Source organism: Coregonus lavaretus (genome assembly GCF_964263955.1).
Source record: "Coregonus lavaretus genome assembly, contig: HAP1_SCAFFOLD_2097, whole genome shotgun sequence".
NCBI lineage: Eukaryota > Metazoa > Chordata > Actinopteri > Salmoniformes > Salmonidae > Coregonus > Coregonus lavaretus.
In genome coordinates this window covers 21853-89202 of record NW_028158511.1, presented here as the reverse complement: position 1 = coordinate 89202, position 67350 = coordinate 21853, and the positions used below count along the sequence as shown (strand labels likewise).

Genomic DNA, 67350 nt, shown 5'->3' with positions numbered 1-67350 from the left:
AGTCAGACACTGGAAGCCCAGGAGCCCTTAGACAAGCAGAGACCAAATTCGATATCACCTCCGAGTCCGCTGTTCTCAGAGCAGTCCCCAAACCCATTGGTAAGAATAAATCAGCCAGGCCAAACTCCCCAGAGTCCACTCTCTGTTAGGAGCTGACCACACACTTCCTGACAAATAGTGACGACAAGAAACAACGAGAGAAGAGAAAGTTAGAAGGAATCTAGAATTCTGAGAAGCGCCTCGGGAGGTGTTGGCAGATGGAGAATCTTAACAGCATGCCTAGAGTCAGTTACATTACTCATCTCATTATAATGGCTGAGGTGGAGAACAGTTCCTAGACCTGTAGATGAGGGTGTAGGCTAAACTGTCTGTGAATGAGTGGGCCCAAGACACATGCACAGTACAGGAAGAGGAAAGACGGTGAAGGGTTTGTTGTTATGTTTGTTCAGGGATAGCTTAGCTTTCCTATGTTCTATCAGTAATGAATGAACTGAGTGTTACGGTTGCTCAGAGAATCCATTAGAGGCTATAAGACACACACACACACACACACACAAATGGTAGTTAGCTTTATGTGTAGCAAATGTGTTTATTGTATGTAGAGCTATGGATTAATTAAGAAAAACTGCTTTTAAAAAAAACTGCTTAAAATTGAATGAGATCAATGCGATACAAAGCATTAAAACGTAGGCTAGGCTAGCAGTTGATGTGTAATTAGCTGAGCCAACGCGAGCCAGAGTACTGATCACTCCACCGGTTCCTAGCCATTCTGACAATATTCCAATCCTTCCTGGCCCTAATGAGTACCCCAGAGCCAGAATGGAGAGCCACGTGTGATCCCAGTTGCACTCGTCTGCATTACTATTCCCATGTAGAGAGAATCATTATGAGCAGAGACGGCTCAAATTACCCACGCCTCGCCCATCCCCTTCAACTGGAGCATAAATGCCCGGCATGAGCACGTCACTGTGTTTTACTGAAATATAACACACACAATGGGCTAATAAGTAGGATTGCATAACCCGTTTGCGTGAGATTTACTTCTCTCAGACAGATAAGGATGCAGTGAAGAGTAAGGCCTTGTGCCATCCTTTGTCAGAATAATGGCTGAATAGGCAATGGGCCTTAGTTCACTGCTCATTTAGAGGGTCACGCCTAGGCTACTGTGCTTTGTCCAATCTGTTTATGCATTTGTTTTTACCAAAATTATTCAAACTAAATCGGAAGATATCTCATTTTTATATATTTTACAAAGGTTTGCTTCCAAAAGCACCAGTAGGCCTACTCCCAATGGTCCTGCAGTAGACAAATAGCTAAGCAATTGGTCCGAGTAACTCAAATAATGTCTACCAATACTCTCAAATGGGTATCCGAGTAACTCAAATAATGTCTACCAATACTCTCAAAAATGGGAGTCCACGTCTCCTTTTAACTTTCTTAAAGGAGGAGAAAGGAGAGGAGAGCCTGGCACTAGCTGGCCGTCAGCCAACTGTGTATGGATCCGGAGGAACTCGATTCCAACAGAGAGCCAGGGGGGGAGGGTTCCATTCTGGTCGATTCAGAATGTTCCAGATAGTGAGACTGAACACCCCATTCAGCTAAGTGTACAGTAAGCTACACCTCAGAGAACAATGAACATACTGTAATAGTCAACTAGCAGGTTATCGTCAGAGCTTGACCCTACTGGCAATCCTCCCCACCCACCCAGTCACCCACACAGTCACCCACACAGTCACCCACCCAGTCACCTCCCTTGACTCCTACACAAGGAGGATCACAGACAGAAGAGTAGAGGCGGACACTACAATGGAAGTGTGTGGTGGTGGTGGTGGGGGATAATTGGTCTGACGTACATGTTTACAAGGGGAAAATATCAAGGGTCAACTGGTGAGTCAAGACAAAAGATGAGCGTATCTGATGGGAACGGTCATCTTCATTCTTCAGAATGGATCCCTTTTTCTGGCAGATGCTTTAGTCATACTGTACCGGGGTGTTTCCTAGATTAAATGTTGTGAGATACTGAGCGAGATCTGGAAGCAAGCACTATAATTAAGCAATAAGGCCCGAGGAGGTGTGGTATAAGGCCAATATACCACGGCTAAGGGCTGTTCTTAGGCACGATGCAACGCGGAATGCCTGGACACAGCCCTTAGCCGTTGTATATTGGCCATATATCACAAACCCCCGAGGTGCCTTATTGCTATTATAAACTGGTTACCAACGTAATTAAAGCAGTAAAAATAAATGTTTTGTCATACCCGTGGTATATGGTCTGATATACCACAGCTGTCAGCCAATCAGCATTCAGGGCTCAAACCACCCAGTTTATTAAAAGAGATTAGGTAGAAATAACAGAGAGATTAAAACACTCCTCCAGCTCAGGAAGTGAGGCGAAACAAAGGCACAGTCATCCCAAAGGCCTTCTGCCAACCCCAAACCTCCACACTGTCGGCCAACCTTAGACAAATTACAGCGGAGGTGTGTTGCTGTGCGAGTGTACTAGCCCAAGACAATTCCCTTATCAGCTAACACGAACACCTGCATATGTCGCTGGTTGACATGTCTATTTACACTATACCAGACGCTGTCGGCAGAGTGTCACACCTACTTCGGTAAGTGTCACCACACCATTTCAATTATTATTATTATAAAAAAATTAATAAAAAATGTTGGTCATTTTAGCAGACGCTCTTATCCAGAGCGACTTACAGTATCATTCACAATCATTCACAGATCTACATTGTCAGTCAAATGTCTCTCGTCAAAAAAAATGTCTGTTTTAGATCACAAACCTCCTCAGAGGGCTATAAGCCACATGTGAAGTGAGCATTCCATTGGCAGTTATTGTTAAGGCTACATGTATGGAGGCAGATCTGGTAAACACATCCAGACTATATTACACTACATATGGGAATGTTGATTCTCAGAGCCATGCATGGAAGCACAGGCAACACTAGAAGCGGAAAAAAAAAAATGTTAGGCTGAAAAATCGCATCCGACTAAGCACAGCCGTCACATGGTGACAAACATTTGTTGCCGTCTCAACGCCGCTTTAAACGTCCCTGACTATACAGACCCTTGAGTGGCGAACACAGCACATCTTCAGTTCATCGAACACTCCCCATGAACTAACAAGGGAACGAAAACGTCTGAACCAATTGGAGCAAGGGATAGCAGGAGAGGAGTTCTAAGCCTCTGTTCGTTGGTTCCCTAGCTCTTCTTGACAGGCAGTGTGGTTTACAGGAAGAGGTCAGCCCTTGAGTGCGGCAGCGCCTTGCTGACATTAGTTATATATCCAGCCTCGGGGCAATCCTATTCCTAACCCTCCATTGTCTCCAATGATCTTCCTCAGCCTCCCCTCCCTTCACCCTGGGCTGAGGAAAATGATCCCCAGCTTTCAGCAGGAGAGGCTGGCAGAGTTCTCTACCTAAAAAGACACTGGCTGGTACTCAAAGTGCTTTTGTATGACAATCGCATAACTGTCAAACTAGGCTACATCGCCGGTGGAGAGAATCGATTTGGAATCGTGCTTTTTTGTTCGGCTCTCTTTCCCAAAGCTGGGATATGATCAAGTTTATAAGAAAAGATTTGCTTCACTAAACCGAACCTGGTGATGTAGAGTGAAATAAACAAGGTAGCGTAGCTGTTTGGGTAAAATACCTCCTTGTGCCCTGACAACTATGAGTGAGAAAGGAAGGATGAAAGGAGGAACAAATGATGTTGGGAAAGGGAAGGTAGGAGGCCATGAAGCCCTTTCTGATCATGCTGCTAACATAGTCACGGTGTACGCTCCGCTGACTAGAGGCCCTCTCTGCGTTGCTGCACCAAGGTATGCCCTGGGCGGCTACTTATTTAACAGCTGTCCCGAGACCAGTATTGTCACCCACCTCATAACGTCTAACACTAGGACTGGGTCAAGTAGACCAGATCCTAGATCAGTCACTGAGTGAGGAGTAAACCGAAGCAGAGAGCGCCCCCAAACAAAGAGTAGAGCCTGAGGGGCTGAAGAGCAATCAGCATGTGTCTCAGCCTGGACCCTAATGGACCCACAGATCTCGACTGAGCGTAGAGGGGGAGGGGAGCTAGGCCAGCTCCAAGACTACAGCTGCCTGCCTGCCTGCCTGGTCTCCATATGAAGGGGTGTGATCATCAGCCACAACAATGGCCTGCACCAAATAGAAGAGGCCCTCTTCAATCAAAAACCACCTTGTTCCTGCAAGAATGCATCTTAGGATTTATGTGCTCTATAAATCAATGTTTATAGTGTGAAACAGATAGAAAACTGGACTGCACCTGGGCCTATCAATTCTCTCAGAGTTGGAACTGGGAAGAATGCGCTTTAAACATTTGGTCACTTATTCTGGAAATCTCGTAACCGGTTTTTACTGAATTGGCCTAAACCCCGAGTTGCTACTTTAGATTTTAGACTAATTGTCAATCTAGGGTTAAATTAGGTTGCCTCCTAAGTCTCTTTGTTAGACAAATCCAGCCTAAATAGATCAGGGATAAACAAGATCATTAACTGCGTGTGCAATGCTTAAAAGCCCATCAACAATAGGATTGGCCACCTCTGGTTGGTGGGGATCAATAGACTGGTCTGCAATTGACAGGGCAGGAACAATGAGTACCAGTGCGTGATGATATCAGAACACAGGTGCAGCCATAGAACACAGCAGTATACCCAAAACACTGAATGTGAATCTATTCTGGTGAAGAGGTTTCATCCTCCCCAGGAGCATTTGCTCCATCTCTTAAAGTAGGATCAAGAAGTAGTGTGTGACATCATCGTAATGACGATCTGCAGCCAATGTCTTGTCCCAAATGGCCAATGATACTCAATGATTATGACTATAATAACCCTGCATCTGAATCTGAGAGAAGAGTGTAATGGTGTTGACTGTAGTAGTTGTGGAGATCGTTATAGGCCTAGTTGTAGTTGCCAAGCCCGTTTACATTTCAACTTAAAACTAGAAATGGCCCAGCTTTTGAAACGTATAGAGCCTCTGTTCCAAACCACAAATGTGTCACTAGGCCTATTTGTAGTAAAATAATAAGATGTTATATTGTCATATACACCGGATAGGTGTGGTGAAATGCTTTGTTTTACAGGGCCAGCCATAGTAGTACAGCACCCCTGGAGCAAATTGGGTATTCGAACGAACCAGTGACCTTTCAGTTACTGGCCCAACGCTCTAACCACTAGGCTACCTGCCGCCCAGTACCTCCTCATCAAAATAATTTGTGTCTATCTGAGAAAGCTGAATGGATGCACAAAACATTAATGAAGTAGTGCCTTCTCTTCATCTCTGGATCTAGATTGGGAAATGTTTTGAATATGCGTGAGCCAATTAACTTCAATTTGGAAAGCTATATTCTCTCCTGCCATGGTAAATTAAGATATCCTACCCAGATAAAACAATGCACTTGGCTCTTGAACTAAACGGGGGGCTTCACCATACATTATGGGGCTTCACCACACATTATGGGGCTTCACCAAGTCAGTAGGCCTAACTGGTTTCCCATTTATTGAACATATGCTTATTGAACTCGTTAGTGTGTAAGTGATTTTACATAGGCCTGTCAATAGATGGGTAGTGTGAGGTTTTGTATGACCAACTCACCTACAAGTAGGCCAAGTAAAACAGCTGTCATGATGGTGGTGGGAAATAATATTTGTAAGGCAATTGCTTCCATACAGAAAAAAATACAGGCAGAGACACACACATAGAGCAGGGCATCTCGCAATACAATGCATTCAATGCAAACAAGAGGTTTCATTTATTATCATTGTTCAGTTCATAAAAATATGCTGACACTTACTTCCCAATCACCTCGCACAGCTCGTAGACATCCTCGAAAAGCACGTCGTCGTCCGCCATGGTCCAAAGCAAACGGGGATGCTACCCCCGTGAAATTCGCCCCACACGGTATTATTTGTAGAGAAGCCAACGGCCTCAAGTGTACAGCTCTGACTTATCCTCGTTGATGGAGAGGGGGAACTGCCACGGAATACCCCAGCAAGCTCTCAGAATTCCAATGGTCGAATAATTCTTGGTTCCAAAATTAATTTCCCAAATGGAAAACCGATGGAGAAGGTAACGTTAGCCAGCTAGCTAGAGCGCTAAACTACATGCGCTGGGTTTAGCTAGACCGTTTTTGACACTCCTCGGCCCCACCTTCTCCTTCTCTCCCGGCTGGTTAATCCAACGACCAGAGCCGAGGGCGCGGAGATTTTTCTACGGTTTGCACAAAACACACCGCTTTGCATGCCCCGAGATTGTATCTTCGGTTAATGCCTAAGTTACCAGATACCTCTTCTTGTTCGATGCATCCGATGATGCCTCTGCCCGAGAAGGCAGCTTGCTCCCCCGCAAGCTAGCTGGCTAACTATAAAATGGTTGGCTATCTCCTAGCTATCTGGATTTATTTTACCGTTTGAAATAGCTTGCTAGCGCCGTTATTGCGCTGAGCACACCCAACGTATCACATATGTCTTGGAATATTACCGCACATGCAAAACAAAGGTTGCAAACAGCTCAGCTACCTGATCTTAAATCAAATACCTTCATGCTTATCTCGTAAAATGTGCATTCATGTATATTTCGTTGGTATGTTTGAAATAAGATATTATTTCGTATTCCAGTCTTCTTCGAGCACCGTTGCTCCAGTTTTTACGCTGTCTCGGATGCTGCTCCTCCGGCTTCGAGAAATGGAAGACTCCTCCCTCTCTAGGTTACGAAACTGGTGTGTGGAGAGCCATAATGGCTTCGTAAGCGCGCTCAGGCTCCTTGCTAATTCCAATGCCACTTGAGCCAAGATGCCGTTCAGGGCACCACCCTCCGAGTCCCCCAAGGCGCAGTTTCCTAATCGGTTTCACACTCCCCATTCCACCAATCCACGGTCGCATTCAATGCACCGCGCGCACGCGTTGACACCATCAAAAGCCCATCACCTTACGTCAGCGTTTCCACAATCTTTTCCCTGCCCTCTCAATAATGTATATAGTGTATTAATTATAACTTTCCATCTGATACAGATTCGTCTGGACCAGTATTGCACGTCTGTAAATAAGGGTAACAAAAAAGGACCAGCATCCATAGCAGCATTGGACATTATTTTGCTGTGCTGCTGCAACATAAATGGGCCTATGCATTACACGCCCGGATGGGTTAGCAGAAGAATAAGAGATTTGAAGTGATCTCTGTTGTTCAGGTGTACGTTGAGAGATATTCTCTAATAAGAAGTGATAAGAGACCTGACAGATATTAGACCTGTTAGGCATAGTCATGTCACAGCCTCATCCTGGATCTGCCACTTCGCCTCTCCGCTAAATGTATCTAGCAGCCTAGTGCTGACAGGGAGGGGCTGGTTCTACCTGTGGAGTTGCATCAGATGCTGTCTGATAAGAATTAAACAAAATTGGTAACTTGTTGTTATAAAAGTGTATGTAAAATGTATCAGAAAAGCTGTAAAAACAATAAAAGATATGTGTCCTCCGAAGAGGATGGGTTAATAAAAAATTAAAATAATAATAATAATAACTTGTTGGTACCAAAGCTGCTTAGTGGTTCTTGTTCTATTGAATCCCAAAGAAACAACCACGTAGCCTAACTCATAGGTTATTGCAATATAACTACCATTCTACCACGTACCTTTTCAGTAAATACCTGGTAATTAATTGGCTTAATGGCATTGAATGCACTGCTTTGCTTTTGACTGATCCCTGGGCCACATTGTTGACACACCTGGGCCAATGTATTTGTATTATTCGGCCCCAACTTCACAGCTGAGTGAGTCACTCTGGATTGGTTGATACTGCCCCCTTGAGGTGGTCATACAGAACATAGATATATTATTAAATTACTAGAGGGGTTATGTCATAAACCCTAAAAGTTCCAGAAGGGGGTGAAAATGGCAGCCAGGGAGAAATCCAAACCAATCTAATTGGAATGAATGGCAGTAGAGGCAAAATCCTGATTTTACTTAGTAAGGCATGTGATATCAGAAATTGTGTAATATAATTATTGTCAACCTAAAATATTGTCATATAATTATAAATACAGTTTTCTTCAAATTCATTATTTTACACAATATCTTACAACAGCACTGGCAAACAATGGTTAACCAACTCCCTGACCAAAATGGCTGACCTTATGCCATCATAAGAAGGTTCATGTCCATTCTAGTATTCTAATTCCTAATTCTATGATACAGAACTCCAAATCTAGATGCAATGCAGGAATAATATGATAATATCACACAGGTAGAATTATTTTCATCCAAGACTCACTAGTCATAGGCTCTGTATTATACCCCAAATACTTTCCAAATACATAAGAAATACATTTACTTTCACATAGAATCTTCCTTCGGAAACAGAAATATGTTTCTGTCTACCCAGGCTGGCATTATTATGACAAATTCACTCCAACTCAGAGAGAAATGATCCCATTTTATCCATTTTAATTTTTTTCTCATGAATAATTTCTGTAATAGGCCTAAAATGGTCCCTATCTATCAGTTGTTTAATAAGACATGCTCCATATAAAAAGGCAGCTTCTCGCTATACAAATTACTATGAATAATGAACATTGTTATTCTAACATGCATTGGCGTTTCATCTCTGACTTTGTCCACTAACTAGTACTACAGAGAGGGTATTGCGTAACCATACTAATGACAGCTCTCAACAAACTGATTGTGACAGAGTTAATTATTGCATGGATTGGACCCTTTGGACACAGCTGCCTGAAGGCATGGATTATGTTGTATCTCAATCGTATAATTTATTTCCTGTCTCCTGTCTTTCCTCTACTAATATAAAGTAACTGCACTGGTGAAAGCCAATACCTAGTATATGCATACACCATATCGAATTCGCCTTTCCTATTTTTTCAGATCAGTGCAGATGAAGGAGATATGGGGAGAGGTTTAACTATGAAGAGGCAGCCCTTAGGTTACGATCAATGGATGAATAACTCCACAATGGCTTTGAGCAGCCTGACTGAGGTGTACTGGTATCTGGTGCCACTAGGGCGAGCTGTTATTGTAAAGCGTCCCTTGCAGTTTCCATGGCGCTCGTACTCTGGCTTTACCCTACTATTGGTTGGATCTATTGGGGGCTATTGATGATCCGATTGGTTGGTGATGTGGTCATCGGATGGTGGAGAGTGGGTCTCATCTCATTCCTCCCACTCTAATATCCCCCTCTACCCCTATACCATTACACATGGGCACACTCACAGATAGACAGAGGGAGCAGGATAGAGGTCAATACAAAGAAAAAGGCAGGACTGGAAAGAGAAAGCGAGAGGAACGGAGAGAGAGAACAGAGAAAGAGAGTTGAAAAGAGGGAAGGCCACACCACACCACAAGAGAGCAAGAGGAAGAGAGAGAGGGAACGAGAGAGCAGTTTCCATAGCAACAGGGAGGGACCAGTGGTAGTGTGGTGCTGGCAGCTATAGTAACACACAGTAGAGAGAGGTACTCTGGTGAGGTAACATCATGGCTGCCTCTGTTTTTCAGCTTCATTCAGCTCAATGGACATTGAACAGTCATTATTTACACAAAACAATATGCCTCTGACAGGACATTATGCAATTACAATAAATCAATACAATTTTATTTGCAAGAAGGTTTTTTCTCAAGTCAACTGACAAAGAGTACTTCATAAAACCCGGACCTAACCCCTTAGCTACAGAAAGCCTATCAGGCCTAAACCCCAATTCAATGTGCATTTAATATAAACCAAAACATCTTTAATTAATTAATTAATTGATATTGTACTCTGTGACAGAGGTAAACTGAACACAAAAAATGACAATTGGTCCTTATTTCAGATTGATTTGGTGAGTATCTTCCTTTGTCTCTTGGTACATGCAGTCCTTTCAAACACGGAGTTCACAATGTAGATGAAGACTTTGTGGTGAAATATCTTAGTATTGTGACAAAGCTCATTCATTGTTGCTGTGACATGCATGGTAGTTATTACAGAACCATCCTACATGCTGAAGCAAGGAAGCATCCATTTCTATCCACATCATAATATCTGGATATTTGCATTACCGGAACTTATAGGCAGCGTTTACACAGGCGGCCCGATTCTGATCTTTTGCCCATTTATGGGCAAAAGCTCTGACCTGATAGATCAAAATATCAATAATTGGGCAAAAGATCAGAATTGGGCTTCCTGTGTAAATGCATCCATAGAGTTACTGAAATCTGAAAAGTCACGCTGACTTTAATGATCAAAATAAGTATATTGTTGGGAAGTTAAAAGTGTCAAGATAGACTGTTAATCCACTCAGTGTGTACACACCAAGGCCTGATTGTATGCATGTCTGCCATGCAGTCCAGTGACCATGCACACAACTGTTTACATTGCTAACCAACAAAAATATGGCAGCTTTATTTGACAAAACAGAAACATAAGACATATCCATACAGTTATGGTTGGTTATCAAGATTTCAAAACAGCATTCAGGAAGTCAGAACACAAAACATTTTAGGTTAACAGCAGTAAGAGGTTAACAGAAACAAATGGCACATCATACTCCTGACACGTAATATTTAAATAGTTAAAGACATAATATGGAGCAACTCATAAGCAACTGAACACTGACTTTATACTGTGCATTTCCTTCTATCTATAAAACTGATAGCATATTCTACACATGACTAAAGCACATGTTTTCCTCTTACTACACTGATAGCAGGTTGACATTTATTGGAATGAGTCTTGCCCTGGAGGCAGAACTGAGCGATGTCCACTAGATGGGCCAGCTGCAAAGTCAAAATTGGCTATATTGTAAAAATTCATGAAAACTACATTGAGCTTTTTGGTCTAAATTTAAGATTAGGGTTAGGCATTAGGGTTAATAGTGTGGTTAAGGTTCGGTTTAAAATACGATTTTATGACTTTGTGGCTGTGCCAGCTAGTGACCACTCTGCAGAGCTGCCTCCAGAACAAGATTCATGATGAAAAACACTAACCTGCACTACCTACAGTACATTGGCAAGCAAAGGTGCAGTGATCAGGTGTTGGTATATTAACCCCGTAACCACAGGTCTGGAGACACATTTTGCTGAATAGCACATGGTGGTTAAACTTCGGTCTGAATGTAGGGGGAGCTGGGTTGTGTCCCAAATGGCACCCTATTTCCTACATAGTGCACTACTTTTGACCAGAGCCCTATGGGCAATTGGTGCCCTTGGGCCATGGTGCCATTTGCGACACAGCGCTGATCCTAAACCTGTTCTTCCAGGTAAAAGAGGGCACCAGAATGACAGGGGATGAGTAATCCTATATTAGTAGTATATTATGGTGTATCAAGAGGTGTCGCGTTGTGCACTTAAAGGGACATTTCTAACATTTTCAACTTCGTATTCATCATCTCCAGCACTACCCTAACATCAACGTATGTGAAAATGGCACGTTTCTATGTTTTGAAGTCAAAATGAGTTTTTCTAATGGCATCTGGTGTGCATTGTGATTTCAACCAATTATTAGTAGGCATTGCCTACTAATTGATTAAAATCACATGATGCACACCATATGACGCTGAACGAATATATATATATATATATATATATATATATATATATATATATATAATATAGCCGATTCAAAACATTTTCACATACATTGATGTTGGGGGTAGTGCTGATGATGAATATGAAGTAGAACAATGTATATCCTTTATAGTCTGTTCACTGATGTGTTTGTACATGGTGTAGTACTGGGTCGTGTTCAGTAGGCACGAAACACTCCGAAACGGCACTATCTGAACTTGTCCAATAAGAATGTTTGTTTCTGTTACAGTTTGCCTTGATGAACACGACCCTGCTTTCTTGTGTTGTGTAGTAAGACCAGGAGGGTTGGTTACAGGTACAGGGTGTCCATATACAACACGCCCAAACAACTGATCCTGGATCAGACTCCACCAGATAAATAGAATAAAAAGGAGGGTGGACAAGCTAGACTCAGATCAGTTCAGCAGCAAGGGAAAAGAGCACCCAGGGGGGCATAAATTGGCAGCTTCACATGTTAATCTTTCTCCCAAACCCGTCTAATGACTCCTTCCGTGCTGGGAGAAAGACAACGATTCACAGTTAATGACAACATCCCGTGTGGCGACTCAGTTCACACTAATGACAGCTTCCTTCTTCCTATGTGACAACTTCCTCAGTTGTGGATTGGCCCCGACTCCCTTAAGAGGCCAAGCCCAGGAGAAATCCACCCACAAACCCACTGGACAGGACGATGTTCCTCTTGACAAACTCTGTGGCCTGCAGAGAGGGGAAGGAGAAGAGAAAACAAGCAAACTGTGAGAGGTCACCTCCAATAACTGAAGGGTTAGAACTGATAATAGATGGCAAAATTAGAATCTTATACGCAGGGTATACTGTGATAAATCCAGGAATGTGGTTGTACATCGTGTGAGTTCACTAGAGGGCGCTGTTGCTGCATTATTAGTCCATCAAATGGATGCGGATGACTCAGGTATTTATGAATTTAGCTATTTCTCCCAAATATGATAATTAAGTATACTTTTTTTCTCATAAGTACATGCACTGCAAGGCACTGAGATTCAAGGGCACTGTAAATCCAATTGAATCAAAAAAGCAGCTCCCACACCCAGGTACTGGTGTTGGTCTCATGGAATTAATTAACAATTAGATAAAGGACCATGTGCACGCACACATCTCAAACCTGTTCACCTTTTAGAATCACATAATACTATAGGCACAATAGCCTACCATAGAGTTACGATTAGGAAAGACAGGCAGTGTTATTGATACCTTTACCTCCTCGATGAAGGAGTTAATTTCAGGGGCTGCTTGCTTGGTTCTCTTCTTCAGGTGTTTCTTTGCTTTATTCACATCCTTCTCCACTTTCTTCCAGTCCACCTGCACGTAGCCACTGTGATTCGCTATCTGTAGGAGAAGGTGCAGAAATGAAAATTAGTGGTGTTTGTTGGTTTGCATTTGAAGTGGCACTCCGTTCACGTTATTACATGTGATCTCATTGGAATAGAGATGTGTATTATATCAGTACCCAGCATTGACTCAGTAAAAATATGATGCATCTCTAACCTGTAACAACAGGAACCCTCCACCTACGGCAGTAGCAGCTATCTTCCCTACTCTCTGGAACAAGTATCCTGCACACCTGAATGTGAGAGAGAAGGAGTGACTTATAGCAGTGTTGTAGTACTCGAGTCCAGGACACAGACTTGACTCGGACTCAAGTCACAATTTTCATGGCTCTGCTCGGACTGGACCAGTAGTGACTTTGTTGTCAGAAAATCTCTCTTTGTTGCATAATTTAAAATAGGGTGCCTACTAGCTACAACAGCAAATGTTAGAGAGCTGTATTATCTAGATATACTCCCGAGTGGCGCAGCGGTCTAAGACACTGCATCTCAAAGCTTGAGGCGTCACTATAGACCCCCTGGTTCGATTCCAGGCTGTATCACAACCGGCCGTGATTGGGAGTCCCATAGGGCGGCGCACAATTGGCCTAGCGTCGTCCGGGTTTGGCCGGTGTAGGCAGTCACTGTAAATACGAATTTGTTCTTAACTGACTTGCCTAGTTAAATAAAGGTAAAATACAATTTGAAATTTGAAAAAGACTTTAAATGTGCAACAGTTTAACAGAATTTAGATTTTTTAATGGTTGGACCGCACCTTTTAGCACTACCAAGGGACTTGTGACTCAAGTATAAAGGACTCGGACTTGAACACTTGGGACTTGACCTCAAGGTTTAGTGACCTGACTATATCACTGACTCATACCATGTATTTCATCAGTGAAATGTGTTGATGTGTTTACTAGGGGCCAAAGATCCACACATATGTAGCCTCTACACCTTTGCTTTGGGTTACATACCAGCCAGTGACCCCTCCCATCATGATCTGCGTGGTCACAGAGTATTTCTCTGCGAGGGGACCAGAGTTATTCCCAAACACCATGCTCCACCATTGGTGCCTCCGGGCGTACTCTGTCAGGTCCACCACCTCATAGGTCTCGTCCTCGCTCTCCGGCTCTGGATCATCCTTATCTGATAAGATGTCATCTGGGATGAAGGAAAGACATACAAAGAACTTAAGCTGTTTTGCTTTCACTTTCTGTAATCTAGGCAACCTAGGGGCAGGATTCAGGTCCAAATTCAGTCCAATGACCTCACAGTCAAGAAACAGTTCCAATGCATGCATCTAAAGCTTTGCTGTAACTTCAAAGTAGTATTGACAGGATACACAAAACACATTCATTCATAGATTATTGATTTAAAACATGACTGGAATACTTGTTTCGTGAGTAATCACGTTCACGTCATTAGTATAAAGTGTATATCAGCGATAACGTTACTGTTGTCGGAATAGGAGCCATGGGTGACAAACAAATAACTTTACAATGCCAATGGCTGGTATTTGGGGCGATGGGCGATTGCATGCCATTGTTGTTTAGAAATTAGGCTAAATTGCTAGCAACAAAGCTAGCCATCCAGTCAGTAAAGCCCCACTGTCAAAAGCCGCAGCTGAACGAATAGCAATATTTAAGTGTTTAGATGTCTTGCTAATGGAATTAGCTATATATAATACAGCTGATTCGTTGTTATAATTCGAGATTATTTTATCCATAAACAGGGGCTAGCACTAACCTTCTTTGCGATCCGCCATTTTGGAGAAAATTACATCAGGATGTTGACAGCTGTATGCATGCCACGCCCCTGAGCTTTATAAACCTCTGCTGGCCCCGCCTACAGAATGATGCTTTGCCACATCAGTATTTTAACACTTTGATCTTCCTTCTCTGAAATGTTGCAAAATGTTGACAATTTCATTTGTAACCATAAAAATGTTCCATACAAAATAAGATTCGATTTCCTTCATATTAGATTCAATTTCTGCCCAAAATAGCTATCAAAAAAGCTGTTTGGATAATTGGATTTGAGGATTTACATTGGATGGATAGATTTGTCTTTGTCTAACAAATGACAAAGTCTGGGTTATTTTGAAAATGTCTCTAGCTGGGGGGAAAAAACACCAACAAGAATGATTGCTATTCATTTCATTTTCAAGACATGTACAAAAGTGAGAATGTAATTCATAACACAGTAGATAAACACAAATACAGTAGAACTAGCTAGTACATTTTAAAAAATGCAAACAGATCAAATTGGTATCAACCACAAAAATGTATAGGAATGTCGATGTCTAGGGCAACGATGATGTCATCCAATCTATTATTATGATTGCAAGGTGAGAGACATTTGTAGTTACACAGTCCTAATCAGAATTCTTACCTCCAAACATCATTGCAACGTTTTATTTAGACATGCTTCCCCATTAACAGCAAATAATACTGGTATCAAGTATTTGCACACATTTCTCAGAAGTTGTGACACTTAAATGTATTTAGTAATATGACAGTTGTTTGCATGTAGCTAGTTAACATAGTTATTTATGCACTTTGCAAAACAAATCAATCAATTTGAATACCTATACAATACAACCATACACAAACTGCATTTTTGCTTTTGAGAAAATAATGAAAATGTATAATTGATTTTAGTGGTTTGTAAAAAGCTAAATGAAGATGGGTAAAAAAAAAAAAATCTAGTCATATGCTGATATTCAGACGTATCTATTGGCTGAAGAGGTAGGAGAGGCGTGACTACGGCGGCGCGTGGGTTCGCTTGCTTGTGTGACACAATTATAACAACTTTAAGCTGGTGGCTGTGGGGAATTTTATGGTCAAATAATAGTATTTTCAAACTGCAAGAATTGCACTTCATGCATTACATTTTATTAGTTGCATAAACCGTGCCTAAAAATGTGACGCGAAGACTTTTTGGAGGGGTACTTGTTTTCCTTAAAGGATTTACCATTTTGAATTGCGTTTTTGATCCTGGAGAAAAGTTTATTCTATCTAATCAATTTTTTGTTTTCCCTCTTTGATTTGGTGGAGTATCTCGTTCGCCCTCTCGTCGCGATTCCATGCAATCGTGCGGAGTCTCGCTCGCTGTTGCTGCCTGCGCTGCTGCTCGGAGTCTCGGCTCGGCTTCTGGTGGTGATGAGGAAAAGAAAATGGCGGCGGGAAAAGCCAGTGAAACCGAGGAGGACTTTCCGACGCTGACAGCCCAAGAGAGGGACAGCTTGGTCGGAATTGACAGGTCGGAGTCAAAGCCCTGCACACACCTCTAGTGTATTCTTAATATTCTGTACACGCGTTTACCGTTTTTATACGTTAAATCCATTTGCACGGCAGTGAAAGTGATACTGAACCGCCTGTGTTGTCTTCTTGCTTGCAGCTCACTGTTTGGATTTCAGAGGCTTCATGAAGATGGCGCCAGAACGAAGGCCTTACTGTTGAAGGTAGCTCGCTAAGTTGCAAACACACAGGACCAGCCGGTCGTTGAACCACAACACTTGCACCTTCTACATTCTTACCCACAGAGTAATACATGTAACTATGTTATCCTAACAAACATAGCCAGTCCACTCTCAGGTGAGAGCACGGACTCTGGTTAACCATACACCCATCACACGATGTGCGCAGAGCGACCCTGCGGCTACGCAGCGTTCCTTTCCTACTTCTCTCCTTCGCTAGCTAATCCAATAGTGAAAATGAACGGCTTTTCCATTGCATAAACACATTTTAGTAACCCAATTGGCTATGTTCGTTGTGTTATTAGGGTGGCCTTGCATTTATCTAACTCGTCAAGTTGACCAACTTAGCTATTTGATAGTCACAAAAAGGCTTGCCATATCAAATGTTTCTGCCAAGTTGGTTTGTATTGGGGTGCAGTAGAAATGGCTAACAAGCCTGGTAGTTGAAGAAGCTAGCTAATTAACGTTAGCCAGCTGGCTGTGTAATATAACATTTGAAGTACATACTTGTGAACTAGTCGCTAGTCATTTATATTGATAAGAAGAACCATCACATGCAACCCTTTAATTTAGCCTGCTAGCAAAGGGCTATCTAGCTAGCAATTCCCCTGCTAATTTGCTAACGTTAACTAGCTTGTGAAACGTGCGTTGTTGGACTCTGGAGTTGGCTAGCTCATTCTGAATGTTAGCTAGCTAGAGATTCAGTGGTCAGGCACATATATCATTGAATGATTTGGCATTAGCCAGTGTTTTTTTTACAGCTAAAATCATCACTGTGATATAAACATAAGTTAACGTTAGATAGTCAGCTAGCCAAAGCTACCGAGTATGATAAAGTAACCTTAATTGGTCAGAGAACTAGCTAACGTTAGGAAAGCTACGTTGTTTTAATGGCGATTTAACGTTTTATCACAGAGTAGACTTCCCATTATGTCAGGAAAGTATTTTTGCTTGCTGCACTGTGTATCTGGCTCGTGCAACATGTATGCATGCATTTGAGCTGTTCTCGTGCCCCTGAGTTGGTGTTGATTGTGAAAACATTATAAACTTGTGATGGGCTCGATACGGGCTGTTCCAATGGCTGCTAACTAGCTAAACGCGTTAGCTGTTTGGATAGCTAGCTAGTAATGGCTGCTTGGGCCGGTCCAAGATGGCGGGACAGGGAGGAGTGACACCGAAATCTAGCTATGTGGGGAACTCAATAAAAACCTATATCTAACGAAATTACATGCAATTCGTTTGCAGGTTTTGATTGACCCCTTTCGCCGTGTTCCACGCAGTGTGGCTTATGTTGGTTTGTTGACAGTTTTCATTGACCGTCTGTGGATGTGTCCCTTCGTAGCTACGTTTTGCATCACAGCATCATCAACCTGTAGCTAGCACAGTGAACAAAGGGCAAAGTTGCAGACATTTCTTAATTTTTGCGCATTGTATTGAATTTGTAATGTTCACAGTTGGTGTTTACAATGGACGAAGTATGGGGATAGAAGCTATGTTGCCACAGTAAATAAATTATTGGCTTCCCAGGGTGCTTAGAAAGTAGGCTTGCCAGCGAGCTAGCATGCTGGGTTACTAGCTACGTAAACAAAAAAGGATAATCTACTGCAAATTCAAATTTTTACATTTTAGTCATTTAGCAGACGCTCTTATCCAGAGCGACTTACAGTTAGTGAGTGCATACATTTTTAATACTGGCCCCTCATGGGAATCAAACCCACAAATCACTGGAAAGATGATGGCAAACTGGCCACACCACTATCCCAGCCTCAGTTCAAACCCTCACCAATTCAGTCATTCTCCCTGCAATGTTTCCCCTAGGATTTTTTTCAGAAAAGTTGGCATGGTAGTGGCCAATGGCGCTTTTGCTGACTGATATTTTAGAGGCCCTCTTGGCAGCAGAGACAATGTTGATATTTTAAAGTTAATTTCCTGCAATTCTACACGTTTTCCCATATGGCTGAGAGAAATGCAGTTTTAAAGCTAATTTCCTGCAATTCTACACATTTTGTCATTGCTTATCCTGTGTTCTTACGCTATTTGAGTGACTAAAAAAAAAAAAATCAATGGGGACCAAAATGCCATGACATGTTTAGAATTTGATTCTCCTGACTGTCTAGTTTTTATTTTGGTGATTGTTAGTTATCAATGGTGATCTTATAAATAAATAAATATATATATATATATATATATATATATATATATATATATATATATATATACACACACAGTACCAGTCAAAACTCATGAGTAGGTGTGTCCAAACTTTTGACTGGTACTATATGTGTGTGTATATATATATTTTTTCCTACATACTTTATATCTGTGTTTACTCGTTTAAGTTGACACTGAAAATGTTTAGCATCCCGATAATTCTTTTATGTATTTTTTATTTATTTAAAAAACAAACATTTAAAATAGAAAATGAATACAGGGAAAGACTGCCCTTTCTCAGCATTTAGCTGGGACTTTATACCCATGCATTCTGTTTGCATTTATTCTCTCAAGTGATGCAGGGGGCCAATGGAGGAATGACCCCTTTGTCTCTTCATATCCGGGATACAGTTCATTTTAAAATGTCATGTCCTTTTTTTTTGCTTTTTTAGCTCTCACTTTAAAGGTTGCCTAGATTCATATTGTATAGGTTAAAGGTACTTCTTATTTCCCTACTCTGAGATGTGGGGGCAGATGCTAGCGGGACGACACATACTAAAACCAGTCCCTTGCTCTGTGGGGAATGCGGCCCCATGTAACCTTACTAGCTACCCTACACCCTGGTATTCACCTCAGCCATCACGTGATGCACTCCTAGGGATGTGGTCAATTTAAATCTTGACATGAATCAAACATATTTTCCATGCACTAAATGAATGACCCCTATGTGTTTCTCCTGCATTGCACCTGCTTTCGCAATCATTTTTGCTGCTTTTTAAAATGTGTATGTTGATGTAGCCAACCTCCATCAGCTGTTTAATGGCGCATTGACCACCAGGAATAAGTTTGGACATTATGATAGTCCCGTGTAGCTCCCGTGTAGGGTTGTGGGTTCGTTTCCCACGGGGGGCCAGTATGAAAAAAAAGAAATGTATGCACTCACTAACTGTAAGTCTCTCTGGATAAGAGCATCTGCTAAATTACTAAAATGTAAAATGATGATAAAACTAGTAGCCTATGTGAAGCTACTAACTCAACATTTGTTAGACAGTGTCACTTAATTTTTTAAAACTGGAACCTTTTTCCTCAAATGGTTTGACCAGATTTCTATATCACTCGTCTCCCGATTTTTAGTTTTTTGTTGCTGTGAGGAGCTTTACCGCTCTTTCTCTTCTACAGCTTTATTCGTTTTGAGTGTCTGCCCTGTCTGGCACAGTGCACAGTCGCTCTGTTGCACAGCTATCTACGCCCAGATAACAGAGTTCAAGTCTACTGACAGAACTGGGTCGCCGTATCGCCACCACTGGATTAGGTGGCAACAACATAGAAATAGAATGAGTAGAACTCAAACCCAGTTCTCTTATTCCACACAATGTTCCATCTCCATGGGCCTACTATACTGAACAAAAATATAAATGCAACAATTTCAACGATTTTACTAAGTTACAGTTCATATAAGGAAATCAGTCAATTGAAATAAATGTGTTAGTTCCTAATCTATGGATTTCACATGACTGGGCAGGTGATGTAGCTCAGTTGGTTGAGCATGGCGTTTGCAACGCCAGGGTTGTGGGTTCGTTTCCCATGGGGGGCCAGTATGGAAAATATAAAAAATATAATAAAATAACTCACTTAACTGTAAGTCGCTCTGGATAAGAGCGTCTGCTAAATGACTAAAATGTAAATGTGTGCAGCCATGGGTGGGGCTGGGAGGGCATAGGACCAATCACTTGAGAGCCAGGCCCACCCACTGGGGAGCCAGGCACAGCCAATCAGAATGAGTTTTTCCCCACAAAAGGGCTTTCAGACAGAAATACTCAATTTCATCAGCTGTCCGGGTGGCTGGTCTCAGACGATCCCTCAGGGGAAGAAGCTGTATGTGGAGGTCCTGGGGTGGTGTGGTTACACGTTGTGAGGCCGGTTGGACGTACTGCCAAATTCTCTAAAATGAGATTGGAGGCGGCTTATGGTAGAGAAATGAACATTAAATTCTCTGGCAACAGCTCTGTTGGACATTCCTACAGTCAGCATGCCAATTGCACACATCTGTGGCATTGTGTTGTGACAAACTGCACATTTTAGAGTGGCCTTTTATTGTCCCCAGCACAAGGTGCACCTGTGTAATGATCATGCTGTTTAATCAGCTTCTTGATATGCCACACCTGTCAGGTGGATGGATTATCTTGGCAAAGGAGAAATGCTCACTAACTAAATTTGTGCACAACATTTGAGAAATAAGCTTTTTGTGCATATGGAATATTTCTGGGATCTTTTATTTCAGCTCATGAAACATGAGACCAACACTTTACATGTTGTGTTTATGTTTTTGTTCAGTATAGTTTGATTAGCAGTGTGCACAGCTGTACCATTGAATGAGCGTTGCATATTAACTTCAATGCACGAAGATGACATTAAAAGGAAGAAGCATAATAGCGGGTACTTTCTTTTGGAGTTTTACTGACCCCAACCAAGTACACAAAATCAATGTTTATAGCCACCCTCATCCTGACCCTTTTTGGGAATAAACTGATTTAGATCAATTAATTAAACATCCCCCTCCACATTCACACACTCAAACAAATTGGTATTCAATCAATTTGTATTTTATTTGCAGCAGCTGTGACTTTGTTTGATATGAAGTGGAGCACTAACATGTTATGGAATCAATTGCAGTTTGTTTATTGGTATAAAATCACATTTGCAACTTGTTTACTTCGGCCCATATCATTGTATTTGTTTTACTTTCATGAGATGTGTTGCTCGTTAGGAAAGCACAGATGCGTTGTGAGCTCATTATCAAGCACCAATGTTCGTTCCTGCTGCATTGTGTACCAGTGCCACGTTAGGCATCATCGCTTTACTGGAGTAAACAGCCAACTTTCATCTACTTTGTCATATGAACTCGCATGCTTGTTAAGCCTACTGTGCAGGGTGTGCGTATTCTCATAAAGGCTGAGCCGCAGCTACATTTAATGAGATTGATCTCATCTGTGATGTTAGTTGAATTCTGGGCTTGGCCTCTCTCAGCTGTGTTGTCTGTCATTTCTCTGGGCCCCTCCCCCTTTCCACCATAAACAAACCGTCAGTCAGTCAGTCAGTCTGAATGGTGATATAAGAAGGGTATCGACACACACACAAATGCATCCTCAACCACTCAATCATGCTGAGGCTGTTCAAAGAGACCAGGCAAAAAAACTAACTTTTTGGTCCACCAGCCACTGTGGAAGGTAGATTTAAAAATCTACCAGCCACTCAGGTTTTTTTTACTAAAAAAAAACTCCCAGATGAGCATGGTTGGTAATGTTTCTAAAACAATGTATTACTAGTAATAAGTGATGTGGTATATTGCTCAATTTTATATATATTTTTAAAACTAAAATATCACAGATGAGGCCAACATGTTCAGCTGCCCTTTTAAGGTTGGGAGGTTACCGTTGCAACAAGGACACTCAAGCAACTCGAGTTGTCAGTGACGGTGTGCCTGTGAGAGAGAATCTGACTAGTAGCTGTGTCTTCGCTAGCAGTTGAAGCAAATTCAAACATTGAAAAACAACCTAGCTTGTGAACAAAATAATGTAAATAGCCAAGAAACAAAGTATCACTTTAGTAGACTCAAGTAAATTAGACCATCTTTTATGCTTGTGCATAGCGCTTCTGAAAATGAATCTTCAGCACTTCAATCACATTGCGCACAGCTACCTAGCCAGTGTTGTGCGAGGTGGGACTAGGGGTGGGCGATATGAGCTAAAATTCATATCACGATATTTTCCACTGTCCAGACGATATCGATATGATATCACGATATATGACGTAAAAAAATATGAATCACATTTTAATATCCCTTCTTGGTTAAATTATATTAGTTAAGGAAAAATATGTATTTGAACCTTATATAACCAGAAAGAGTGAGGCATTGGACCGTATGGACCTGAAAAGTTTTTATTTGTATTGTGCAAACATGCATTCCGTAAACATGAGGTAGGTAGGCCTATATATATATATATATATATAAATTAGATATTAAGTAAAATTAAATAAAAAATAACAGGAGATAAAGAAAATAAGGTAATTACAAATTCAAATACGTGTGTTTGTTTTGGCTACGGTCCGTAGATATGTAAAAAACTAACCGTTTGAAACTAAACCTTTCAAGCCTCAACCATCAATTATCAACAATATCAACAAATCTTCACTAGAACTTTCTTCACAAGTTCCGTGCCAGGAATACCAGCATGTTGACTGTTTCTGGCTTTAGTGCTGCCCTGTGACATGTCACCACATTGCCCCCAGTGCTGAATGCCCTCTCAGAGGGGGCACTTGTGGCAGGGATGCATAAGTATTTCTTTGCCAGACAACTCACACGTGGAAAATTAGATCCGTGAAATCGCCACCACTCCAAAGGATCAGACTCGCTGTCTGCTGCCGTTGCCAGAATGTAGCTATTCAGCTCTTGCTCAATGATCTGCCTCTCTGAACATGAGGCAGGTGCACTGCTGGTCTGCTTAAAGAAGCTCCCAAGGCTCTTCTTGGGCTTCTTGCCTGATTGATGAGCAGTGGAAGCTTCTTTCTCCCTGTCAGTGTGATCCTCTGCAAGAGACGATTTTCCCAGGGCTGTGTTCTCCACCAGGAGGGCTTCGGTCTCTGAGGCAGCTCTCACCTTAAAAAATGAAAATAATTAAACTTTATTTGTATAGCACCTTTCATACATAAAATGCAGCCCAAAGTGCTTTACATTTGAAGCAATAAAACAAGAACAAATGAATAAATACCTTAATGTCCTCCAGTTTCTCAGCGGACATGTACCTGGTCTTGAACCTTGGATCTAGAAAGGTAGCCATGGAGAGCAGCTCATCTGTTGCAGGGTCAGTGTACTTGTTATTCAAGTAATCAAGAACCTTGATCTTGATCTCTTTGGTCAGTTCTGTATCGTCCTTGCTCAGATTTAGAACCTCTGCATTTAACAGATTGATGACAGGCTTCAAATAGGACACGCTCACATACGCTTCTCCTGACAGGGCATCTGTAAAGTCCTGGAGTGGCTTCAGTGCTGCTGTGACTGATTCCAAGACCTGGATGTCTTGCCAGGTAGGTACAAGGTGCCGTGTCTTTTTGTCCCCTGCCAGGACCTGTGTAATGGCCTTTTCCTGCTCCAGGACTCTTTCCATCATTTTCAGACGAGATCCCCACCTTGTCGGAGATTCTGTGATGAGCTTGTGCAGGGGCAGGCTTAGTTCATTCTGTGCTGTCATCAGGGCCTTCTGCTTTTTCCAGCTGTATGAGAACGTGCTAACCACCTTTTTGCAAACCCCTGTGGCCCGGGAAATCGCACACCCCTGTGGCCCGGGAGCGTTTTGGACACTCCTCTCTGGAAATTGGGAATAAGAAATCAAAATAATAGGGTGAAAAATAATCGAATCACAATACAATAATAATTAATAATAATGCATTTTTATATAGAAATCACAATACAATATAACTTTTAATCTTTGTTTGAGGATTTACGGCATTTACATTCAACTGTTACACATTTTACAAATCTGATGTGCTTAGATTTAGCCTACGGTACATGGCTGATGTGAGCTGTATTTTTTCTTAATAATAAGCATCATACAGGGTAGGCCTAGGCTACAGTCCTGAAACTTACCAATAGCATTGTGCAGCCTGTGTCCGAAACATCCAAGGTTTGCCCACTTGTTCAGCTGCAATGCCTTGATCATGTTCGATCCGCTGTCGGTCGTCATACAAACTTGACGCGACTCTTTTAATCCCCAGGACGACAGTATGTCCCTCAGCCCACCTGCAATTATTTCCCCGGTGTGGTCGTCTGGGAAATAAGACGTCTGTAGGCACTTACTTTTCAGTTTCCAGTCACCGTCTATGTAATGGATTGTGAGGCTTATATAAGGTTCTGTGGTACGACTTGACCATAGATCGGCAGTAGTGGAGAAGAATGGAATGTTATTTATCTCACTGTAAACTCTGTCCCAGCATTCTGTGTAAAGCTGTGGCAGGCATTTTTGGCTAAAATATTTGCGGCTCGGGATCTCATATCTTGGGTCCAGAGTTTGAATCAACTTTCTGAACCCCTCTTTCTCCACAGTTTGAATCGGTACCATGTCCTTCGCTATGTGATTTGTAATCGCAGCTGTGATGTCTATCCATTTTTTGCTCGTCTTCTCATAGCAAGTACCGGCAGCAAATGATGATATAATTGATTGTTGAGTGCGAGTCTGGCTTGTCTTCGGGCGAGCTCCTGGGCTTACTGTCTCACGCATTCTGGTGCATTGTTCATACTCACGGACATGTATGTTTTTTAAGTGATTGAACAGGTTGGTCGTGTTTCCACCTTTTGCTAAGACAACACGACGACACAACTTGCATAGGGTAGTGTTTTGGTCGGGGTCGGAGATTTTAAAGCCAAACCAGTTCCAAACAACAGAGGTGCCCCCTTTCTTCTTAACCAATTTATCCTCCTGCTCTTGAGCAACATCAATTTCTGTGTTTTCGCTCATCCTGGATTGTAAAGTTTTCCCCCAATAGTTAACCTGCCTCCTAACTGCAGCTGCCTGCACACTTCTTTGTTGCTAGCACTACATGCGTGCAACAAGTGCATGCGACGTGCGCTCATAAAAATAGGTCAACATATTAACATACATTCTTTTATTCGTAAGAACCAAGAAAGGTTGGATAAAAAAAAAAAAAAAAAGATGTAGCTACTTAGTACTATCACTCAGTTGAAATTTGGAACAAAAAAATATTGATGCAAAATTCGAATTTATGAATTCTGAATAAATCGCGGTATCCATGATATTGCTAAATCCATATCATGGCGCGGCACAATACCGGTTTTTACTATCAAACCGGTATATCGCCCACTCCTAGGTGGGACATACACAAAAGTATGTGGACACCCCTTCACATTAGTGGATTCAGCTATTTCAGCCACACCCGTTGCTGACAGGTGTATAAAATTGAGCACACAGCCATGCAATCTCCATAGACAAACATTGGCAGTAGAATGGCCTTACTGAAGAGCTCAGTGACTTTCAACGTGGCACCGTCATAGGATGCCACCTTTCCAGCAAGTCAGTTCGTCAAATTTCTGCCTTGCTAGAGCTGCTCCGGTCAACTGTAAGTGCTGTTATTGTGAAGTAGAAATGTCTAGGAGCAACAACCACCGTGAAGTGGTAGGCCACACAAGCTCACAAATCGTCTGTCCTCAGTTGCTACACTCACTACGGAGTTCCAAACTGCCTCTGGAAGCAACATCAGCAAAAAAAAGAATGGTTGGGAGCTTCATGAAATGGGTTTCTATGGCCGAGCAGCCGCACACAAGCATAAGATCACCATGTGCAATGCCAAGCATCGACTGGAGTGGTGTAAAGCTCGCTGCCATTGGACTCTGGAGCAGTGGAAATGTGTTCTCTGGAGTGATGAATCACGCTTCACCATCTGGCAGTCCGATGGATGAATCTGGGTTTGGCGGATGCCGGCTGAACGCTACCTGCTCGAATGCATAATGCCAACTGTAAAGTTTGGTGGAGGAGGAATAATGGTCTGGGGTTGTTTTTCATGGTTCAGGCTACATATACACACACACACACACACACACACACACACACACACACACACACACACACACACACTGAACAAAAATATAAACGCAACATGTAAAGTGTTGGTCCCATGTTTCATGAGCTGAAATACACACAGAAATCTTATTTCTCTCTCATTTTGTGCACACATTTGTTTCCATCCCTGTTAGTGAGCATTTCTCCTTTGCTAAGATAATTCATCCTCCTGACAGGTGTGGCATATCAAGCTGATTAAACAGCATGATCATTACAGTTGCGCCAGGGACAATAAAAGGCCACTCTAAAATGTGCAGTTATGTCACACAACAGAATGCCACAGATGTGTGCAATTGGCATGCTGACTGCAGGAATGTCCACTAGAGCTGTTGCCAGAGAATTTAATGTTCGTTTCTCTACCATAAGCCGCCTCCAACGTCGTTTTAGAGAATTGGGCAGTACGTCCAACCGGCCTCACAACCGCAGACCACGTGTAACCACGCCACCCCAAGACCTCCACATCCGGCTTCTTGACCTGCAGGATCGTCTGAGACCAGCCACCCAGACAGCTAATGAAACTGTGGGTTTGCACAACCGAAGAATTTCTGCACAAACTGTCAGAAACCGTCTCAGGGATGCTCACCGTCCTCACCAGGGTCTGGACCTGACTGCAGTTTGGAGTCGTAACCAACTTCAGCGGGCAAACGCTCACCTTTGATGGCTACTGGCACGCTGGAGAAGTGTGCTATTCATGGATGAATCCTGATTTAAACTGTACTGGGCAAATGGCAGACTCTGGAGTATGGTGTCGTGTGGGCGAGTGGTTTGCTGATGTCAACGTTGTGAACAGAGTGCCCCATGGTGGCGGTGGGGTTATGGTATGGGCAGGCATAAGCTACGGACAACAAACACAATTGCATTTTATCGAAGGCATTTTGAATGCACAGAGATACCGTGATGAGATCCTGAGGCCTTGGTCGTGCCGTTCATCCGTCAACTCTATGCGAAGGAGATATGGCACGCTGCGTGAGGCAAATGGTGGTCACAGCACATACTGACTGGCTTTCTGATCCACATCCCTACATTTTTAAAAATGGTATCTGTGACCAGTCATTTGAAATCGAAATGAGAAGTTAATGCTTAAACTCACAAATGTCATGGCGTTAAAGCAGTTCTGCGTGGAAGAGTGGGACAAAATGTATCCACGGGGACGTGAGAGACTGATCAACTACAGGAAGCGCTTGATTGGAGTCATTGCAGCTAAAGGTGGCACAACCAGTTATTGAGTTTAAGGGGGCAGTTACTTTTTCGCATTGGGTGTTGCATAATATGAAATAAGTATGTAGTTGTTTGTTCACTCAGGTTCCGTTTATCTAATATTCGGTTTTAGTTGAAGATCTGATGACGTTCAGTATAAAAATATGCAAAAGTAAAGACCATTAGAAAGGGGGCAGATACTTTTTGATGTGTGTGATTCGTTGTGCTTTGTGTGATTAGCTACCAGCTATGAAACAAAACGACAAACACTTACTTGACATAAATATGCTCATACTTGACTCCTAACTCTATTTTTATTTACAAATGCGAGTGAAATGCTTGCACTTTGGAGCCCTGACCACCCGCCAATGTGGCTGGTGAAATAGACATCTTACCCGCCAATGCCAAAATCTACCCGCATTTGGCGGGTGTTAATTTTAGGCTCAGGTACATACCCCTTTGTTTTGCCGTGTGAGTAAATGTCTGTTGTACCGCATGTCTCTCGTCTGGTCCACATAGCACACAGGATCTAACATAGCACACAGGATCTAACATAGCACACAGGATCTAACATAGCACACAGGATCTAACCAAATGACAGGTCCCACAGAGGGAACTCTTTTTGTGATGAAGTTAGTTGCCATACACAGACAGCATATACCCACGTTAGGTTCTGTTCTTCCCCAGCCCATGCCTTGCCTTCTGAGTGATCTAACACACCTCAGTATTGCCCACTATCCCTGAACGTTGACTACTGAGTAGGCCAAGGGCAATCATGAATATCGTCACTCACTACTGTTATTGGTTCACTGTCATAGCACAAAGTCACCTGAACTTGCTAGTCCAGTTGAGGGACAAGTGGACATTTTGTCCTCTATTCTCCTCATCCTCCCCAACCACACACTGACACCCACGTTTCGGAGAAACATAAGTAATGCTGTCATCGAGTTAGTCATTGGCTGGTCATTATCAACATTCTTTTAAGTGCTCAATCTGCAAACAGAGTTTTGAATCGGTCTTGTTCAAACATACTTCTTTTTTTCTCTCTCTTCCCGCCCGCCTGATGAGTGAGTGATCCAAGATGCACCCAGATATCTAGGGTCTAACTGTAGAGGACACATGAATTGGCAGCAGGGAATTAAACATGATAAAAAGTTGAGCGGATCTCTTGGGCGAGAGTCATTCGACTTGTGAGTGTTGGTGTGGCTGATGTGATCTTAAGTGTGTTTTCTGCAGGTGTGTGTGTGTGTGACAACTGTATCAGAAGGAATGTTTTCAGGTGCATTTATTTCTTGCTGTTGATGTATATTCAGTGATTGGGCTCCGTTTTAGAAGCCATGTCCTCAGAGAGCTGTTACTCAGAGTGCAGGGAAACACAGTTTATTGGCCTCTGAGTTCACCCCTCCAAGAGTTCAGCAGCAGTCCACCAGAAGTGTGTGTGCATGTTGGGTGTGTGTGTGTGATTAGGCTTCAGGCAGAGCGATCCCTGTGAGTGTGCATGTGAGCATCTCGCTGTGTTTTCTTTTCCAGTGGAAGAAGGCAATATAAAAACATGGACCTAAATCCATACCATCGCTCCCAATCATACATTGATATGTGATTTAAAAAGAAAGTGGCACCCTATCCCCTATATAGTGCACCACTTTTGACCAGGACATATGGGGCTCTGGTCAAAATTAGTGCACTGTAGGGATAGGGGGCCATTTGGGACAGTTCCCATGTGAGACTTCCTGGTAAAAGAGACTGCTGTCTGAGTTCATGCTGAGTTTCTTCTTGCTGTATTTGTCCCCAGGCTGTTCGTTGCTACGCTTCTCTCATCTTGAAGGCTGAAGGAAAAGTGGAGCCAGAGTTATTCTGCCAGCTAGGCCACTTCAACCTCCTACTGGAGGAGTACGCTAAAGGTGAGATGACGCACCTCTTTCTCTCCCCCCTCTCTCTCGCTCTCCCCCCTCTCTCTCGCTCTCTCCTCTCTCTCTCGCTCTCTCCTCTCTCTATCGCTCTCTCCCCTCTCTCTCGCTCTCCCCGCTCTCTCTCCCTCCCCCTCATCCCCGTCAAAAGAGACAGCCATGTATACATTAATAAATAAATAATACAATCATGCAATCAATTTGACTTTTTTAAAAACCAATCTACCTAACAACATAATGGTAATCATTTATTTGAATGGTAAATCTCTATTGATTAACTGGGTAAATCAAGATGTAGCCTAGGCCTATCCACATGAATGCATATTCAATAGGAGTGTGTCCATGAATTTAGTTATTGAGCAATCCGCTTTGAAATCAGCGTATTTTGCGTTATGATTGGTGTTATATTATCACAAACAAAGTACCAGGGTAGTGAATTGATGAAAGCTTCAGCTGTAAGCTAGTAAGAAAAGTTAGCCTACAAAGCTGGAAGCTACCGGTATTTTCTTGCATTGTAAAGTGTTCTAGCCTGTATGGACATTGTTTTGCGAACAGTAATTAAGTCAACATTTCTACATGCCGTGTCGCATTATTTAAGTGCGTTAACTTCTGTGCAGCATGAGTGGGAGCTAACATGATGCAGTCCAGACTCCCAGTGCAACCTAACGTCAAGTGGAGCAGGCAGGGTGCTTTCGCTGATAGACAGTTGATCCGTGAGACACATTTGACTGAAGTACCAACAGTAACAAAAATTGTAGTACCGAACAAGTTGTCGGCATTTAGAAAATTGTACCGAATTGTACATAAAAACAGAATGGAAACATGGTTTCTGTCACGCTCGATTTCCTCCCCTTATTTGTTATTTTTACCCAGTCTCCTCCCCCCCACCTGGGTTAGGCTACATTTAATTTCAGTTAGATGCAATTGATCCCAACTTGCGTTGCTGAAAACAAAGCTGTTCTTATAGCAAAGTTAGTTGGTGTTAACCTTTTTGTATGTCTGGTATTTGATATCCCTCTCCTTTCTCTCCCGTCACAGCATTATCAGCATACCAGAGGTACTACAGCTTACAGTCCGACTACTGGAAGGTGAGAAAATACTAGACACACTCACACACACTCTTAAGGCTTCCGCATGCTTGGGTTCGGCTGGCATCTAGCCAAACCCAATGAGTGTGCTCGCAAACTCCCTTAAATAGTACTGTTTGTCCGTCTTTAGATGCCGTAGCCGATATACACTCCCGCAAAATAGTCAGAATTAATCTAAGAACTCAATACATCTGTCGTTTTTAATTTTGACGTTTTTGTCGGAGATCTTAGTCGCGCAATTTTACATCTAACTAAGATGTTTTGGTGCAGTATTTCTCAAGTGAAGAAAATGGGCATGAAAACAAGTCTATCCTTGAATGATGACAAACACTTCATTGAAGAATCCCTACTGTTGACCAATGACCGACGAAGGGGCGTGGACTTTGGCTCCTGAGCGTCGGCTTGCCTGAAGTGTGCACGAACAGCCGAAAAGCCCTTTCCGAAGTCCAAAATGAACAAAAACGTGCACAAACTGTTCCCAACAGTTTCGGATGGGAGGCATGCGGACTCCTTTACTCACACATTCATACATGCACACATCTATGGTGCTCCTATAGTAGTAATGTCTCCACTCTACTTCTACTGCAGATTATATTCTGCTCATCACAACCTGCAAAAGGATAGATTAACCCATTCACTGGCGACGAACACCGGCCAACCAACCAGACACAGGAAGTGTGTGTGGTTATGATTCAGGCGTTTGTCTGGAGGGACGCTGTGGGTTGTGGCTTTCAGATTAGACTCATTCTTTGCCTTTTCTAGTTGAATCGAGAAATCTGTGGGGAGATGTGAGCATTTGGTCGGCCTACATTGTGATTCCATTTGAGCGTAGGCCAGAGGAGACGATGCCCTAGAAGGCATTTGTAGTGCAGTAACCTGTCATTACACAAAGACTTCTATTGCTTGTAAAATGAATGGTCCATAACTAATGAAAACTGATTAAGACGGATCCCTTGCAGAATGGATTTCTGGAAGGGCTCCTATGCAGACAGTCTGGGATGCAGCCATTTTGGAAACATTGTTTGTGTGTTGGAGTGTGTGTCTGGCCTGTAACTAATTAGACTTAATGAAGCTCCGTGTGCATCTGCCTCTTTCAGAATGCTGCCTTCCTATATGGCCTGGGCATGGTCTACTTCCATTACAACGCCTTTCAGTGGTGAGTAGCTGTCTTATAGAACTAAGTATGGAAGACTAGATTATGACGGTGTAACAGGTATTATAACTGTCTGTTATTGTCTGGCTGTGTGTGCATGGGAAAGAGAGGTATGGTTTCCATGGTGACACCGTCACCAGTTGCATCCCAAATGGCACCCTATTTCCTTTTATAGTACACTACTTTTGACCATGACCCTACGGGCCCTGGTCGAAAGTAGCGCACTATGCAGTGAATAGGGTGCCAATTGGGAAGAACACTGCAGCGCTGACCCTCTTCTTTTTCATCTTCTCTGAGTGACGCCTCCCATTTAGAACTTGGCATATACTTATATCCTCTCTCTTTCACTCACTCTCCGTCTCGCTCTCTCTCCTCCTCCCCCAGGGCGATTAAAGCGTTCCAGGAGGTGCTCTACATCGACCCCAGTTTCTCACGAGCCAAGGAGATCCACCTGCGACTTGGCCTCATGTTTAAGGTCAACACAGACTACGAGTCAAGCCTAAAGGTACTCTGCCTGCCTCTCTCCTCCCCCAGTGGAGCCACTATAACATTTCCCACAGTTAGGACGTCCAGGGAGGAAGGTTAGTGTAGAATAACTTTTTTTTATATAGGTTTAATCTCAAATGGCACCTTATTCTATAGATCAGGGATGGGCCACTGATGGGGGTGGGGGCCACACAAAATCTGAACTCATCATGGGGGGCCTCAGTGGCTGGCGGGTCTGAGTAACCACAGCCATACTCACATGCAGCCAGAGCCGGCCCTAGTCTTTTGGGAGACCCTAAGCACAAACTAGTTAATTTCATGCAATTCTACTCATTTTGCCATGGGGCGGTGAGAAATGTTTTTAGTTTTTTAATATGATATCTGAGTGAGAGTGACATGCAAAATCAATGGGGGTCTGTAAAGAGGACTGTATAGAGGACTTGCACTTTGTGCAATCTCTTCATCAGTTGCCCTCTCTCTCGCTCACTCTCTCCTGCTCTCTAATTGCAGAGAGAGGCAGCTTGCTGAAGAATTGATTTCCTTGTGTCTGAGTCTGACAGAGAGAGTTAGGGAAAGGGAGTATCTCCATGCATGGGGATTCATGTAAAGGAATACCCTATTACGTGTGTTGTATTGTTCTTTTGTTTCTGTGTATTTCTTGTCTTTCGGTGGATGTTAATGCCTTGATATTCTCTTCTGTCGACAGCATTTCCAGCTGGCTTTGATTGACTCCAACCCCTGCACTTTGTCCAAAGCTGAAAGTAAGTACTGTGAATAATGCTAATTCAGTAATGCAAGTTTCCTTAATTTTTTTTAAATAGGCATGTTTAAACGCATGTTGATGTTCATTTGAGATTTAACTACAGAAATGTACTGGACAAATTGGCCAGCTGTATGTTGATTGAGAGTGAGAGTACGGATGGGCATGCGTAATCGATTACTCAAACTGATGTCAAAACTCGATCTTTAACCAGAGATCACATTTTTTTTCAAATACTGTCAAACTATTTGGTCTACATTTTGTCTTGAAGACAACATTAATTTGCTTTGACTCTAGTGTTCCATTTGTACGTGTGCATTTGCGGGACCCAACAAAAACTAAACCAAGCCAAGCATCACACAGTTCTGCTCCCTAAATTCCCTTTCCCCTATGTGTCTCGTTCACTCAATTGTGTTCCGACCGCTCCCTCTACACACGCATGCTGTGTGAGCCTACAGAAATAACTGCCTATAAAACGTATCTACCTGATGGGATACACAAGCTACATTCCTTGCCAAATGATGACAGTTTTATCACCAGTTAGGACTGGTTGACTGAAGTAGGAAAATGTGTGTTCCAACAATGAGCTGCAGTTTTGGAATAATTGCGTCATTTTCTGCTTAGGCTACTTTGTCCTTGTCACTAGTTACTACAGCCACAAAGTGAACATTGGCTATAGTGTAAAAATTCATAAAAACAATTTAATTTAAGGTTACGGTTAGGCATAACGACCCTACTTTGCGAACAGCTAGTGGCATTTTAGAATTGGTTAACCTATTACCCTCCCAAACATAGACCGGTTCCACACCGAAAATATGTAAAAACATTAGTTTGATAACGACACAGCGCGTGTTTTCATCAGAATCATTAAGCCTAGGCCTACTCACCAAACGGATGTCCTGGCCATAATTCATCCCCATGCAGTGTTCAATGTAGAATTGTTAATCCATTTAGACAATTCCAAGGAACAGGCAGAATAAACTACATTGAACGTCTGTATATCAAAAAGACAGATTTTAGTTTGTAACCCTGATTTTTTTTTTTTTTTTTTTACTTGCCAAATTGAGCCCCATTTTTAAGTGATCACTCTTTCAGAATAACTTTTCCAGACTCCGATGTGAATCACTTTGCACGATTCTGTTCTATTTTATTCTGGTATATTACATGTTCTTTTTTACTATAAAATGGGGAAATAAGAGCATCTTGTCTTCTAAATTAACAAAACAAGGCTTTGCCATTCTACAAGCAAGCGCCACACTGCTGAGGTTACTACCTTTTTGATGATTGTGTTCCACGATATAATAAAACCAGTTAATATTACAGTTTCAATAAATTCATCTTAAATGTCGCTTTGTTTGTTATTTACTGAAATATATGAGGAAATTTAGCAATTAGGATTCATTATCTGTAATGGTTATATTAGGCATTGTTGTTCACTGTTGGCATATAGAGAAATGCGCAAATATTTTTCCAGTGACTCCCTTGTTCAAAAAAGTTTTTTATTTTATTTGAGTACTTAACAGTCAAATGCCAATCCCTAATTGAGAGATTCTTTCATATAACCTTGAAGTTCCAGTCACAGACTTGAGGCATTCAAGACATACAATGTGTTCATCAGCCTATATCTTATTAGTCCATAGTTAAATAAAAGTGATTTACTCCTGCGTCTTATGCATCTTGGTTTGGAACCCAGATATAGGTTGTCCCAAATGGCATCCTATTCCTTATTTAGTGTACAACTTTTGACAATGGCCTATAGGGCTCTGGTCAAAAGTAGTGCACTGGATAGGGAATAGGGTGCCGTTTGGGACCCAGACCTATAGACTGGTTGCCTGACAAAGTCACAAAAACGATGCACGTGGATCGCAGAGGCAAAAGCCCGTGTGGCGTTATGATTCAGATAGCTAGCAACAATGACAAGAAGCTGCCATGTGGGGAAGCGTAGGTGACTCGTTTCAGCTTCTTGTATCTTATTGATACCATGTCTTGTTTTGAGGTATTTTGACTCATGTCACGTTTTATGTTAATATGGCAAAAATTTGCTAGCTACAGTGCCTTCAGAAAGTGTTCATACCCCTTGACATTCCACATTTTGTAGTTTGAATTCAAAATGGAGTAAATTCATTTTTTCTCACCAATCTACACACAATACCCCATAATGACAAAGTGTAAACATGTTTTTTGAAAATGTTGAAGTATCCTTTGTAGAAGCACCTTTGGCAGCGATTACAGCTGTGTGTCTTTCTGGGTAAGTCTCTAAGAGCTTTCCACACCTGGATTGTGCAACATTTGCCCATTATTCTTTTCAAACTTCTTCAAGCTCTGTCAAATTGGTTGTTGATCATTGCTAGACACCCATTTTCAGGTCTTGCCATAGATTTTCAATTAGATTTAAGTCAACTGTAACTCGGCCACTCAGGAACATTCACTGTCTTGGTAAGCAACTTCAGTGTAGATTTGGCTTGTGATTTAAGTTATTGTCCTGCTGAAAGGTGAATTAATCTCCCAGTGTCTGGTAAAAAGCAGACTAAACCAGGTTTTTCTCTAGGATTTTGCCTGTGCTTAGCTCCATTCCGTTTCATTTTTGACCTGAAAAACTCCCCAGTCCTTAATCATTACAAGCATACCCATAACATGATGCAGCCACCACTATGATTGAAAATATGGAGACTGGTACTCTGTAATGTGTTGTATTGGATTTGCCCCAAACATACCATCTTGTATTCAGGACAAAAAGTGAATTGCTTTGCCACATCTTTTGCAGTATTATTTTAGTTTGTTGTTGCAAACAGGATGCATGTTTTGGAATATTTTTATTCTGTACAGGCTTCCTTTTCCCTCTGTCAATTAGGTTAGTATTGTGGAGTAACTACAATGTCATTGATCCATCCTCAGTTTTAAACTCTAACTGTTTTAATGTCAACATTGGCCTCATGGTGAAATCCCTGAGCGGTTTCCTTTCCTGAGTTAGGAAGGACGCCTGTATCTTTGTAGTGACTGGGTGTATTGATAAACCATCCAAAGTGTAATTAATAACTTCACCATGGGATATTCAATGTCTGCTTTTAAATTTTTTACCCATCTACCAATAGGTGCCCTTCTTTGCGAGGCATTGGAAAACCTCCCTGGTCTTTGTGGTTGAATCTGTGTTTGAAATTCACTGCTTGACTGAGGGAACTTACTGTACCCCACACATACAATTTATGAGGTAGTCATTCAAAAATCATGCAACTTATTATGTGACTTGGTAAGCATTATTATTATTTTTGCATAACAAAGGTGTTGAATACTTATTGACTCAAGACATTTCAGCTTTTCATTTTAAATTAATTTGTAAAAAATTGGAAGAACAATTCCACATGTGTGTAGGCCAGTGACAAAACGATCTCAATTTTTAATCCATTTTAAATTCATGCTGTAACGCAACAAAATGTGGAAAAAGTCAAGGGGTGTGAATACTTTCAGAAGGCACTGTAGCTAACCAAAAACTGTAAATATATATTTGATCAGAATGAAGGGAGGTGGTGTGGTAGGGTTTAGCTAGCATACAGAATACATTACACTGCATGATGTTATTTCATAAGACTTTCTCCCTCTCTGCCGGCTCCTATCGCCTGGAACCTGTTACCTAGGAGACCCTAATACCCATCCCGCTGGAGTCATTCCAATCAGGCTTTTGTAGGAGGCACACGGACAAACACACACATCCTCTCTCACATCCTTTCTATCTCTGTCTCTCACTCACACACACACACACACACACACACATCCTCTCTCACATCCTTTCTATCTCTGTCTCTCACTCACACACACACACATACACACATCCTCTCTCACATCCTTTCTATCTCTGTCTCTCACTCACACACACACACATACACACATCCTCTCTCGGTCTTTCTCAGACACACAGGCGCTCTCTTTCTCTCTCTCTCTCTCACACACACACACACACACACACACACACACACACACACACACACACACACACGGGTACATCAAGGGCAGTCTCACCTCTGTGTATCAGTCTGGTTGGGCTCATTCACTCTGCTCAGAGACACACAGCACCGCTCTACAGACAAGTCAACCTGCTGCCACCGGAGGAGACAGCCTAGCAGCTCATCTGTTAAACACACCACTAACGTCAACACAGTGGATTAACTGCTATCAATTCTCTGTTTACTGGAGTCGTTCCATTTTGACCAGACTGTTGATGCTGAATGTTGGGATTTTTCTCAGAAGTAGCCAACAATTTGTATTTTTTGTCCTTCTCTTCCTCAGTTCAGTTCCACATCGCCCATCTGTATGAGATTCAGGTAAGCCTCGTCCTTTTCCTTTCGTCTTATTGAAATGTGTTTGTACTGAAGCTACGTGCTTTCCTTTTCAATAAGTATTCAACAACGCTGTTCAAGAATAAGGTACACTTTTATCCTGAAATGTTAATCATACAACTATTCTATGCTAGCCAGCTAGCTAGCGTTTTAGCAGCTAGGCTAAATGAACCGAGAGAGCCTTTTGTTGTGATCAAATGACGACGCATCATAGAAAATGAATGGGTCTCCCCCCTCGGCCAGTTCTGCGGGGTTGCCGTGGTAACAGGAGTCCCCTCTCTCTCTTTCTCTCTTATGCCCGTGTGATCCATCTTTCACACTGCTTTTGGCTTAAGCAGCAGCTCTTAATAATCGAACCATGTTGGCTGACTGACTGCAGTAGCACCACAGGAGAGCTGTGGGTCAGTCAGTGTTTTGCTGTGTCAGTAGGACGGTTGCTGCAGCAGAGAGTGGGGTTTACTAGTGTTCATTTAATCCATCAGTCTATTGGGAGTAAGATGTCTCAGTGCAGGCTAGGGACACCGCTTCATCTGTCAAATATGGCATGTCATTTCTTAGTCCCGTGTAGCTCAGTTGGTAGAGCATGGCGCTTGCAACGCCAGGGTTGTGGGTTCGTTTCCCACAGGGGGCCAGTATGAAAATGTATGCACTCACTTAACTGTAAGTCGCTCTGGATAAGAGCGTCTGCTAAATGACTAAAATATTTTTAAAAATCTCACCCTCCTTTTTTTCCCCTCGCTCTCTTTCTCCCGTTTCTGCAGAAGAGATACCGGGCTGCCAAGGAGGCGTACGAGAGCCTTCTGCAGACGGAGAATCTCCCAGCACAGGTGAAGGCCACTACCCTGCAGCAGCTAGGTAAGACCACACACACAGCTGATGAAATGAATGACCGGGTCTGGTACTGAATAAATGGATGGATGGATGAAATCATGGATAGTGATGGGAAGGTCGACCTATTGTCCTGTGTCCTCCCCTCCCCCTCTACTAGGCTGGATGCACCACACGGTGGAGCAGCTAGGAGACCGAGCCAATAAGGACAGCTATGCCATCCAGTGTCTGCAGAAATCACTGGAGGCAGACCCCAACTCGGGACAGTCCTGGTACTTCCTGGGCAGGTGCTACTCCAGTATTGGGAAGGTCCAGGATGCGTTCATCTCCTACAGGCAGTCCATAGACAAATCAGAAGCCAGTGCAGACACATGGTGTTCAATAGGGTAAGCATTAGACCGAACCTCTTCTCTCTCTCTCTCTCCCTCCCTCTTGTTTTGCTCTGCTATCACTCTCCCACTCCTCTCGCTCTCTTTTTGAATCTCTCACCATCTCATATCTCTCCCTCCTTTATGCCATTCTGTCTATTTAACCCTCTCCACCCCTCACTGCTGTGTCCTCTCTACCCCTCTTTTTCTATATTTAACCCTCTCCTCACCCCTCTTTCTCCCTGTCCCCCTCTCCTCTTTAATTTCCTCTCTCTCTGTCCTCTCTCCCTCAGTGTTCTGTACCAGCAACAGAACCAGCCCATGGATGCTTTGCAGGCGTACATCTGTGCGGTGCAGCTGGACCACGGCCACGCGGCCGCCTGGATGGACCTGGGCACGCTCTACGAGTCCTGCAGCCAGCCGCACGACGCCATCAAGTGCTACATCAACGCCATGCGCAGCAAGGCCTGCTCCAACGCCACCGCGCTCACACAACGCATCAAATGCCTGCAGGTGAGGAGAGGGAGAGAGGCTAGGGAGGGAGATGTTCAGTCCCAAATCAAACCCTAGCTCCCTACCGCTTAGATGGTTAGGGGAGGGATACTCCTGAGTCCACTGACCACTGGTTGGGTGCTTTTCTCACCTGTTGTAGATCTGAAAGAATTTGGACTGGTGTCAGCAAAGTGGGAATGTTTTAATCTAGCCCTCTTGTTGACTAGGTCGAGTTTCCGCCATGTTTGCACCCATTCCATCCTTTCAGATCTAAAATGGGTGTTCAGGGGCTTAGAGTTGATTTGGGACTGGGTAAGAGAGTGGGAGAGGTTGAATCCCACTGCTGGAGAGACCTATGATCAGAGCTGCTGGGGTACTCAAATGTGACTATTCTGAACTACAGATAGTGGAAACAGATGATGAATACCAGAAGGCAAATCTGTGTGTTTTCACAGTGGAACCTGGCTCCTCCAGTCCCATACCCCATGTGTCTTGTCCATTTTGATGTAAAAACATTACCCCGCATTCATCTGTATGCATGAATGAGGGAACGTTCTCCAGTCACCAGTAATGTGAGCATAATTCCCTGGCATTAAGACAACGTAATGGTTTGTTTTAATGATTATGTGTTGTGTAAATTCATTCAAAGTGACCTATGACCCCCAACATGACTTCCCTGTTTGGTTGACCACTCTACTAAAGACCATAACTGGCAAACATATTTGATCCTCGCTAACAGTTGGGGCCACTGATATGCCAAGCTAGTAGCTAACCGGCTACATGAGAGAGACCATAACAAGACAATAACATTTTGATCGCAAGATCATTTTAAGTCATTAAATTGTTGTTTTCACACGTTTTCCATTCCATAGGCTCAGTTGAGTAACCCCCAGGTCACTAGTCTACAGAGTAAAAGTAAAATGCTTCCTCTTATTGATGAGGCCTGGAGTCTACCAATCCCAGCAGAGCTAACCTCCAGGCAGGGTGGCCTGAACACTGCACCGCAGGTGAGACCAGATAGACCACTCCCCCCCTCCCCCCCACACACACACACACAACCCTCGACATACACCCCCTCCCCCCCCTCCCAATGCCAACGGGCAACACATCACCTGGACCTTCTCTCCATGAGTCTTCCTGTGGAGTAACCGATGCCCTAGAGCAGCCATAACAACCAATTTAACCACGCTATGCTCACTATCTGGAAAGGTTAGTGACTGGAAAAGTCCCTGGTAACAGTCGTTCATATAGCTGTACCTGGTGTGATGTTTTTTTGGTGTAGCTTGGTAAGGTAGTGATCTTGTCATGGTTGGTAAACTAGTCATACAGCTGCTTGAGACATGACATGCAAAGATTATGACATGATTTGCCACCATTTCTTGTTATGACTGCTTATGGCTTTTGTTATGACTGAGAGGATCAAGTGAAGTGTTGCCCTTCCCAAACCCCCCCTCCCTTCCCCAAACTCCCTGACACAGCCACAGGCCAACCTCACTACCCACTGTCAACCTGTATCTGTTATCATGGCTTCACAGCTCAAAGAACCAATTTGGTTAAAATAAATTGGTTACATTTAATTTCTCCTTTCAAAAAGAATACATTTCAATTATTAAATGTCCAGTGTATTCACACAATATAAAAAGACAAATCTATTAAAATATTTTTTTTAACCTGCTATGCTACACTGAGATGATTTTTGACTAACGGCAAGACGTCAATTGATTGTCATTGTGGTCATTGTGATTGGTGAGGTTGTGCCACAGTAGAATAGTTTCAGGTTTCCATCATTGGTTTTGACATTCTTCCTGAGGTCATCAGGTTCCTTGCTGCCACTGAAACCTAGCAGCGCCCCCTAGTGTTGCAGTACCGTTCATTCACATTCATTATAGACAACATTAGTTCTTGTGTGTGTGTTCGTTGAGTACAATGTAATTCTCAGCATCAGACTATACAAACTGAAGCAGTCTTCAGATGTTTATTGTTTTGGGGAGGAGACAGGAGAGGGTTGTTTTCTTTCACTTGTATTCATAAACTCTTGTTGACATGGTTACAGGTGTTCTGATGATGACCACCACCATGTTTTTGACAAAGCCATGTTCATGTAGAGTCGGGGGTGACAATTCACACCTGGAGTTGCCTTTTTCAACATTTTGATTATTTCCTTTTAAAAGCTGCAACTGCCAAAGGCTTAGCAATGTGGTGTGATCAGGTAAAGCCTTTTTATGGCCAAACGTCTTTGGAAGTTGGCGATGAGACTCAGTCAACGTGGAAGGATTGACAGTTTGTGATGAGAAATTCCACTCTACCGGTCATGGAAACATCTTCAGGGTATCATTGCAGATAGTTTGGAAAGGAAATGTGTACTGCTGTGTGTACGTGTGTTGAAGTGCCGACGTCACCCTCTTACTTTTCTGTTCTCTCTCTGTCTCTAACTACCTATCCCTATATTCTTTCACTTGCTCTCTCCATCCCTCACGTTGCGTTCTGCTCCTTGCTACCTGCCCTGTCATTTTTCCTACAACCCTCTACTCTCCTCTATCGCTCTGTCCCTCCTGTCATCCCTCCGTCTCTGCCTGTGATCTACCCCTTCCTGTCCCTTTCTCTCTCCTCTCCTGCATCCCTTCTGTATTTTTCTTTCTGCGCACCATCCCTCACTTCTTTACCTTCTATCACGACGTTTTCAACACCCTTCACTGCCCTCCCTTGCAACCCCTTCACTCTCTCCCTCCTCCTCCTCCTCCTCTTACCTCCCTCTCTGTAGGCGTGTAAGCCCCAGCACAGCTCTGAGGGAGGGGGATCGGGCCAGGCTCTGCCCCCACACGTGGGCCCTATGGGCCAGGGGGAGGACCCGTCCAGCCCTGCCAAGAGGAGGAGGGCCTCCAGCCCAGCCAAGGTACATTACACTACATTCAGATGGAGATATATTGTGTTTTTGTAGAACAGACATGATTCTTTTAATTATTTTAGGTCGGCTGAAGATGAGGTTGTCTTGTCTGGAATCTCACTACTAACTCTTTCTCTCAATCGCTCCTTTTGCAGAGCCAGCCAGATTCCTGGGCTAGTAACTCTGCACAGCAGTCAGTCCCCAACTGGTACCTGTCGCCACAGAAACTACAGGTAAGCACACACATTTAACACACCATACTCTGCCACTCACACCCGCTTCCCTCTGCTGATTCTGTCTCTACACACGCACACACACACACACACACACACACACACACACACACACACACACACACACACACACTAATCTGTACCTCCTCGGTGCGCCCAGCTCCTGGACCAGTTGAGGAGTAATCGGGCCAGTCTGAAGCCCCTGCAGCTGCAGATGCTGGAGCAGCTGGAGGCACAACTCAACCTAATGCAGCAGCACCAGCAGCAGGTACACACACACACTTATTACCCCCAGATGTTTACCTGATGGCCTGCAAGCAGTATACTGTATGTCTCTTCTAATTATTCCAATGTAGTGTAATATATTTACTAATTTGAGTTAATCCACTGAAAAGTGATGTTAATTAAAGAAATGGTATTCATTTCTAAACCCTGACGTTGTGATTATGTTCTGTTCTACAGATGAGACAGAATGCGTCTGGACAGCTGCGTCCCTCCCTCTCCAACGGCCCCTCAGCCACAAACTCTCTCCCCCCTCCTCACTCTAGCCTGCCCCCCTCCCGGCCCCACCTGGCCCCTCAGGGCTCGTTGCGGCCCCCCTGCCCCCCTCGACCACTGGCCAACGGGCCTCTGGCAGGCGGCACACCACACGGACACTCTGACACTCTTTCTGTGGGCAATAATAATAATAATAATCACCCGGTGGCGGCCACAGGACCCAACGGAGACGTGCCTTATCTGCAGCCCGGCGTACTACTACCTCACACCTGCACAAGCACCCAATCACAGGACACAGCGCGCCGGGCCCTGCACCTAAACTCCACTCAGGTAGGACTCTCTACCTCTTCACTCAATTCAGGTCTATGTGAAGCTCCTATAGGCTCTGTGCTCTGAGACAAGAGTGCTATTCCTTTCTGTGCTAGTCCTTGCTCAGTCAAATCATAAATGATGGAATCCCAGATGTTCCTTAGTGAGAAGAGAGCTAGACCTACTATATGTTGTTCTTTAGCTGCAGTCCTTATTCCGATCTAACAGTGTGGTCCCTCCCTGCTCCCCTCTCCCTACAGGGGCTTCAGAAGGGTTCCGCTCCACATTGGGCGGGTCCTAATGGTGATGGGTCTCTCTCCTCCTCCTCTGGGGGGTCAACACACCCCCTCTCGCACCCCCAGACGCCCCACAATCAGGTTGGACATTCGGCCGCCCCCTTGCCGCGGCAACAGGCTCTCAACCACCTCCCGTCCCCCCCTTCTCCCCCTCCTCACTCTGCTACCTCAGGTGGAGCACCCGGCACCCCCGCTACCAAAGAGAGCACGCCCCTCGGCAACGGCCCCGCCGCCACGGCAACAAAGGGGCCTGGAGGGGCGACGACGGCCAATAGCACTGCCACGGCGGCGGAAGGCTTATCCAATCACGTCCAGTCGGCGGCAGGAGAGGACGGGACGATCAATAGATCCCCTCACCACAGCTCAGACAATCCTAAGGGGGGCGACCACACCCCCACCACCTCTGCCCCCCACAAGAAGATCAACAACATCCACCCGGCCGTCTCCTCGGCCGCTTCCTCCCCCATCTCTGCCATGTCCACCGCCACCCCCTCGCCCAAATCCACCGAGCCCGGCCAGTCGACGGGCCCGCACGGCCTCAACAGCCCCTCCACCACCACCGCCGCCACATTATCGTCAGCTGGCCCCACCGCCGTAGTCAATGGCAATGGCAAGGGGGGCATCTCAGAGGACTCCCAGAGCCCGATGAAGGCGGACCCCCCTGCCACGTGTCGCAGACCCACACCACCCCACGCCCGCACCCCCTCATCATCATCCTCGTCCTCCGTGTCCATCTACCCCTCCTCCACAGACGTGCTCAAGGCCTGCAGGTTAGACTGACCCAGTACCATTTCTTCTTGGGCTGTAGGAAGTTTGATTATGGTGGGAAGATGTAGTATTGCATTTGTTGGTAGAGGAACTGTCAGAGAACAGAGATTATACAGTAAAACCAAGAGGCTAATCTGGTTTGCGCCTTTCTCTCTCCCCGTCTCTCTATTTGTCCGTCTCTATTTGTCTCTCTCTCTTTCAGGAACCTGGGGAAGAATGGTCTGTCTAGCAGCAGTCTCCTGCTGGATAAGTGTCCCCCTCCTCGCCTGCCCCCTCCACCCTCCCCAGTCCTGCCCAAGGACAAACTCAACCCCCCCACACCAAGCATCTATGTGAGTAGCAACCTCAGAATGGAAGAAATACTTCTCGTCATAGCATGATAATGAAAGGGGAATGTTTTAGCCAACATTGTGATTCTGATAAGAATCGTACAAATTCGAATTACTCAACATTCGAAACGTGTAGTTTTGAAGACATGAAGGGTTGTGTTATATATTAAATTGAAATAATATATAATTGTGTATTTGATTCCCAGCTGGAGAATAAGAGGGATGCATTCTTCCCTCCGCTGCACCAGTTCTGCACAAACCCCTCCAACCCTGTCACCGTCATCAGAGGGTTGGCCGGAGCGCTCAAACTGGGTGAGTCTACTATTTCTACTGCAACGATGCCCCCTGCTGGTTACAACTGTCATTACATTACCCGGTATTGCCTTTTCTCATTTGGGAAAAAGTCCTTCCACCACCCTCTCTCCTCCGTCCTCTCTTCTCCATGACCTGGAAACCGATAAGTGGTCGAGGAGATGTCAATTCGTTAGTAGGTGAACGGAAGAGTCCTCCCCTCCTCAATAGCCACCTTTCATCAATAATAGTCATGAGTATCCTACCTGATTCCTTCGAGAAGAGCTTTAAAATCTTCCCTCTCTTCGCCGCCTCTCCTCGATTACCTTTGACCTTTTTCAAAAGGAGGCGAGAGAGGACGCAGGAGTTGAGCAAATTCAATTGAGAAAAGCCCCATGACGGAGTCCTTGGTGCTGACCACTAACTTTGATGTTGTACTTATGCAAGCCCCAATGCAGCTTGTGCATTAGCAGGTTTCCATGCCCTTGATTTGAGTGAGTGCGCTCTTCCACCCCTTGTTCACTCTTTCTCTCTCTCTCTCTTCTTCATATCCATCTCCCCCTCTCTCAGACCTGGGTCTGTTCTCTACGAAGACCCTAGTGGAGGCTAACCCAGACCACCTGGTAGAGTGTCGTACCCAGCTGTCTCAGCCCGCTGACGAGAACTGGGACCTGAGTGGCACCAAGAAGATGTGGCGCTGCGAGAGCGGCCGAGCTCACACCACCATCGCCAAATACGCCCAGTACCAGGCTGCCTCATTCCAGGAATCACTACGGGTTAGTAGAGGGAGATATATATGACACACACACACCAGGGTTTCCGTTAGGAAAATGTGGCGCTGGACAACATTACTGAAATATTTAAATTTTCCGGCCATTTGAGAACTTTAACGGACCCATAGCCCATGAGGGCGTCCACCCACAGTGCTCAGAATGACAGAAATCCCATCTTAGATTAATAATGCATCTTAACAGAACATGCAACTCATGTAAGGAAGCAGACTAAAACATCATTTTCAAACATTTGCCAAAATGCAATTCGTGGTAAAACACCATTTTAAACAGCGCACCTGATAGCGGTTCCATATGTGACAGATGAAAATCTCTAATAGAAACTTAAAAAGAGGGGGAATCTAAAGATGCACGACTAGGATTGTGCCTTTGGCTTCTGGACAAAAAAAGAAAGTTGATATGAATGCATAGCGGTGTAATAAGTACTCCTGTCTATACAGAAATAAATACAATAATTCAAAATACACCAGAAAGCATGACTTAGCCACAGAGGAATCGAGGATCATTAACTTTTTTTTGTGGATTGTTTCAAATCACCAGCTGGTAGGTCTATGCCTCTTGGGAAGCCCACAGGTTGGTTAGTGTGCTTGGCAATAGGCCTAGCTGATAGGGTTGCAGCTGTCAGTGGAAAAACATCTAAAATATGACGATGTGTCTTGAGTATAATAAAAAATGTTTAGACAAGAAGGAGGAGAGGGGTGTGTGGCGAAGGTGTAGGCCAGTCTCTCTCCAGAATGGCTCCGCTGTCTCCTGCCAATTCTTGCGCTTTCATTGTGTGAATTGTTTGCCCTTTGATTCATTTTAAAAAAATCAATTCCCCATTACATATGTCACCAGTAGTAAATGTACCGTTAATCCCTGTCGTTTTGTTAAATTGTTTTCTGTTAATGCATGTATTAATCAGTCATTTACCGTTCTCATTCTCAGAGTGGGAATGTTGTTTGCAGAGTTCACAACCTGCTACACTTGTGAGAAACAAGTTTTGGTTTATTTCATAACCATTTACGAGATTTGTAAATGTTTTAATTGTGTTTAGTTTGGAGGGCTCCATGTGAGCATGTGTCTGGTTTCTCTGTCCTGACAATGTTGAGGGAGGGAGCTAGCGCACGCCTGAGCACGCATAGAAGTACCTGGCCTACTGCGTTTTTTTAACATCCACTGTGAATGATAATATATTATAACTATACCATAGTTCCTCGCAGTAAGCGATTTGATAAATCTTTCCAACAATCTCCCCCTCGATAATCACCAATCCTCGGTGTGAAAGAGCAATGGAAGTTATAGGCCTACTGCTGCATTGGACTATAGGCTAAGAGTTCCAACTCATTTCTTTAACCGCCAATGGATCACGGTGTATCAATGTGTCCACATGACAGGCTGGTGATCTCGTCATAGTTTACTTCACTTTTAGATTTTTATCATTTTAATTCCGATATTTATGATTAACCACGTGACAATGATTTTGAGAAACAAAAACGTTATTATTGAAATAAAAATTACGATTTCAAACAATTAAGTATGTTTTCAAAATGCATGCTGTCACGCTGATAGCCTGTTGCCTGCACTTGAATGGTGAATGGGAGGCACGCTTCAATTACCAGTTGAGAAATAAAAATAGTAGTTATTTTTAATCGGGCACCAAAACTGTTTTGACCACACGATTGCATTTAAAATTGTTGCACAATGAATGGGCTTATAAAAGCACTTGTTTTACTCCAGCAGTAACCAGCTGAGGAGCTGCAGGACAGATCCAGCTCAAAGTAGTCTCTGTGCTGTGGGATCGGTGTTGGATAAATAAGATACATGATGACTAACAAATACACACAGGACAATTTAATTCCACTAAATAATGCAAATTAACCTATAGACCGATAAGCATGATGGTTAAATGTATTTCCATCAATGAATAAAAGCATTATTTTGTAATATATTATTTGTTAGTAGTATTATTATTTTTTTTATATGATTTTTGGGGTCAGCAACTTATCGGCTTTTCGTATTTTTTTTACCGGCCAAAAGCATGCAATTGCAGGCTAACAGAAACCCTGACACACACACACACACACACACACACACACCTGTTTCCCAATGCTGGGTGTGTTTATTGAATGGGATCCTCTTTACTCAGGAGGAGAATGAGAAGAAGGCGTTGAAGGAGCCCTCAGACACTGAGCCAGCATCAGCAGAGAGGTGAGCAACACACCTACCTGTCAGGATTTCTCATTGATATATTAACGTTCACAACCTTTCAACCTTTTCTAATCATAACTTCTTCCTGCTGTGTTCAGTACGGCACGCAAAAGGAGGGGTCCCCTAAAGCACATCAAATTTGGGACCAACATCGACGTGTCGGACGAAAGAAAGTACGTGTGTCAGTTTTAGTGTGGTCAGACATATCATTGGTCACACGTTGCAAAACCCCATTGCCGCCTCTGAACACCCCCCCCTTTCTCCTCTCCCCCAGGTGGAAGCTACAGCTGCAGGAGCTGAGTAAGCTGCCTGCGTTCGCCAGGGTGGTGTCTGCTGGCAATCTGCTCAGCCACGTAGGACACACCATCCTGGGCATGAACACTGTCCAGCTCTACATGAAGGTCCCCGGCAGCAGGATACCAGGTAGATACACTGTATATATCAGGCAAGGGCACGGTACAGCTATACAGTTTATAGGACAAACTTTTGCAGTTTCTAGTGCGTTTTATATTGATACCTATGAGTTACAAAGACAGACTGTAAAAGATGCACTATGCAGAAATCCCTCCGTCATTTCCTGGTTGTTAAAATAGTTCACCTAATTTCACTTTGTGACAAAACAAGCAAGTATAGTATAGAGAATCATTAAACCGCTGTGAAAAAAGATTTTCCTTTATCAAAAATCGAGTATTTTCAGCTGTTTGAAGCTGGTGTACAAAACCAAAAGTAAAAGAAGCAAGAACTAAACCGTCAGAACGGGAAGCATAGAAATAGTTAACATAGAACAGATCTACCGCTTCTTAGACTTGATTTCAAAGATAATGACAGATCTATAAATGGACATTTCTATGTGAATTTTCTTGGGTCGCCCAAAAAGTTACATAATACAGTTTTAACTCGGTCTTGCTTTATCTCTGTGGTCCAGGTCATCAGGAACACAATAACTTCTGCTCTGTCAACATCAACATCGGCCCTGGGGACTGTGAGTGGTTCGCTGTGCCAGAACCCTACTGGGGAGTGATGAGCGACTTCTGTGAAAAGTAAGGATCTAACAACCATAGAGGCTAGTGATAATGCATTATACAAATCAAATCAAATCACATTTTATTTGTCACATACACGTGTTTAGCGGATGTTATTGCGGGTGTAGCGAAATGCTTGTACTTCTAGCTCCGACTTCTATCTAACAACATATACCCAATACACACAAATCTATCTAACAACATATACCCAATACACACAAATCTATCTAACAACATATACCCAATACACACAAATCTAAGTAAGGAATGGAATTTAAGAATATATACATATATGGACAAGCAATGACAGAGCGGCATGGACTAAGATACAGTAGAATAGTATAGAATACAGTATATACATATGAGATGAGTAGTGCAAGATATGTAAACATTATTAAAGTGACTAGTGTTCCATTTCTTAAAGTGGCCAGTGATTTCAATAGCAGCAGCAGCCTCTAATGTGCTAGTGATGGCTATTTAACAGTCTGATGGCCTTGAGATAGAAGCTGTTTTTCAGTCTCGGTCTCAGCTTTGATGTACCTGTACTGACCTCGCCTTCTGAATGATAGCGGGGTGAACAGGCAGTGGCTCGTGTGGTTGATGTCCTTGATGATCTTTTTGGCCTTCCTGTGACATCGGGTGCTGTACAATAGTGATGCTGTCTGTGAAAGAGAAATGGTGGTGGGGGTCTGCAAGAACAGGGGAGAAAAGGATATATACAAAAGAAAGAAAGACGTCAGACGGGGTCAATGTGAGGGTCGGCTTCTTTTGTGCCTCGCTTTGAACACTAAGAACAAACTGTCTGAATGAAAAAGGAGCGATTCGGAGAGATATTGAAAGGAAGGAAAGGAGCTGAATTGAAGCCTGGAATGAGGGTGTTAATGAAACAAGGTTAATGTAACTAACCCATCTCTTCTTCTCTCTGTCCTTCCACAACAAAACTATTCTGATTTTAGGAATGGCCCAAAAGAAAACAGAAAATACTGAAATTAGATCGTCTTTAATACCAGTCCTAATTCCACATATCTTACAGAAATGAGAAAAGACTGAAAATAAATCATCTTACCAGTCCTAACTCTCCCTCTCTCCCCTCCTTCTCTCACTCTCTCCCCTCCATCTCTCCCTTCCCTCTCTCCCTCAGAAACAACATCAACTTCCTGATGGGTTCGTGGTGGCCCAACCTGGAGGACCTGTACGAGGCAGATGTGCCTGTTTACCGGTTCATCCAGCGGCCAGGGGACCTGGTGTGGCTCAACACGGGCACTGTCCACTGGGTCCAGGCCATTGGCTGGTGCAACAACATCGCCTGGAACGTAGGACCCCTCAGTGGTAAGCCTCTGATGCAGCTTTTGCTTGCTCCTTCGGGTTACTGTAAAAAAATATATATTTATGAATAGAATTTCATACATTTGATATCATTATCTCTTAAAGTGATAGTTCACTCCAGAATCAGTTTGTCAGATGTTCAGACCTGTAAAGTGGTGTCATTAATTTCACTACCGCCACAGCTCACCAGTACAAGCTGGCCGTGGAGCGCTACGAGTGGAACAAGCTCCAGAGCGTCAAATCCCATGTACCCATGGTGCACCTCTCCTGGAACATGGCCCGCAACATCAAGGTGTCCGACCACAAGCTCTTCGAGATGATCAAGTAAGTCTCCATCTTTTACAGTTTGTTTCACGCTGTGAGCAGATCTCCTGCCACGTGTTAAAACAAGGAAGTGTTCTGCCCCTTGAGGCGTTGTAGTACGACTGTGCGTGTCCAGTCTGTCATGAGGGGTGGAGAGTGACAGGGCTACATCTCTCCCGAGGACCCAGAACCCTAGGGATTGGAGTGATTGATAGCTCCCACAGATTGGATGATGACGTGCATTTAGATGAGGTGGCTGCTGGAAAAAGTAACCTTGAGAAATGTGTAGGTGTCTGAATTTCTTTGAATATCATGATGTATGTGATGTAGGTTCTGCCTGCTGAGGACGCTGAAGCAGTGTCAGTCGGTGAAGGAGGCTCTAGCCGCTGCAGGGAAGGAGACGGTACTGCAGGACAGGAACAGGGATGAGCCTGCACACTACTGCACCATCTGTGAGGTACGTCACGGGCCCCGGCCCATGAGAGAGTGTGTGTGTGTGTGTTGGTTGAGAGAGTGTGTGTGTGTTGGTTGAGAGAGTGTGTGTGTGTTGGTTGAGAGAGTGTGTGTGTGTGTTGGTTGAGAGAGTGTGTGTGTGTTGGTTGAGAGAGTGTGTGTGTGTTGGTTGAGAGAGTGTGTGTGTGTTGGTTGAGAGTGTGTGTGTGTGTGTTGGTTGAGAGTGTGTGTGTGTGTTGGTTGAGAGTGTGTGTGTGTGTTGGTTGAGAGAGAGTGTGTGTGTTGGTTGAGAGAGAGTGTGTGTGTTGGTTGAGAGAGAGTGTGTGTGTGTGTGTGTTGGTTGAGAGAGAGTGTGTGTGTTGGTTGAGAGTGTGTGTGTTTGTGTTGGTTGAGTGTGTGTGTGTGTGTGTGTGTGTTGGTTGAGTGTGTGTTGGTTGAGAGTGTGTGTGTGTTGGTTGAGAGTGTGTGTGTGTGTTGGTTGAGAGTGTGTGTGTGTGTTGGTTGAGAGAGTGTGTGTGTGTTGGTTGAGAGTGTGTGTGTGTGTTGGTTGAGAGTGTGTGTGTGTGTGTTGGTTGAGAGTGAGTGTGTGTGTGTGTGTTGGTTGAGAGTGTGTGTGTGTGTGTGTGTGTTGGTTGAGAGTGTGTGTGTGTGTGTGTGTTGGTTGAGAGTGTGTGTGTGTGTGTGTGTGTTGGTTGAGAGAGAGTGTGTGTGTTGGTTGAGAGAGAGTGTGTGTGTTGGTTGAGAGAGAGTGTGTGTGTTGGTTGAGAGAGAGTGTGTGTGTGTGTGTTGGTTGAGAGAGAGTGTGTGTGTTGGTTGAGAGTGTATGTGTTTGTGTTGGTTGAGTGTGTGTGTGTGTGTGTGTGTTGGTTGAGTGTGTGTTGGTTGAGAGAGTGTGTGTGTGTGTGTTGGTTGAGAGAGTGTGTGTGTGTGTGTTGGTTGAGAGAGTGTGTGTGTGTTGGTTGAGAGAGTGTGTGTATGTTGGTTGAGAGAGTGTGTGGGTTGAGTGTGTGTGTGTGTGTGGGTTGTGTGTGTGTGTGGGTCGTGTGTGTGTTGGTTGAGAGAGTGTGTGTGTGTGTGTGTTGGTTGAGTGTGTGTGTTGGTTGAGAGAGTGTGTGTGGGTTGTGTGTGTGTTGGTTGAGAGAGTGTGTGTGTGTGTGTGTGTGTTGGTTGAGTGTGTGTTGGTTGAGTGTGTGTGTGTTGGTTGTGAGTGTGTGTGTTGGGCCGCATTCGAAGAGGACAATGTGTGCGCATTTATCTATTTGCCAACAGTGAACCACAATGCCTGATATCATAACCATTACAGATAACGAATCCTAAATAAATCACAGACAGTGTCACCAGCAAAGCACCCCCACACCATAACACCACCACCTCCATGCTTTACGGTGGGAAATACACATGCAGAGATCATCCGTTCACCCACACTGCATCTCACCAAGCCACGGCGGTTGGAACCAAAAATCTCAAATTTGGACTCCAGACCAAAGGACACATTTCCACCGGTCTAATGTCCATTGCTTGTGTGTCTTGGCCCAAGCAAGTCTCGTCTCCTTTAGTAGTGGTTTCTTTGCAGCAATTCGACCATGAACGCCTAATTCACACGGTCCCCTCTGAACAGTTGATGTTGAGATGTGTCTGTGACTTTTACTCTTTGAAGCATTTATTTGGGCTGCAATTTCTGAGGCTGGTAACTCTAATGAACTTTCCCTCTGCAGCAGAGGTAACTCTGGGTCTTCCATTCCTGTGGCGGTCCTCATGAGAGCCAGTTTCATCATATAGCTTGATGGTTTTTGCGACTGCACTTGAAGAAACGTTCAAAGTTATTGAAATGTTCCATATTGACTGACCTTCATGTCTTAAACTAATAATGGCTGTCGTTTCTCTTTGCCTATTTGAGCTGTTCTTGCCATATGGACTTGGTCTTTTACCAAATAGGGCCATCTTCTGTATACCCCCCTACCTTGTCACAACACAACTGATTGGCTCAAATGCATTAAGAAGGAAATAAATTCCACAAATTAACTTTTAAGAACGCACACCTGTTAATTGAAATGCATTCCAGGTGACTACCTCATGAAGCAGGTTGAGAGAATGCCAAGAGTGTGCAAAGCTGTCATCAAGGCAAAGGGTGGCTACTTTGAAAAATCTCAAATAGATTTAGATTTGTTTAACATTTTTTTGGTTACTACATGATTCCATATGTGTTATTTCATAGTTTTGATGTCTTCACTATTATTCTACAATGTAGAAAGAAACCCTTGAATGAGTAGGTGTTCTAAAACTTTTGACCGGTAGTGTGTGTGTATATATATATTTTTCTATATAGATACTTCAAGGGGTCTTAAAATTCTAAATCAAATAGCTAAATGATCCTTGGTATTATCTTAAAACAATTCCATGTAGCTTAGTAGAACCCTCCCCCGGCTTACAGGGCTTAGACTGTACAGGGTTAAAGATCGAGTTTTGATGTCAGTTCGAGTTCTCGATTACTCATGGCCGTCCCTAGTTACTGACTGGTGTGTGTTTGTTGACTACTGTGTTCCAGGTGGAGGTGTTTAACCTGCTGTTTGTGCGGAGTGAGCTCCTCTCCAGGAAGCAGAAGCAGTATGTGGTGCACTGCCAGGACTGTGCCCGGAAAGGCAGCGCCGAGCTGGACAACTTTGTGGTTGTAGAGAAACACCGGATGGACGATCTCATGCAAGTCTACGACCAGTTCACATTAGTAAGTCACACTTTTGATTTTGCTCTATTGACATTGTTGGGATGTACATAGAGATCCTATTAAATGACTACTTCCTCATTTTATGGGTATGTACTTATGTAGCATTGTCTAGTGTGTTGAGTGAGTTCCATGTGCATTCTATAAAATACCTTTTTGTTTCATGCGTTGAATCGGTATTGAACTCTCCCCCCTCTTTCTCGCCAGGCCCCCCCACTGCATTCATCTTCATCTTGACATTAGACATCCCTTCGACTTCTGTGGGGCGACCCAAGCATTACAGGAACTTTCATTTCAAACGAAAAACGGACCATTTCTGATATTCAGGAAAGTCGACAGTCTCCCCGTATGGCTGTTCTCCACAGCGACGGCTGGAGGCAGCAACGGCTGCGTGTGTCTATGCAACCTGTCAAAAAGTGCGCCGTGTCAACCCCCCTCTTCCCCCTGGGGGGCGCCAGAGAGCGCACTTCCCAACACAGGACTCCCTCCCCTCTTGTAACAATGGTTCAGCTCTTTTAATGGAGGACTTAATCCAAAAACTTTTGGGAAAGGGACGGGAATTATTATTGAGTGAAGATGTTTTGTAGATATTGTATCTGTCACAACTGGCAACATCACCCTAAAAGACTACTGACTGGCCAACCTGTTCTCTCTTTTTTATTCTGTTAACAGGCTGAGATGTGATCCCTTTGTTTTCCTGAACCTCTAAGGAGCACTAGCCTAACTGGTCTTTTTCTATGGTAGATAGTAATTTTAAGACTCTTTGGATGGCAAAATCAACAAAAAAAATGGTAATGTGAAGAGTTTAGGTGATTATATATCTATTTTTTTTTACAGCTTTTATGTTTTATCTTTGTTGTTATTTTGGAACTATGACGTTCAGTTTTTTGTTGTTTCTTAGGTAAAAAAAAAAAAATAAGCATTTGGGGGCAAATGAATAGCCAAGTCACAAAGAAAAATGGGTTGCACATTGACCTAAAGGAGAATTTTGCTTTTTTACAACCAAATCTCTATTTTTGATGTAAATGGCATGTTATAGAAGGGTCCAGACACTTTTTTGCAGTTTCACCTGGTTTTGAGAAACTTACCGCAACCAGCGATTAATTCCCTCATCCTCGTTGTGCAGTATGGGGGCTCTGAAAAAACATGAACAAAGGTTCCAAATGCTCTCAGTATAGTGATGCAGGTCTTTAGATAGTGTACACATGAAATTGTCATTCCGAACTTTATCCGCAACGTTATATTCCATTTTGTTGCGACTTGAGCGATACCTCCGTCCATTCTACAGTCAACTGCCTAAATAAAGGAAACACTTGAGGAAATGAGGCATACAAAGTATATTGAAAGCAGGTGCTTCCACACAGGAAGTTCCAGACAGTTGTAGAATCTATGCCAAGGTGCATTGAAGCTGTTCTGGCAGCTCTTGGTGACCCAATGCCCTATTAAGACGCTATGTTTCCTTTTATTTTGGCAGTTATCTGTAGCAGCAGGCTACACGGAGAATGAAACAGCTGGATAGGGGAGACGCACAAAATGAAATATAGCATTGCGGATAAAGTTCGGAATGACACCATTTCAAAGACCTGCATCACGTTTTTTCAGGGCCCCCATACTGCACAACAAGGATGAGGAAAGTATTCGCTGGGTGCGGTAAGTTTCTCAAAAACAAGTGAAATTGCAAAAAAGTGTCTGGACCCTTCTATAACATGCCATTTACATCAAAAATACAGATTTGGTTGTGAAAAAGAACTTCTCCTTTTAAGGAATAAAGTTTGATTTGTGATTTTTGTTATGTTTCTAATCTTGATGTAAATTTACACTATTTATAAATACATATTTATTGCTTGAAAATTTGTTGATGGAATGCTGTTATTTTTTTCCAGAGTACCTGCCATTAAATTTGAAGGAGTTTTGTCATTTTAACACAACTCCTCTTACATTTTCTATATATAAATAAAATTGCTTAGCAAGCGTTGTACAGAAACTGACATTTAAAATTGTTTTATTGTTTTGAAGAATGTTTTATGACGAGTCATTAAACACAATTGTCAAATAATCCACGGACTTCATTACTTTCACCAGTGTGTTTGCATATGTCTGCAGAAACAATGAATTGTTTTACATTCATTTATTTTGTGCTGCAGTGTTCTTTCAACTACTAAGACATAATGTACATTTCAAGGCCACGGTGAACAAAGGAACCCAGTAAAATATTCTTTCTAGACAAAAAAAAAGACCCAATCCAAATAGTGGACCTCATTAAAAACGCATTGGAAATCACAACTCTGCTTCTATAACTTGTATTTATTTGATGATACAAAAGCATTGTAACAGGGTCTCAATTGGGGGGAAATACTTACCGTGAGATTAAGTGACAATGGAGAGATTATTTGAGTAGGGCCTAAAACCCAGCAGACAATGTAGCTGTAGAATGACCCACACAGAATTCTACACTGTATGCCAGGTCAACACCCTACCAGCAAACTCAACTATAGATAGCTGTATTTAAAATACAAGATGTACGAAATCCGAATCACTGTACATGTACAGTGGAGAAAAAAGTATTTAGTCAGCCACCAATTGTGCAAGTTCTCCCACTTAAAAAGATGAGAAGCCTGTAATTTTCATCATAGGTACACGTCAACTATGACAGACAAAATGAGAGAAAAAAAAATCCAGAAAATCACATTGTAGGATTTTTAATGAATTTATTTGCAAATTATGGTGGTAAATAAGTATTTGGTCAATAACAAAAGTTTCTCAATACTTTGTTATATACCCTTTGTTGGCAATGACACAGGTCAAACGTTTTCTGTAAGTCTTCACAAGGTTTTCACACACTGTTGCTGGTATTTGGCCCATTCCTCCATGCAGATCTCCTCTAGAGCAGTGATGTTTTGGGGCTGTCACCAGGCAACACAGACTTTCAACTCCCTCCAAAGATTTTCTATGGGGTTGAGATCTGGAGACTGGCTAGGCCACTCCAGGACCTTGAAATGCTTCTTACGAAGCCACTCCTTCGTTGCGAGGGCGGTGTGTTTGGGATCATTGTCATGCTGAAAGACCCAGCCACGTTTCATCTTCAATGCCCTTGCTGATGGAAGGAGGTTTTCACTCAAAATCTCACGATACATGGCCCCATTCATTCTTTCCTTTACACGGATCAGTCATCCTGGTCCCTTTGCAGAAAAACAGCCCCAAAGCATGATGTTTCCACCCCCATGCTTCACAGTAGGTATGGTGTTCTTTGGATGCAACTCAGCATTCTTTGTCCTCCAAACACGACGAGTTGAGTTTTTACCAAAAAGTTATATTTTGGTTTTATCTGACCATATGACATTCTCCCAATCCACTTCTGGATCATCCAAATGCAAACTTCAGACGGGCCTGGACATGTACTGGCTTAAGCAGGGGGACACGTCTGGCACTGCAGGATTTGAGTCCCTGGCGGCATAGTGTGTTACTGATGGTAGGCTTTGTTACTTTGGTCCCAGGTCTCTGCAGGTCATTCACTAGGTCCCCCCGTGTGGTTCTGGGATTTTTGCTCACCGTTCTTGTGATCATTTTGTCCCCACGGGGTGAGATCTTGCGTGGAGCCCCAGATTGAGGGAGATTATCAGTGGTCTTGTATGTCTTCCATTTCCTAATAATTGCTCCCACAGTTGATTTCTTCAAACCAAGCTGCTTACCTATTGCAGATTCAGTCTTCCCAGCCTGGTGCCGGTCTACAATTTTGTTTCTGGTGTCCTTTGACAGCTCTTTGGTCTTGGCCATAGTGGATTTTGGAGTGTGACTGTTTGAGGTTGTGGACAGGTGTCTTTTATACTGATAACAAGTTCAAACAGGTGCCATTAATACGGGTAACGAGTGGAGGACAGAGGAGCCTCTTAAAGAAGTAGTTACAGGTCTGTGAGAGCCAGAAATCTTGCTTGTTTGTAGGTGACCAAATACTTATTTTCCACCATAATTTGCAAATAAATTCATAAAAAATCCTACAATGTGATTTTCTGGATTTTGTTTTCTCAATTTGTCTGTCATAGTTGACGTGTACCTATGACGAAAATTACAGGCCTCTCATCTTTTTAAGTGGGAGAACTTGCACAATTGGTGGCTGACTAAATACTTTTTCCCCCCCACTGTATTTGATAATTGATACATTCACAATATTCAAGACATGAAGAACATGGCAGCCATCAGAGACCCAGTAGCCAGATGTAGCTGCTGACTGCCCCACAGGATCTACACTGACTACTGAGCAGCTGATAGACACCAACACGGTATGGCTGCCCGTCCGTCCACAAGGACCCAAAATGGCCGCCTTGCCTGGCACAGTCCAAGCAAAGACGGCAGTCTCTTGTCACTGGGTTAGCACTGAATACCTGGAAGCTTGTGACTTATTTAAACATCCAGCTGAGGATCACTTGAGTCTAATCTAATAAGGCCTTGTTAAGGGTGTCTCTGTCTGTTTTTAGCCTCTGAGATGGAGTACTGCTGGAGTCCAGCTGTATACCGGTTGGAGGGTAAAGAAGAGCCTTGCAGTAAGTCATCCCGACTGGGCCACTCATTCACCTACAAAGAGGGTGTTTTTCTGCAGGGAGTATTGTCACTGTGCAGCCAGTCTGTGGCTGTGTATAGCAGCGCTGTCATCAGGTCCAGGCAGCTTCATACCTATACAGTGAACAGAGAGAGAGGTCAACTGCATAGAATTTACATTCAATGCAGAAATTGACATGCAGTCAATGGAGCTCAATTGACCACAGCTCTTCCAGGTTAATAGTTCCTATCTGTCTTATTTTTATACTGAGGAGTTCTAGTCAGAGGGAGATTGATTCTCCTTTAATCAGCCTGTTGTGACATGGAAACAGAAGATCAAAGGGAATCTGGTGGCCTTGGGTGGAAGAGAATGGAAAGTCAAACGGGAGCAAAGTTCTACCCCACCTTAACCCAACCCCCAGGTATTAGTGATAAACCCTGTTATTTTCCCATACATTTAGCCCCTCCCACACATGTTTGTGCAGTGTGACCTTATGTGATGGTGTCTGAGTGAATTTGACACATGATGTAGGTCTCACTAGGAGGGAGATTATACAATATGATGCCATAGACCCCTCAAACTCAACTCTGGACCTCGAACCCAGTTCCATTGCATTGTTCCCTTCTAATCAGGGACTGATTTAGACCAGGAACACCAGGTGTGTGCAATTAATTATCAGGAAGAACAGAAAACCAGCAGGCTCCGGACCTTAGAGATTGATAGAGGACTCATCTTTATATCTGTGCCATTATAGCATCTGTGACAGCATGGGCAACACCATTGAGGCTACAACCCATAGGAATCCCCACCCAGTTGTCTACTTGACTACATTAAAATGATGGTAATGTCCAATAACAATGTCAATGCTAAAAAAACGGGTTATATCCATGATGAGTCCTCTATCTATCTCTATGGGGTGGCCCCCTCTATTACTGCCTCTCTTTGGTTGAAATCGTGAGGCCCAGGTAAGGGAAGGTCAACTGCCATATATGGGTATGGAGACACTAAACAGTCAGGTTTGTGTGTTGAGGGACTATCACTTGTGACATAGGCTAGGATTCAATACGATCGCGCAGGTAGAGCGTTGCTGACAACTCACGGTAAACGCTGCAGATGTTGGCTCAATCTGAAATGACCTTGAAATGTCAAGACCCCTTAACTGCTATTCACTGACTCCTCTGTGTTCCCCTCTGACCCGTCTTGCTATAACGAACAGAGCAGAAAACACCAAGGCCTCGATTCAACCAGATCAAGCGTTAAACAGTGATTGCAGACACCTGCATAGCGGATGTTTTGGCGGTGTCGGAAGTGGAACTGGGTTGGAGCCGTCAAATCAGTGAGCAGCTGCTCTTGCGATAACTGTCACGAAGCCACACCCACGCGTTAGAAATTCAGAATGAGAAAGTTTAGGCTACATAGAAATAACTACGCTCAAATTGAAAAATCATTAAACGGAATACACATTCCAGTGTTTCGAACTAAAGAAGGCTGCATGGGATTTCTGTTAATGCGACTCCGTTCAGCCAATGGCAATGTCCGCTTTAGGTATAATGCCAGGAGCCACTTGTGGATCTGACAGCTCTAACACAGTTCCACGCTTGACACCGCCAAAACAACCGCTATGCGGATGTCGGCCAAAGCGGATCTGATTGAATAGAGCCCTAAATGAATAGTCAAGTCCACCATGAGATGGATCATGTGACTCGAAGGCTTCTTAGAACCGAGGCTTTAAATGCTAGTTCCATTTACAACCAGCTCTGCAAACGCAGTCTATGACTAGGTTCCTACTACCTACCAGACTGGGGGAAAGGTAGGGGCAGCAGGTGAGAGACAGGAGACTCCCTGGCTTGTCTGCTATCAGGTAGACAGGAAACTAGAGGGCGCATGATAAGATGTTGAAGAGTTAGCAGAACTCAGATAACAATGATGATGTCTTTACACCACCATGTGAGCACTAACCCTCTCAGAGGTATTTGAAGAGAGAGCTGCAACTTTTCTGCAGGGGTAAGTGTGAGCTGTGCCATCAATTGCCCCCTTTTCTCCCTCCCCCTCTTCGTTTCCTTCCTGTTCCCTCTCTCTGGCCGTGTTGCAGACAGGTGGCCTTGACTGCTAATTTTAGCCCTGTTCATTGTCCCGATGGGCTTCTCACAGCTATGGGCCTGCAATCAACCAACTGGTTCAGTGTTTGTACACACACACTCACCTTCATCATCTCTGGTTCATTCATTCATTTATTCTGATTCATTCATCCTGACTTCTACTACTAACATGCTGTATTTTGATTGGCTCCTGTCCCCAGCCAATGCCAGGTCTCTCTCATGTAGCCCATTGATAAAGTCAGGGTCCGTAAGAACATGGCACACACTGTTCCTCCAGAGGCCAAGTCCATTCATTCATAACATAGCCATTTGCTCAGAGGGTATAAGAGCAAAACCCCAGCCCTAATACATTACCATACATTACAACAGGGTTACAACCACACACACACACACACTCCTGCACACACACCAAAAAATGTAGAACTAGTAAAAGATCTGACGGATAAATAACCACGATGACACACACTCACCCCAACTGGTTTTGTACTCACTGTTTGATGTGTGTGTGTTTCCCAGGCCCAGGGGTCCTGGCATCTCTTTCAGTCCAGATTCACCGTTCACTTTCTCTCTCTCTCTCTTCTTCCTCTCAGTGGCAGCTCTTTTCCATGTCACCTTTCTTTCCTCTGCGGAGAAAGAGAGAGGGGGAAGAAGAGTGAGAGAGGGGGCAGAGAGAGGGGGAGGAGGAGCGAGAGAGGGGGCAGAGAGAGGGGGAGGGGAAGAGAGAGGGAGAGGGGGGAAAGAAGAGAGAGAGGGGGCAGAGAGGGGGAGGAGGAGCGAGAGAGGGGAAAGAAGAGAGAGAGAGGGGGCAGAGAGAGGGGGAGGGGAAGAGAGAGATTCCATGTGAAACAGCATTCCAGTGTGTTCAACAAGTAATACGCTGTAGATGGGTCAGTCTTGAGGCAGGTCCCAGTGTTCTCTCTTTCTTTCTATTTGTCTCTTCCTCTCTCTCTCTCAATTCCTACCCATCTCTGTTTCAATGTATCACCTGTTCTGTGGCTTTTTTCTTACCGGCGTCCATCATGTACTCCTGCTATCCTTTATCTCTCAATGAATCCACATACTTCAGTGTGCATGTGTGACAGGAAGTCACTCAGTCACGCAGTGTGACATGGAGATGGCAGACTTCTTTAAAAGGAGCCGGTAGCATTAGGGGGCTGGGCTTTCTCAGTCTGGCCAATGACAGGTCTGGAGGTGCAAGTAACTGACATTTTTGTGAATGGGGAGGCTTGGAAGAGGACACGCATTGAGAAAAACTAGGGGAGTTGGTTTTCCATGTAGCAACTGACCCAGAGAAAGTGCCATGAAAATAATTATGGCCAATGCAAGTGCCATGATCTCAATTACAGAGCAATCATATTGGGTTGCATCTGACTCTTGATAATTCATTCATCTATGGTAGTTCTGTCAAAATGTGTTTGGCCATCATGTGACCTACTGCAGGTTTTCCATTGGTTCTTCCTGTGCTACGTTCTGCAGTATGTTGCCATGGAAACCTGGAGCCAAGGGTACTTATCAAATAGGGATGTTGAAAGTGGAGGAGTTATCTGTGTGATTCAGTGTGTGTGTGTGTGTGCATGTAGAGATGGATCTCAGAGGGGTGGGGTGGGGGCTGTAGGAGGAGGAGGGGGTGGTTCTACTCTCTACTCGAGCCCCTGCCTCTCATCTGCCCCTATGGGGAGGGAAACAGTGAAACACTGCCCCCATGGACACTCACTCACTCTCTAGTCCTCTCACACAGGTCCTCCACCTCAAACATCTGACAAAACACACCTACAATACAGGAGATACTGCACCCTGCACATCACTAACTGTAACACATCCACAAGTCTACACACACACACCAAATGCACCACAAGTTATCTCCTCTTTTCATTGCAACATAAAATGTTGAGGAATGTGTGGTAGACTAGTCATTCCAATCTGATGTGGGTGCTGAGAGCTGATAGAATTCCACTTCAGGATCGGGTTGCTGATTAGGATAATTGTAATTTGTGAGTGGGCGATTGCTTTTGTAGGCAGGCGTCGAAGAGTGGGCAATCTCAGATGATTTTATGCTAATCCAGCACCCCCATTAATGCTCTAACCATAGTCAACTCTGGTAGACATATGTCTTTGATGCTACACTATTATATGAATTACTGAAGCCTATTATACAGTGGGGAAAAAAAGTATTTAGTCAGCCACCAATTGTGCAAGTTCTCCCACTTAAAAAGATGAGAGAGGCCTGTAATTTTCATCATAGGTACACGTCAACTATGACAGACAAAATGAGAAAAAAAAATCCAGAAAATCACATTGTAGGATTTTTTATGAATTTATTGGCATATGATGGTGGAAAATAAGTATTTGGTCAATAACAAAAGTTTCTCAATACTTTGTTATATACCGTTTGTTGGCAATGACACAGGTCAAACGTTTTCTGTAAGTCTTCACAAGGTTTTCACACACTGTTGCTGGTATTTTGGCCCATTCCTCCATGCAGATCTCCTCTAGAGCAGTGATGTTTTGGGGCTGTCGCTGGGCAACACAGACTTTCAACTCCCTCCAAAGATTTTCTATGGGGTTGAGATCTGGAGACTGGCTAGGCCACTCCAGGACCTTGAAATGCTTCTTACGAAGCCACTCCTTCGTTGCCCGGGCGGTGTGTTTGGGATCATTGTCATGCTGAAAGACCCAGCCACGTTTCATCTTCAATGCCCTTGCTGATGGAAGGAGGGTTTCACTCAAAATCTCACGATACATGGCCCCATTCATTCTTTCCTTTACACGGATCAGTCGTCCTGCTCCCTTTGCAGAAAAACAGCCCCAAAGCATGATGTTTCCAACCCCATGCTTCACAGTAGGTATGGTGTTCTTTGGATGCAACTCAGCATTCTTTGTCCTCCAAACATGACGAGTTGAGTTTTTACCAAAAATTTATATTTTGGTTTCATCTGACCATATGACATTCTCCCAATCCTCTTCTGGATCATCCAAATGCACTTCAGACGGGCCTGGACATGTACTGGCTTAAGCAGGGGGACACGTCTCGCACTGCAGGATTTGAGTCCCTGGTGGCGTAGTGTGTTACTGATGGTAGGCTTTGTTACTTTGGTCCCAGCTCTCTGCAGGTCATTCACTAGGTACCCCGTGTGATTCTGGGATTTTTGCTCACCGTTCTTGTGATCATTTTGACCCCACGGGGTGAGATCTTGCGTGGAGCCCCAGATCGAGGGAGATTATCAGTGGTCTTGTATGTCTTCCATTTCCTAATAATTGCTCCCACAGTTGATTTCTTCAAACCAAGCTGCTTACCTATTGCAGATTCAGTCTTCCCAGCCTGGTGCAGGTCTACAATTTTGTTTTTGGTGTCCTTTGACAGCTCTTTGGTCTTGGCCATAGTGGAGTTTGGAGTGTGACTGTTTGAGGTTGTGGACAGGTGTCTTTTATACTGATAACAAGTTCAAACAGGTGCCATTAATACAGGTAACGAGTGGAGGACAGAGGAGCCTCTTAAAGAAGAAGTTACAGGTCTGTGAGAGCCAGAAATCTTGCTTGTTTGTAGGTGACCAAATACTTACTTTCCACCATAATTTGCAAAGAAATTCATTAAAAATCCTACAATGGGATTTTCTGGATTTTTTTTTCTCAATTTGTCTGTCATAGTTGACGTGTACCTATGATGAAAATTACAGGCCTCTCTCATCTTTTTAAGTGGGAGAACTTGAACAATTGGTGGCTGACTAAATACTTTTTTTCCCCACTGTATATATATATATATATATATATATATATATATATATATATATATGTATATGTGTGTGTGTGATTTGAAAAAGCAGGCCAGAAATCCAAACTTGCCTATAACTGTGACAGCATTTTACATTAGGCTTGGGCTATATCTAAAATATTGCAGTGTAAACAAAGAAATGTGCTGGTGGTAGCCTAATCATGACCTAGTGCTTTTCTATTTCTTTAAAAGACTGACCTTTGAGTGAAAGAAACAGTAGTTTTGCTGTAAAATAGGTGAGAGTGCTAGTAGCCTAGTTAGTCTTCGTCATCTGACTACTTTCCCTTGGACACTGGGCTGTCAGTCAGCAGATCCATCAGCACTGACAGTGTCATGTGAAGACGAAACAACATGTCAGCAACCGAAATGTCGTTTAGAACTAATGAGGAAGCCGAGGAATGCGTGTAGTCCTTTCAGAACTTGCCTCATTCTTCTTTCTGGCCCCTTCTCTCCCTCTCCCTCTTTTCAGTCATGGGTTCTCCCCAGGGTAATCGCATTCCAAAACACACAAGAATTCCCCCTCTCCTCTCCTCACATACCAACCCTCCTCCCCTCCAACCTAGACTCAGGGGTAGATATAACATAGTAAACGAAAATCCGAGAGACCCAAATTAGTATTAAATGTTAAGTTTGGTATGATACATATTAATTTGTGGATGTCCATCATTCATTTCGTATATGTTACGAATTACAATTTGTATGATATGTTACAAATTACAATTCGTATGATATGTTACGAATTGCAAATAGTACAATATTACATTTTAGTCATTTTAGCAGACGCTCTTATCCAGAGCGACTTACAGTTAGTGAGTGCATACATTATTATTTTTTATTTTTTTCATACTGGGAATCGAACCCACAACCCTGGCGTTGCAAACACCATGCTCTACCAACTGAGCTACATCCCTGCCGGCCATTCCCTCCCCTACCCTGGACGACGCCGGGCCAATTGTGCGCCGCCCCATGGGACTCCCGGTCACGGCCAGCTACGACAGAGCCTGGATTCGAACCAGGATCTCTAGTGGCACAGCTAGCACTGCGATGCAGCGCCTTAGACCACTGCGCCACTCGGGAATTATACGAATTTGCAATATGTATATGTTAGGAATTCCAATTTGTTGTGGCTAATGTTAGCAAGGTGTCTAGGTGGCTAACATTAGCTAGGTGGCTAATGTTAGCTAGGCTAGGGGTTAGGGTTAAGAGAAAAATCCACCAAAACCCCTCATTCCTATAATTTACAGTGTTAAATAACACTAATATGTGAGAACAATACTTTTTTGTGAACAAATGTTTATTTTTATCATTATAATAAGGTTGATAGCAACATGTGAAAATCGTTGTGGAAATCTGTTGCAGCTCTAGTCAAAACCCACAATGCAACGCTCTCCGTTTGCTGGCTGGCTAGCTATCTAGCAAATGTAGCTACACACAATAATACCAAAGCCAATATCACCATGTTAAGAAGCTAGTTGGCTGTAAAATAGCCTAAACAAACTGCACTATCAACTTAGGAGACTACAATTTCACCATCTTCAACCGGCAGACCGATGTGCCTCGCAGAGTTGAGTCTGGCATTCCCAACAGCCATGCAACGGCACCATGCAATGCACCCTGGACTGAAGAGGCAGACATTTCTCAAGGTAGGAATATTGCAATGGCTCATTCAAGAGAAGACAACCTCCCGCGTTATGACATTGGCCAGTATCGAAATCTGACATGTACGATAGACATTTTCGCGATCCAAATGTCGTATTCCTATTAACTTCCAGTGTTGTGAGAGCAGCTTTATCGCAATGCTACGTCATACCAACCTCATTTCTGCCTGCTTGAATGGCAATAGCTCAGATACACATGAAAACATTAAATGACCAGGGAATCGATACAACATTGCTCAGAGCTGCACAAAAACAATATAACATTCAAAATGGGTGAATATTTCCATTAAGATTAGGAGTTAGGTTAAAGGCTTAAGGTTAGGGTAAGCTAACATGCTAAGTAGTTGAAATGTAGCTATAAAGTAGTAAGTAGTTGAAAAGTTGTCCGTGATGAGATTCGAACACACAACCTTTGTTGCTAGACTTCGGTGATGAGATTTGAACACGCAACCTTTGGGTTGAACCTTTGGGTTCGCATTATACCACCTTCCTTTCATTGTTGCATTAAGTAACCCTCGATCTTATATAACCAAACTTAACATATACTAATTTGAGTGTCCCGGATTTTCGTTGAATATGTTACGTCTAGTCCATGAGACCAGGCTGTCCCTTCTCTCTTCCAAAAGGCTAAAAAACCCACAGCTAAACTACAGAAACCTTTCTCAAAACCCGTTTCGTTTAACATTATGGTTGGTTCACGGTTATGTGTTAAAATAGACAAGTGTAATTTAGTTTATGAGCGACCGTTGTGTTTTTAAAAGAGAGCAAAACGCCAGGCGCATTCCAGTGATCTGGAGCCAAAATCTTCCGACCGTGAGAGCCTGGCTGCGCCAAGCCGCGAGACCACACACTTTGTTGAGCGCTACCACACACACAGGACCACCACTTACCCCATAATTCTGCAGTAGCCTATCTATAGTTTAGCCACAGCCTTAACTTTAATGATCAAGTAGAATAATCTTACAACTTTCATCAGTTTAATTTACAGAATAAACAAATGTGATAAGCGCATTGGAATGTGGCATTCTATTTTGCCCTGCAAGCAAACACATTCTATTACATTATTTTCAGAACAACCAGATTTCAGAAAATCTAGCCAATATTCTCACCACTAAAGTAGCTCGACCCCTAAACTAAAGAACATTGATTATCCCTTCAACCAGCCTACCTTTGTGACTGCATGTGTTGAACCGTCCACGTCGAGTTGTAGCCGATCTGAGAAAACATTGAGAAACAAACTGACTTCTGTTTCCAAGAAGTAACCAGGAGAAAGTGGACAGGAAAGTTCTTACAAAAGCGTAAAAAGTGCATCATCGAGAATGTAGCCAAGGTTACCTCTTGTCTTACCAATGTCCTCTCATCTCCTCCTCGTGTCTATTCCCTGTCCATATCGGTAGCCAGCCTGCCTGCCCTGCGCCTCGAGGGTTTTCTTTTATGGACCGCGTACCAATAGGCAATGGGTTGGAAGTGCTGCGCGTCCCAATGCCTTCCATGAAGGCAAGTTGGTGCCTATCCACAGAAGACGCTCATTCTCCATAATTACCGCTGATCTCATTGTCTACCGCAAACACTTCCGAAACCCCCAGGCCAGTCGAGGGAGGGGGTCTCTTGTAGTTCAATGTAGGCTTAACCAATGTCACAATCAAATAAATGTTTGTCATGTCATGGTTGGTCATTCGACGTCTGATAATGAAGATGGAGACAGCCGGTTCATCGAGACTGTGAGTAGACTGTCGCAAGGACACGACAAACCGATTGCTTCAAATCAATTAGAAATTGAAAATCAAAGAAGTCAAAAGGTAATGCGAGTCAAAATCTCAGCAATTGACTGGGAGAGCGAGAGACATAATCATTTTGTGTAGTCAATCTGCAGAGACAGCCTTTTCTCTTCAATCATTTCTTGGGTGAGTGGTAGACTACCTGTTATTTATTCCTCCTAACACACCTGCACTATCACTGCCAAGTCTAAATCCACAAACACTCATCAAGAAACACAAAAAGCATTCTAAAGTGGCAAAACTCTGCTATAAGGAACACTAACGTGAAACCTTCTTAGACAAGTATAAAAAAGGCAATATCAACCACCTATCT

The 67350-nt window shown here is 43.4% G+C and overlaps 2 protein-coding genes across 3 annotated transcripts; one reads left to right on the top strand and one right to left on the bottom strand.

Moving 5' to 3' along the window:
- Window positions 1-10374: 10374 nt before the first annotated feature.
- On the bottom strand, window positions 10375-14723 carry LOC311123880 (FUN14 domain-containing protein 1-like). 2 transcript variants are annotated; one of them, XM_084198099.1, is made up of 5 exons: window positions 14664-14723; window positions 13892-14078; window positions 13096-13171; window positions 12802-12936; window positions 10375-12288 (listed from the first exon to the last, which is right to left on the bottom strand). In XM_084198099.1, the coding sequence occupies exons 1-5, from the start codon at window positions 14680-14682 to the stop codon at window positions 12211-12213; spliced, it is 495 nt and encodes a 164-aa protein (XP_084054225.1). In that variant the 5' UTR covers window positions 14683-14723; the 3' UTR covers window positions 10375-12210. The 2 variants fall into 2 exon arrangements, with proteins under 2 accessions (XP_084054225.1, XP_084054226.1); XM_084198100.1 differs by having other exon boundaries at window positions 12808-12936.
- A 1174-nt stretch (window positions 14724-15897) lies between these two features.
- Window positions 15898-54106, top strand: LOC311123882 (lysine-specific demethylase 6A-like). Its single transcript, XM_084198102.1, has 29 exons — window positions 15898-16178; window positions 16317-16380; window positions 29167-29275; window positions 30320-30369; window positions 31467-31525; window positions 31907-32027; window positions 32715-32769; window positions 37050-37084; window positions 37861-37954; window positions 38088-38313; window positions 38589-38808; window positions 39660-39794; window positions 41549-41680; window positions 41827-41904; window positions 42065-42172; window positions 42367-42732; window positions 42972-43777; window positions 43978-44107; window positions 44311-44416; window positions 44966-45171; window positions 47315-47376; window positions 47475-47549; window positions 47651-47799; window positions 48302-48416; window positions 49540-49727; window positions 49907-50048; window positions 50358-50484; window positions 53026-53202; window positions 53407-54106. Exons 1-29 carry the CDS (start codon window positions 16003-16005, stop codon window positions 53434-53436), a joined length of 4341 nt encoding a protein of 1446 aa, XP_084054228.1. The 5' UTR covers window positions 15898-16002; the 3' UTR covers window positions 53437-54106.
- Window positions 54107-67350: the final 13244 nt, after the last annotated feature.

Excerpts from the sequence above, each read along its gene's own strand:
- LOC311123880 (XM_084198099.1), bottom strand. Across the intron at positions 13,172-13,891 it reads ATGGGAGGGGTCACTGGCTG|GTGTGCAGGATACTTGTTCC; the intron begins GTATGTAACCCA and ends TCTCACATTCAG. Across the intron at positions 12,289-12,801 it reads CCTTCATCGAGGAGGTAAAG|GCCACAGAGTTTGTCAAGAG; the intron begins GTATCAATAACA and ends CCCTCTCTGCAG.
- LOC311123882 (XM_084198102.1), top strand. The coding sequence starts at position 16,003 with ATGCAATCGTGCGGAGTCTCGCTCGCTGTTGCTGCCTGCGCTGCTGCT. Across the intron at positions 32,770-37,049 it reads CACTTTGTCCAAAGCTGAAA|TTCAGTTCCACATCGCCCAT; the intron begins GTAAGTACTGTG and ends TCTCTTCCTCAG. Across the intron at positions 42,733-42,971 it reads TGCACCTAAACTCCACTCAG|GGGCTTCAGAAGGGTTCCGC; the intron begins GTAGGACTCTCT and ends CTCTCCCTACAG.